At 33.4% G+C, this 52,886-nt stretch overlaps 3 protein-coding genes across 12 annotated transcripts; 1 reads left to right on the plus strand and 2 right to left on the minus strand.

Annotated features, from left to right (window-relative positions):
* Positions 1-11,980: 11,980 nt before the first annotated feature.
* LOC132294657 (sugar transporter ERD6-like 5) lies at positions 11,981-21,601 on the minus strand. 4 transcript variants are annotated; one of them, XM_059792580.1, is made up of 18 exons: positions 21,283-21,600; positions 18,154-18,216; positions 17,420-17,509; positions 17,119-17,178; positions 16,527-16,592; positions 16,382-16,447; positions 16,229-16,304; positions 16,085-16,149; positions 15,645-15,737; positions 15,429-15,509; positions 15,258-15,342; positions 15,117-15,160; positions 14,976-15,038; positions 14,837-14,896; positions 14,674-14,727; positions 14,254-14,313; positions 14,010-14,124; positions 11,981-13,652 (listed from the first exon to the last, which is right to left on the minus strand). In XM_059792580.1, the coding sequence occupies exons 1-18, from the start codon at positions 21,442-21,444 to the stop codon at positions 13,531-13,533; spliced, it is 1,425 nt and encodes a 474-aa protein (XP_059648563.1). In that variant the 5' UTR covers positions 21,445-21,600; the 3' UTR covers positions 11,981-13,530. The 4 variants fall into 4 exon arrangements, with proteins under 4 accessions (XP_059648563.1, XP_059648564.1, XP_059648565.1 ...); XM_059792581.1 differs by lacking the exon at positions 17,119-17,178 and having other exon boundaries at positions 21,283-21,601; XM_059792582.1 differs by lacking the exon at positions 16,527-16,592 and having other exon boundaries at positions 21,283-21,601.
* A 474-nt stretch (positions 21,602-22,075) lies between these two features.
* LOC132294665 (uncharacterized) lies at positions 22,076-30,351 on the plus strand. The gene is made up of 2 exons (XM_059792600.1): positions 22,076-22,784; positions 29,508-30,351. Exons 1-2 carry the CDS (start codon positions 22,518-22,520, stop codon positions 29,592-29,594), a joined length of 354 nt encoding a protein of 117 aa, XP_059648583.1. The 5' UTR covers positions 22,076-22,517; the 3' UTR covers positions 29,595-30,351.
* Positions 30,352-42,591: 12,240 nt separating this feature from the next.
* On the minus strand, positions 42,592-50,935 carry LOC132294662 (sugar transporter ERD6-like 5). 7 transcript variants are annotated; one of them, XM_059792593.1, is made up of 18 exons: positions 50,537-50,927; positions 50,048-50,110; positions 47,176-47,265; positions 46,976-47,035; positions 46,037-46,102; positions 45,875-45,940; positions 45,720-45,795; positions 45,508-45,572; positions 45,071-45,163; positions 44,864-44,944; positions 44,701-44,785; positions 44,557-44,600; positions 44,412-44,474; positions 44,255-44,314; positions 44,090-44,143; positions 43,411-43,470; positions 43,176-43,290; positions 42,592-42,939 (listed from the first exon to the last, which is right to left on the minus strand). In XM_059792593.1, exons 2-18 carry the CDS (start codon positions 50,075-50,077, stop codon positions 42,797-42,799), a joined length of 1,251 nt encoding a protein of 416 aa, XP_059648576.1. In that variant the 5' UTR covers positions 50,078-50,110; positions 50,537-50,927; the 3' UTR covers positions 42,592-42,796. The 7 variants fall into 7 exon arrangements, with proteins under 7 accessions (XP_059648576.1, XP_059648579.1, XP_059648578.1 ...); XM_059792596.1 differs by having other exon boundaries at positions 47,176-47,222; positions 50,537-50,920; XM_059792595.1 differs by lacking the exon at positions 44,864-44,944 and having other exon boundaries at positions 50,537-50,935.
* Positions 50,936-52,886: the final 1,951 nt, after the last annotated feature.

Here is a 52,886-nt window from a genome sequence, read left to right on the forward strand (position 1 = left end):
AAATATCTGCACTCCAATTACTTATACTTACTTTAAATTTTATTTTATATAATAATGAATTTACCCACAATGAGGTGGAGTGTATTATATATATATATATATAGAGAGAGAGAGAGAGAGAGAGAGAGAGAGAGATAATATATATATTTCAGAAGAGAGAGATAATTGTTGAGTGTGGTGTGTTTTAAAATCACTATTGTGTTATTTTCATTTTTTAAGAGAGAGAAAAAAAAAAAAAAAAAAAAAAAAAAAAAAAGTAAGCCGTCAATGTCATTGACCAAATTTTAGCTGACTTATATCACTTATCTCAAAATTGCGACAATTCTTATCCGTTCTCTTTTCTTTTCTTTTTTTTATCATTATTTCTTTCTTTCCTTTGTCCTGCAAAAGTACAACCACATCAAACAACCTCCTGAGCCCACGCAACAGAACAATCAACAGTCAGAGCCTCCTCCAACATTAAAGATGATCGTATCCGTGACGAAAAAGTAATAGTGGAACAAAATAGACAAAAGTATTCACAGTGATGGCCATGGAAGTCACAGTGCCACTGAATGGTTTTTAAAACAAAAGGTATCTAGGTTTTGCGGACTGCCGTAGGACACTCGCTGTGTGCCACTCTCTGATTGGTTAAAACAAAATAGAAATCAATTTTTAAACGAATCACAAAACTGCCACTCACAAAGCAACAACCCTTTAACCCTTTTCTTCGGTGTCTCTCTCATCTATCAGTCTCTCAATTCGTTGTATCTGGATAATCTATGCGGTGGCTATCTCTCGTGCATTGTGAGACACGTACGGCGGGATTTAAAACAATTTCTGACATCTTGTCAGATATTATATAAACAAGTGGACGTTGTGATTGAGATGTTACTGTTTGGATTTTATTATTATTTTAGAGGGACCAACGTTGTATCAAGAGGTCATCAGAATCAAGATAGACTTCATTTCATGGTGTTGCTATTGTTCCATATTGGAGTGAAAATTATTTTGGAGTTGAACCAACCAATCGGTCTACAACCGCCCTTTGAGTCTTTTTCATGACCAGGAATGAGAGAGCTCATAAACATCAACCTGAATGCGATGTCGAGATACCACACATCATAAGAAAAAATAAAAAATAAAGAGAGAGACCCCACATCATCAATGATACCATCCACCACATCATCAATAATGTTATCGCCTTTCAGTTTTGCGTGTATCCCCGCTCTAGACTTTTTGGTTCACTTTTTTAAAGTAACGTTAATCAACATTCCTACCAAACAAATTTAAGAGCCTCTTAAATATAAAAGAGATAAAATGCATTAAACTCCTGTAAATTATACTTCAAGTATAACTAATTTCCCTCAATTACAAATAACTCCCCTTAATTATAGTCTTAGTGCAGTCTTAGGACAGAGAAGGTTATTCCGGTCATCTCCTATCACCGAAAATTAGAAAAGTCCATTTTACCCCTCATCAAGCCACGAAATAGAGATAAAGATAGAGAGAGAAATGTTATCCAAAATGTGGTCTAAGTATACTATATACTATAGTATTATTTATTTAAATATTATCTGAAAATATAATATATATATATATATATATCATTATTATAATAATCTATATATATATATATATATAATTTTTTATAAAATATAGTTTATTATAATAAAATAAAACCTATAAAATAAAAGAACCTGATTAAAAGTCGATGATAGAATTTAATTCTATATCCTTAAGACAGATTCGCCCCGCTATGGTCCTAACGGACTTATGGTGTCTATCTCTCAGGATACAACGACTTGTCTTCCTTCGGTAGTAGCACTGCAAACCAAAGGAATATGCGAATCGGCTCGGTGTAGTACTCTTTGACTCGAACTCAGACTCGGAGTGACTAACTAAGGCTCGAACCCAAATACTAAGGTTCGAACCCACAGACTAAAGAGAGAAAGAGGAAGAAGAAAATTCAGAAGAAGAGAAGAATTCTCTGAATTTTGGTATGATTTGCAAATGATCCAAAGGGAGGTATTTATAGGTAGCCAGGTGCCTTTTCGGGTGGGTGCAACCATGGGGTATAATGGTTCGGAAAAAGGTGTAACCCTTTGAAAAAACTAAAAAATAGTTTTTTAATTTAAAAGGTGTAACCCTTTAGAAAAACTAAAATATGGTTTTTTAATTTAAAAGGTGTAACCTTTTAGAAAAACTAAAAAGTAATTTTTTTAATTCAAAAAACCAACCACCCAAAAAACTCACCTATTTGTGAAACTCATTTAAATAAGCACAGCCCAAAAATAGGCCCAATCTAAAATTCTATTTAATAAAAGGAATAATCCGAACTTTATAATAAGGCGCAAGCCCAAGCTTGACTTATTTAAACTTCAATTGGTTTCAACATTTTTTTCATTTAGGCTTTTCAAACACCTCACTTTGGATCTAATTTCTCATTCACCCGGAAACGGATTTGAGAAAGTAAATATACCACGTTCATCTCCTTGCGAAGAGGAACGCGCTGGTCTATAGATCCGCAAAAAATTCTTAGCGAAATCTATTCCAATTCTCATCCAAAGTTTATATTTTTAATACCTCAGTGAAATTCGTAGAGAGAGAAAAAAGGGACCAGAAAGAGAGAAAAGGTACACCAACTGGAGCACCGGAGGAGGAGAGGCATCGGGCTTGTTGGGTTCAAGAATAGAATATATGTGTGAGGAGTAGGCGATGGTGGTGGTGGGGAGTGGGCAGTGGGTTTGTGAATTAGAATGAAAAGTTTGAGTTTCCAAGGTGATAGAGAGAAAAGGTCGTGGAAAATGGTGGTGGCGGTGATGGTGGTTGTGGCAGTGGGTTTGTAGTTTCAATTGGGTTTGACGGCGTGTCGTGAGGTTCGGTATGAATTATCTCCGAGGGTAATCGGGCTATGCAAACATCATCTTCTTCATTTCCGATCTGAGATTAACGATGGTGGAGGGTTTGTGGTTTCAATTGGGTTTGACGACTTGTGGTGTATGGTTTGACAAAGCATGTCGTCGGTTGATGCCCTTGCCTGTTTGTTACTGCCGCTGCACCACCCCACTGTCCATCACAACTGATATCATCCGAAGCCAAAACCGCCGAGCCCGTCTTCATCGTCTCCACTGTCCGAAGCCTCCTTGTTCGCCGTAAGTTAGGCCGTCGTTTAATCCCGCCAAGCTCGTCGCCGCGAGTCATTGAAGACCGAGTCAGCCGAGCCCTCCACCGACTGAGCCCCCGCCTCTGCTATTCAATCCACATGTCTTTTAATTTAAAGCTTTTGCGGCCACAAGATCTCCTATTCTTGCAACCTAAAACTTGAATGCCCTTTAATTGGACTCAATTAGAGTAATCAGGAAAGGGAATTTCACCATTGCTCGATCTCACAGTTCTCTCATTTCACCAGGGCTCAGCCGTGAGGAAGAAATGCTGCGGTGGAGAGGAGTGGCCGGCAAGGATGAATCCAAGCTTCTTGTTCTGTAAATGGGTTTTGATTTTTTGATTTTGATTTTTTATAGTTGTTCTGTAAATCTAAACAGATCAGTGGAGGAAAAAGATGATGAGTGAAATAGTTAGGGCTTGATAAGGGTTGTAGTCATTTACATAAATTTGGCCTTTCACGTGCAAGGATATTGATCGGCTGGTTGCCGGATTGGGTAAAGTGCAATTAACTAAATAGTTTAAGGGGTTTTTTTGTTCATTTTGAAATTCAGGGGGGTTTTTTGCTCATTGAGGTATAGTTTAGGGGGGTTTAATGCACTTTACCCTATAAAAGGTGATTTATCTATATAATACACCATTTAACACATAACATTTTTTTTTTACTGACAATTGTTTTGTGACAACTCTGTTTTCCAAGTATTGACTTTAAAGAGGATGAATAGAGTCTTTCGCAAGTAATAAAAAATATTTGAAATTAAAAGATTTAGCAAGACTCTGAATATCAATAAAAAGTGTTCAATGATCAAGATGTTCGTGAATATAATCAAAGTAAGCACAATTTAAATGAGATGAGGGAAGAGAGAATCAAACACTATTGACTCGGGGATTTAGCAAGATCAATTAGGAACTCCTACTCCTCGATTCAATATTCCTCTTGAGACTTTCCCAAATCTACTATGGCTTCTCCTTTAAGGTGGAGAGCAAACCTATACAAGAAGTTAACTTGTTTCTTCTTCCTTCTTACTAAGATAACCACATTATCTAAGAGTTTCTTATGGGTCATACCAACTCTTACAATAAATTCGTAAGAAGAATGTATTACAATGAATATCTTCTCACAAAATAGATTTCTCAAATCATTGCTCACAAAACTAGAGTATTAATAAATTTCAAGTTAAATCTCAAGTCTAATTAATGAATGAGTGAGAGGGAATAAGAGTGTATTGAATGCTCAAATATCTCGCTTATATATATCTCATAAATATTTTTCACACTTGTGTCTCCTTATTCATAAATGCCCTAGCCATATATATAGAGAGAGAATTCGTACTTAGAAGAGTTGTTAGAGGTAGTTGGGGAGCATTAAGTGCAAAACTAGTTGTTTGAATTTATATTTACCACAAACCAGTCGCCTAATTGAGAGTATCAGTCATCTCGTAGCTAAACCGGTCGGCTGAATCATTGCTCATTTCAATTCTCAACTAACAAGAGTCACCGATAGTCTCAAATTATTCAACTAGTTGCCTGGTTGACCTTTGTCAATGAGAAATAGACATTTTAATGGTTTCTAAGGCCTTGGAATTGATTTAGGTCTTTAAATGTGTATAAATGAAGTTCATGACATATTTCTAAGTTGTCAGAGTATCAACTATGAAATTTTACTGCATATAACATGATCCTATAGATGTGAGTTCTAATGAAAGATTCAAAATTACTTTGACATATAATCATAAACACTCACCAGCCTATCTATCTCATTTTCCATGCTCTGGCGTTGATCTTTGATCTTTGAAGTTCATTCTTGCTCATTGAGTTGTATTCTTGAAAATTGAGGTGTTAGTAATCTTTGAATGCTTCGATCATTTGATATCTTCGTGTGTATTGGAATGATTGGAGCATGTTTTAGCTCATCTTTGCTTCATTGAGGGCTATATTGAAAATGTAATCATTTAGCATAACACTCAATGTAGACATTAGTGCTTAAACACCACTAATTGTTTTCAATTATTAAAATTATCAGATTGCCCTTAGGTCTAAAATTTTGGGTTAACAAGTTCTATTGCTAAAAGTGATTTTATTATTCTAATGGCAATTCCAAACAGGCTCGTACTATTTAAAAATTAAAAAACAAGTTAGAATAAGTTAATCTAAAGGAAAAGTGGTCTATGAGATTCATATTAATGAATTTACTAACCATTTTTTTTTCTTATGATTTTGTTGACTTACTGTTTGGTAATTCAATTTCGTACCGATTTAATTCTGAATTGATTTAATGTTTGTTTGCTTAAGTGCGTTGCTAATAGTGAAAGTTTTGACTTTTATCTTTCATGGTTTAATGTGTAATTCACTAATCCTTATATATACTTATCAATTATTTTTATCTAAAGTACACCAAATTACATAAAATCTAGTTCATATTGTTTGATAGGTGACTTGTTGATTACAGGATAGATTATTATTACTTATACATAATCTTCTTTTTCTTTTGGCATAAAACAAATATCTATGTTTCATTACATTTATAGTTATCCATTCTATTCATCATTCAGAGCTTTATTTGTATCTTATAATATTATTTTATTTAAGAATTTTAGCTTAAAATATTTTTTTCACAAGATCCCCTTCTCATTCACTCCTTGGACAAAAAGAGTAGCGTGAGAGAGGGGAAAATAGTTAGATTTGGATCATATTGGGTTGGATCCGGATAACTTCTCAAATTTTTTAATTTTTATTATTTTATATTATAGGGATACGTGTTCCACTAATTTTGCGCTATATCAGGGGTAATCATGTACTTCCTACTCACTGGTGAGTAGGCAAGTATTATCTTTTTGGAAAAACCAAAAAAGAAAATATAGACACTTTTTATGGGAGGAGGGAGTATGCTATAAATATGTTATCTAATGCTATTATATAAGTATATAATATAGGTATATTATTAAAATGTTGTATATCATTATTTTTGCATTCCTCTCCTCTCCCATCCCATTATTTTATTTTATTTTTCTTTTATAGAAAGTCAAATACATGGTTTCTTACTCTCTCTTTTTTAATTAAAAAAAATTATTATTTTTGTTCCTCGGCTTGTTTCTTTTTATTATTATTTATATTAAATATTTTATTGACAAATCAAATATAAATTCTATATTTAATAATATGTCATGCTATCGAATCGAATCAAATTGGACATGGTGAAGAGGTGGGCGACTGAGTTCCCGTGGAAAAGTAGTAGCGGGCAAAATAATTAAATGGTACGGTCCGATATTTTTTATTTCGATCAAATCACTAACTAACGCATTTGGACAGCAATGTAATTCTATTAAGATTTGGACTTTTGGAAAAATAAAAAAAAAAGATATAGACACTTTTTATGGGAGGAGGGAATATGCTATAAATATGTTATCTAATATTATTATATAAGTATATAATATAGGTATATTATTAAAATGTTGTATATCATTATTTTTGCATTCCTCTCCTCTCCCATCCCACTATTTTATTTTATTTTTCTTTTATAGAAAGTCAAATACATGGTTTCTTACTCTCTCTTTTTTAATTAAAAAAAATTATTATTTTTGTTCCTCGGCTTGTTTCTTTTTATTATTATTTATATTGAATATTTTATTGACAAATCAAATATAAATTCTATATTTAATAATATGTCATGCTATCCAATTGAATCAAATTGGACATGGTGAAGTCGTGGGCGACTGAGTTCCCGTGGAAAAGTAGTAACGGCAAAATAATTAAATGGTACGGTCCGATATTTTTTATTTCGATCAAATCACTAACTATAAATTAAGATAAGTAGTAGTGCCCTTTCACCATTAAAGTACTCCAACCAAGTCTGACATTCCTTACCATTAACTTACTCCAACCAAGTTTGACATGTAACTATAAATTAATCAACTTCTCTCTCTCTCTCTCTCTCTATATATATATATATATTTGTTGTTGAACACGGCAGGTTTTACTTTCTATATATGTAAAAAAAGTAATAAATATTTTACTTTTAACTCTTTACTCTTTACTCTTTACCTTTTAATTTACCATTTAATTCAGATCGATCACAATACTTGACATGGTACTAGAAAGATTAAGTTTGGAGTCTTTGAACTATTCGATTCATTTTGTAATTGTGTCAACATGAATTAATCGATTAACTAAACGTGTCGTGTTCGTATTTGACCCTCAGGTTTAACTAAACGTATCATATTCGTATAAAAAATGACTCATGTAACAAACGTGTAATATAAAAGTGTTTTGTTTGTATAAAAAATTACTTAAACTTGTCTTTTCGTATCATTTTACGTTATTAAGTCTTGGACTATTTATTAAAAGGATTACGCGTGTCGTGTTTGAAGAGTGTATATTTAATACATATTTTACTACCAAATTTATATATGTTAGTACTTTAATCTATTTTATTTTAATTAATAAAGAATTTTTATGTCTTTTCAGATCTTTGATAATTTTCACATCATTAAATGATATATATATGTGTGTGTGTGTTATTTTAATCAAAGATCAATTGAGAAGATTAAGTGTCGAGTGCATTTAAAGGTTGATATTCTTTATTGAGATTCTCGAGAATTTGGAAGCGTATTTACCTTGAAAAGAAATCTTTTTAGAATTATTTTAAACCCCATATGAGGTTTGGTTTAATTTCCTCTCATACCAATCTTGAAATTAATAAAATAAAATACTTAAATTACCGTCTATTTGTTTTTATGATATTTTTACACTTAAGAGGTGTTAGGCGTTTATACCCATCATACAAAAATGTTTCCAGACCCCTTCCCAGTTTTATGGCTGATTATAAACTTATTTGGTCAACACTAATTTGTGATTTCTATACATACGTACTTTTTTTGGAGCCTTTTATTCAGACCACCATTATATGAATCAGACAGGCAATGGGCTTAATTATTGTGATGCAACAGCAGAGTGAGTGAAACATCATCCAACGAAGATTTATAAATTGACCAAAACACAACCCTTATTAAAGATATAATGAGATAAGATTGCAAAAACAACTGAGATGATGAGCACATACATAGCCCAAAGGAAAGAAAAACCTGTATGACAAATATGAAACCAACCTCCAAGTTCCCAAGTTTGCACCGGCGAAGAGAAACCCATTTCGCCGTCAAACCCACCGGAATCTGCCATAGCCAACAGTAAGCTCCTTGCTCACCGTCCGTCGCAACCGGATTCCGCTGTCATCACTATCATCGGCGCCATCCTTACTGCTTATTTTGATTTAAACATATATATATATATATATATAGAATTGTTCACTTGTTCTCTTGTATACAGAAAAATATATACACACCTTAAATATTAACAATTAGATTCATGTAACATGTCTCCTTGTATCACCTTTGCATTTTAAAACTTCTCAAAGAAAAATTACCACAACATCATTAATTTCACAACATAAGCGTAGCACTCCAGAGTGGTTTTTCAGTACCATATTTAATGTACTCCAACAAACTATAGTATACTAGTTTTAAACGCAAGTATGTAACAATCAATGAGTTCTAAAAAAAAATAATAATAAAATTTAATAGCCAGTCCAACCTTCTATAAATGTTTTAATAGCACATTCTACTTTCTATGAGGTTCAGTTGTTTATTTTGACGTATTATTGGATAAATATTTTTATATTTTCGTGTTTAAGATGTTTGACAAAGATATAGGGCCAAGTTGAAGCCAAATTCATTTGGCATGTCTTATAAAATTACTTGTCAAAAATTAATGGGTAAATTATTTTTGTTAGGTTTTAATATTTTTTTTTTCTTAAAATATTTACAACAACTAAACACCAAAAAAAATTAAAAAATATTTTCTGAAAAATGTTTTACATTCAAACAAACAAAGTCTAAATGTTTTTAACCAACTCAAAATTTTGCTAGTAATAATTTTTTTCTTTTTACTATTGAAATATTAATTACGCCCTTTACTTTTAATTTTATAATTAATGTTGATTTATCATAAAATAAAATAAAACAAAAAAAAATGAAGCCATGTTTGGCGACACCAAATCGGCCTACTGAATTTGAAATTGAAAAATTGAGTACAAATTTTTAACTAAATTCCAATATCAAATCCAAGGCAGATTCGGTGCTCCAAAAGATAACATGAAAAAAAATCACATAATTTTAATTGTCAGCAAACTTAACAGTTTTCATATATTTTACGATTAATTTTACTCATACTCCCTCAGATTTGGCCAAATATCACACTCAAACATCTTTCAAAAATTATTATCGCTTAAGTCCATTTTTACTTTTTCATTACAGAACCCGTTAAAAAATAAAAAAGACAACTTTGTCCCTAAATTTTTAATTCTATTTATTCTAAAATATCAGATTACTTAGATTACCATTATACCCCTTAATACACCCACTCCATCTTTCTCACTCTTACAATTTTGCATTTTCAAACTGGAAAGATTCAAGTGTTTAATCAAAGTAAGTGGTTTCATCAACCCGTTTTATCAAATAGAATTTCATTTCTTGTTATGTTTTGCTTGGCCTACCCGGAATGGCAGGCTCGTTGACACCTTCTTTAAGTTCTTATAGCCTTTCTTTCTCTTTTGGGTCTGTTACATCCTTTAAAGGTATGCCCTTTCTTTCTTTTGTTTTTTTAGCTTGAAAAGATGGATTAATAGATATAGCATAATTAGGTATTTCTCAATGAATGAGCTTACTTTGGATAGATCTTCCTATCACCCATGACAAATCTCTGGTTTTCTTCGGCCATTGCGGGCGAGAGCTCATTGTCTTTTGCAGCTTTTTTTTTAATAGAAAATACAGGGGTCCAAGGTCAAATTCCCTCCAAACCAAAATTCCTATAATTTAGGATATTGATGTGTTGATGATCAATGGGTTGAGTTATATTTTTTCATCATTCTTTTGATCGTCCTTATTACAATCTAGTTTGTTTAAATTGGGTAAATAATATATCCGTTAATTGGGATACATACATACATACAGTTGAAATTGGGTTCTTCCTTCCTGTAATCATCGTTCTATTCAAATTGGATTATAGATATTCAAATTGGGTTATATGGAAAATACAGCAAGTCGCCGCCACCGTGAGAATGACGGTGGCCTGCGGCGAGCCGCCGCCGGCAACAATCTTCCTATCCTACATCTGGTGCGAGGTTAATGACTTGACCTCTCTTTTTCTTCGGTTGTGGCCGGTGGCACCGGTGGTGGCGAGGGAGGGAGGAGAGGCTCGGGTATATATATATATATATATATATCATACATACTTCTCTATATGATAATAGAGCACCACTTGCTCTTCTCTTTTAGCCTTCCATTGAAACGGATCACAAGAATAAGATTCTCTGGACTGATCCTCAAGATCAGGAGTCGGAGTTCACTTGTAATAAACTATTGAGCGTTGACGTCATAATGGGCAGGACTGACTTCCTGCTTGACTTGCTATTGTCTGATAATAGAGCACCACTTGCTCTTCTCTTTTAGCCTTCCATTGAAACGGATCACAAGAATAAGATTCTCTGGACTGATCCTCAAGATCAGGAGTCGGAGTTCACTTGTAATAAACTATTGAGCGTTGACGTCATAATGGGCAGGACTGACTTCCTGCTTGACTTGCTATTGTCTGACCCCTTTTATATATATATATATATATGGTATATCTATAATTACAAATTTGTAATGTACTTGGGAGTATTGTAATCTTTTTTTAGGAATGTACAAAAGACCCGTGAAATTGAAACTGGAATCGAATTCCACGGTTCCGGTTCCTAAAACGAGGAACCGTTTAGATTCAGTTCGATTCTGGTTCCGGTCTCACGATTCGATTCCAAAACCGAACCTATATATATATATATATATATATATATATATTTGTGGGTTGTGGATTGTGCCGCTATGGGCTGTGGGCGACTGGGCCGTGTTTAGCCTATAAGTTTCAAAGTGACCACATCCACATATTCATTTCAGAATTCAGATTATCATATATTGGATAAAATATTAAAAATCAAAAGTCACAAAACTCTCAAAACCTAAACCTAAGCTTTAGGTTAACCAATTTACCTAACCTCTCAAACTCACTCGGCGGCTCCGCCTCCCCTCCTCTCCTCTCAGCTTCTCGGCCCTCTCACTGGTCTCTATCTTCTCAGATCACTAGTTAGATCGGTCAGATCCCTCTCAGCCTCTGATTTAATTAAGTTAATTTTAGGAGGGTTTTCTATCGATTTTTGGCGAGGGAAGACTCAATCCGGTAAAATGAGGTCCGGAATGCGAAAACTGGAGAGAGTGTTCGAGAGAATTGGTGAGAACGTCGGTGTTTGTTACCGATGATCAGCGACTGGAGCCGATCGGAGATGGAGGCGGTGCTCGGAAATTGACAACTTTTTTTTATTCAATCATTTCTACTCAGATCGGTCTCTGTCTCAGCCTCTCCTCTCAGCCTCTCTTCTCAACCTCTCCTTCTGGTCTTAGTTTGGTCAACGGTTCCACTGCTCACGGTTCCGGTTCCATTTTTTAGGAACCGTTCAGACCGGTTCCGATTCTAGTTCCGGTTCCTGCAGAAACCGTACCGAACTGAACCGTGTGCACCCCTAGTCTTTTTATTTAATTCTTTTGGTTGGAGAGTACTTTTGACCAAGTCAAAGGCTATTTAAGTCATATTACATAGTGTCAGAGCTCAAACGTTTGTAATGCGAATGATAGTAATTTTCGAAAGATGTTTGAGTGTGATATTTGGCCAAACCTGAAGGGATGTGAGTGAAATTAATTCTTTTCATTCCTTACTATGAAACTTGTTATTTTATTGTTACAAAAAAAAAAAAAAAAAAAAAAAAAAAAAAAAAAAGGATTTAGTTTCAATAGACATACGGTCAGTTGTGCAATTTGGGGACTTCTGATATATATATTTTATTGTAGTGCAAGAGACTGAGTAATGATGTCTTGCTCACCAGGTGAATAAGAAATTTTCTCCACACGAAGCATAATAACCGTTAGATGGAAAAAAGTAATTATCAAAATAATAATAATAAATCATATCCAACTATTACCATGTTTAATGAATTTTTTTATTGCAGGTAGGGCTGCAACTTGGGCGGGTTAACCCAGCCCAACCCAAAAATTTTGAAATTGGGGCTTATATTCACAAATTGGATTCATGTTTGGGTTGAGTTTTGTCAAAACCCAGACAAATTTGGGTTGGGCTCGGGCTCAACCCAAACCCAACCCAAAACCCAAATTTTTTTTATTTAATTTTTTTTTTTTTCTTCTCTCTCTCCTCTCTCTTCTTTTTCTTTCTCTCTGCCGTCGTCCATGGACGAAGCTTGAGAGTTGAGAGGGGGGCTTAATTTTTTTTTTTTTTTTTTCTCCTTTCTGTCTCCTCTCTCTTCTTTTTCTTTCTCTCTCTTCTTTTTCTTTCTCTTTCTCTCTCTCTTTTTGCCGCCATTCATGGGCGAAGCTTGATAGTTAAGAGGGGGGCAAGCTTGAGAGTTGAGAGACAGCGGCTGAAGCTTTGCGAACAGTAAACCTGAACTGGAACAGTGGGCGATGGAAATTGAAAGATACGGGTTTTGATTTTTTTGGAGAATTTGAAATGATATGCCGATATGGGTTTTGAACTTTTGATTCTGGCAAACATCCGAAATATATGAGTTTTGAACTTTTGATTCTTGTAGATTTTGTAGTTTGTAGTTGCAGAGAGAGAGAGTTGGGAACGAGACCTGGAGGCGATTGGGGAGGCTGAAATGATTTGCCCTAAAAAAATTTTGTTTTTTAATAATAATATAATCTAATATATATATATATATATATATATATATATATATATATAAATTTTCAAAAAAAAACTAAAATTATTATTATTTTGTTTATTAAAAAAAAAACTCAACCCGTCAACCCAACCCGACCGGCCCGAAAATATTCGGGTTGGGTTTTGACCATAATCCATGTTGGGTACAATTCGGGTTGGCCCCAACCCAACACGATTTGGGTTGAGGTTGGGTTAGGACTGGGCTGGGTTGGGCCAACCCAACTTGCAGCCCTAATCGCAAGTGAACAAGAGATCATTTCTGATGCCACATTTATAATAGGACTTTGATACATCATCAAGGAACATAGTAGTGATGCCTCACTGTGAATTCTTTGTAGCCGTTGGATTCACTGTGAATTCTTTTTTTATTATTATTTTTTTAAAACACATACCCTACATAACACAATTCATAGATTCCTTAGAATTAATTGATTTTCTCATTTGAGAAGATGCATCATGGATTCTTGTATTTCTTCTAATGTTTTTCTCTTGGTCTCTGGCACCAGCTTGAAAACAAATAGAACTACATAACACAATTCATAGATTCCTTAGAATTAATTGATTTTCTCATTTGAGAAGATGCATCATGGATTGTATTTCTTCTAATGTTTTTCCCTTGGTCTCTGGCACCAGCTTGAAAACAAATAGAACAATTGAAGCACATATGCTTCCAAATATGAAGAATACTCCTGAAGTCATGTAGCCTTATTAGTAATTTCCCAAAAAAGAAAAAAAACCTTCAAATAAATACAAAAATAACGAACACATTTTGTTCAAATAAAATAAAAGAAGAGTAATGCTATTAACGCCGAAGGATTCGAACGAAATGGAGAGCCCAAATTCCCCATTCGATGGGATACACTCAACTGGATCCCGTATTACTTCTAGTTGAGTGTATCTAACGGATATGAAGTTTTCGACTCTCCATTCCGTTCAAACTATTTGGCTTTAAAATCATTTTCAATACAAAAAATGACCAACATAGGATGCATGTGTGTGTGTGTGTGAGAGAGAGAGAGAGAGGGAGGGAGGGAAGGAGTACTCACCTGCTGAACTCCATTCGAATATGAAGTTAAATGTGTAAGAAACAATCCATGAGCTGAACCAGTTGAGCAAAATCACTAGGCTTCCAGCAGAACCTTTTATGTTTATAGGAAATATCTAAAATTGGCAAAACATTAGACAATAGTAAGCTATATATATATATATATATGACTTTCTTGTTATGTTAAGTTATGGTTACTAATTCCATAAAAGAAGAGAGAGTTCAGACCAATATAGTTGACCCACCTCTGACATTATAACCCATGGTGTATTAGCCATGCCCATTGCAGCACATGCATCATATACCTGGTTGAAGAATCAAATAATTACAATACATACATATTACATGTCAAAATTTGCTAAAACAAATAGAAGTATATATATATATATATATTTATAAATTCATTCGAATTAGGATTTCAGTCGAAAAAAAACAACCCACAAGAATTTATATGAACTGTGATGCTAAACTCTATGCACAATGCCACACAGACGCCTTTTTAGACTCCCACATTATGGATAGGTCACATGGAATGGAAGAAGCAGCAAACACAAATGAAAAACGGAGACTTTGATTAAAATTATTTTCTTTTCATATTATAATTTTCATTTCATACATATATCGGAGTAGAGAGGTGAGTATCATTTGATTAAAATATGATTTACCAGTATGCCAATCAGCACCAATATGGAAGTGAGTTCGTCATTTTGATGAAAATCCTGGTCACGACGAACTTAGATATTAGGAGATGATCGTTTATCTTTTAATACGAGAATGACGCAAGTAATCGATAAGTATGGGGGGTCAGATATTATTTTTTCGAAAAACCTGCAAAAGGAATGCTATTCCTGTAAGGAAGCTTCCAAGGCATACTCCGGCTGCAGCAACCTGCAAAGAGTATATATTAGTATTGGCTTGTCTATTAATCAAAATGAACAAGACAAAAAGCACACTTTGCCATTCCAACCATCATAAGTTTTCGTCGCCCACACGTGTCCATTAAGAGTAAGCTCGAAGCAGAAAATGGAATCTGCATAAGAATATCTACGTTATCTAAGAAATGCACGTTTCGAATTCCAAGTCCAATTCCAATTACAAGAACAAGAACCTGAATAATGGCCATTGCTGTAGTCCCAACAGTAGTTGAGGCACCTGGAAGAGAGATAGATAGATTCAGATATTCATTCCTACGCATTTGACCAAAGAAAATATTAATTACTTTCATAAATTATTATAAAGCTAAACTTACCAATAGCTTTAAAAATCGAACTTGCATAATATGAGATCGCACTGGTCCCTCCAAATTGAACCAGTGACAAAAGTCCAATTCCAACCTAGTGCAAATTGGTTTTATTAACGGAAAGGTTAGGCAAATGGTGGAAAGGTAACATTGCACATCTACCGTTAACTCAAGGCTTACAATGAGTGAATGTGCATATCTCCGATCGAACAAGTCTAAAAATCTGGATTTTGAGAGCTTTAGAAGGATTTCAGTATAATCCTGTATAACAATAAGCACATATCATGTTTCCTGATGGCTATTGTTATACAAAGAAAGAAAATGAAAAATAAAGCAAAAACAAGTACTTTTCTTCAAAAACTGCCTTTTCATTAATATGTAAAGTCAAAATGTTACCATGATCTCAGTTACTTCTTCAGAAATATCGGCATTTTTTCCCCTTAGGCGTCGAAGAGATGTTTCTAACTCTTTTTCTTGGCCAACCTTGGCCTGCAAAGGGTTGCACTCCTCAAATGAGAATTTTAGGAGATCAAATTTCCCCAAATTTGCCACATTAGTTCAATTAGAAATAGTAAAAGAAACACAATCTATGTAACTTGTGTTGTAACTTTGGTTTTAACATGATTTTGGCTCAAAATATTGGCAGGAAAACCACAAAAAAAAAAAAAAAAATGAAGAAAATTTTGAACTAGATCTCCCATGAACAGACTTTTTAATAATGTTACATTAGAAATCAATAGTTTGATTACTTCATTTTCTCGCTTTCCTACCATGGACTGAGAATACTCTATGGTAATGCACAATAACAGTTGAATTAAATTTTGAATCGAACTCACCAACCATCTTGGAGACTCTGGTATGTAGAATAAGCCTACAAATTGTATGATACACGGGATAGTTCCTACCATGTCACCAAACGAAAGATGTTAAAATAAACAACTTTTGAACTATATAAAGAATAGATGGGTGAAGCAAGATACCAATTAGTGCCAACGCTCGCCAATTAATGAGATTCCCAACGAAAAACATAAGTGATCCACCACAGACCACCATCAACTGTAGGATTACCAGTACATACGCACATAAACAAAGAGTTGGTTCCCTAATTGAAATCTACAATTGTATTGGTTTACCTCATTAGATGCTGTACATGCTCCTCGAATATTCTTGGGTGTGATTTCTGCGGAATAAATGGGCGCCTGATTGCAATAGCAATATAAGTTTCATAGTACATTACAGAAAGACACAATTCTCACATGTGAACTTCGTTGCAATTACCACGTAACAAAGAAGCCCAATTCCAAATCCCATCGACAGCCGTCCAAAATAAAGCACCCAAGCACCCTTCCAAAAATCACTGAAAGTTTAATATTAACCATGCCCCCCCGATTAAAAAGAAAAAAAAAAGAAAGAAAGAAAGAAAGAAAAGTATTCTGTTAATTTGTAATGCGACTTCTTGTCCTTTTATTTGCCATTCTGGTGTTCTTAGGAACATCCAGAACACATACAATTTGACATGTTCCGGGAGAAACTTCATACAAGAATTACTTCTAATGCCAGTAAAATGATCCCCAATCTCTAGTTTCTGTTTTTCTTCTTTCTTTTGAAAAATAAAAATAATAATTAACACTCTAGATGAACATCAACCCTCACCGTATATGTTCAAAATAAAATTACATATATAAAAAGTTCAACTATAAGTTCTTTATTTTACTACAGCTCATTGGAACTCCTCAAGCTTTTAGGACACCCAAACATGCTACATTGCTACTATTGATTTGTCAGATGTGTAAAGAGATATAACAGTTTGAAGTATAAGTCCTGCATCAACTAAATTATGGCTGTATGAAATAAATAAAGTGTAAGAAACCTTTGCTAAATATATTGCAATCCACCCCACGATGAAAAATACATCCAGGAGCCACATAGTCTGCATTGCAAGATCAACCAAGCTTGAGAACAGTTGAAGTGATGAGATAATATTTACCTTCCGTTTGGAAGCACCAAATCGGCACCTTGGATTTAGAATTGGAGAAAATTCAGTTCAATGTTTAAACTGAATTTATTCGAATTCCAAATCCAAGGCACCAATTCGGTGCTCTCAGACATAGCATTATAGTAAAATTTTGCAATAGGCCTAGAGCAAAATTTATGATAAGGAAAAAACTTACACTTCTCCGTCCAATCACATCGGCTACTTTGCCACTTACTATTGCACCTAGCATTCCTCCAACTGTCATTACTGAACCGAAAACAGAGTACTGGGCAATGAGGAAAAGAATAAGTAGTTAGTGAAATATAAGAAAATATAACTTATACTGACTGGAAAACAGTTAGTTTCATTGCTCGACTCCAGGCTATGTAAATGTATCCAAATTCATTTAGTACCTCGAAGAAGAAGAATTCGAAGTATAATCATCATCTAGTCCAACTGGATTTTCCAAATTCACCATTCTTTCTTAAAACTAATGCCAAATTAACAAAAAAAAAATTCCCAAATTTCAAAAGAAAAAGAAAATAAAATGAAAACATAACTTTTCCAAAGACAATAATACTAAATATTGAATTTGGTTCCATTATCTTGTCCAAATCTACTCACTAGCTTCATATGACTGTTTGCCCATAACAAAGTCATGTATGGTTACAATTTACTTCACTCTAATCATGATGAGAAACCAAAATCTAAATTCCCTGAAAAGGACATATGTACTTGTTTAAAATCCCACAATGCCTGAAGACTGAAATACCATTCAGCAATGAGGTATCGCCACAAACTTAATATGCATAACAATTATCATGATTGGTAAACAAATATTCTCAAGTGCAAGTGTCTCTCTGTGGATCAGGTCTCCGAAAACCTGACGCTGTTACATTCCACACACCAATTTATTTGATAAGTACTCACCTCTGAAGTAGAGAGGCCCAGGTCTTCCATGATACCAGATTCAGCAGGAGATGAAAATCCAGACTACAAATAGTTCATAGACCAAAAATTAGTTACATGCATCTGGAAACACATAATTAATCATCACTAGCTGATTAAGTGATCCAAGTTGATAGGTCTAATTGTCTGATTACTGATTACACTATATTTAAAAAAATTGTTGAACTTAACTATGCAACCGCAGAATCCAAGATTATATGCTATTATGTGTTACAACATTGTCCAATTCAATGGTCCACTCAAATCGGGCCAACAAACCAACTGGGAATCAGATTCAGACCAGTTCAAGCAAGCCAGTTTTTTCTCCTGCACTCCTCTCTCTGATCTGTACCTAATGTTTTTACACCTTTTGACATATTGGAATTGATCGAAGTGAGAGATGTTGTGGCGTATTTGGGATTACAGATTGAAATATAACAGAAAAACAAGAATCACATAAATCATACACAACTATTTACGTTGTAAGTTTTAAAGCTTATGCCCGTCTGCAAGACGGCCCAAAAATTTCACTCAAAACATAAACCATCTTTATAGAAAATGAGTTCGCACACTCAAAAAACCCCCAAGTCAGTCCTTATATATTTCTGTATTTCAGTCCATAGAATACAACAGAAACTAGTATTACAACCAAAAAAGACATGTTAGGTTGCCACAATCAATCTATTCAAGTAGAGGATTAAGTCATGATAAAATCAAGACAACCAACCCATAACATGTATTTTACCAAAAGATATACTAAGGCACCTCCACCTCATAATATAATAATATAAATCCAAAAAAAAAAAAAAAAAAATTTGATATATCCCAGGATTCTCTCATCTAAAATTTATATTACTCTTAGCGAGCTCGTGATGGGACTGACTATTATCTACTTCAGCCAGAATATTTGAAAAGGGCAAAAAATGAAGTGAGCATGAATGCCCAGTAGGAAAAATAACGAAGAAACCTAATACAGTTTAAATGCTCTGAGTAACAATCTCTGAACAATGTTCAGAGCATGAATTGTACAAGTCATAATTGGGATTCAAGATACATATAAAACAGTAGCCTCAGAAACATGATACTATAACCAATAAACAGGATGCAAGACAATGTATAAATATCCTATCGTAACTCCTTAAACACAATAATATAACCAATTTTGTCTAACAAACGCAAAGCAAGATTCGTAATCGCAGCGTTACAAGACAATCCATAAGGAAATAGAGCAACGAATCCTAATATGTATTACCCTCAACACTCTCAACTCAATTCAAACTAAACACAGCACACGACGTGGTTCCATAACTAACTATTAGCTACCAGCCATATGAGATTGGTGGAAATCAGCGTTTGAGACATTCTCCACAAGTCATTCCTAGCATGGACACAGGTCCTCTACAAGGTTACTCCTATGGGATCTTTCTCAGAATTTCACCGCTAAAATCATACTGAGGTTATCTTCAGTGGACTCTCCCCGACAAAGTCTGCGAAATTGTCCATTTTGAGTACAAGATCTTTCTCTCAAGTCACTCCTGACATCATACACCCTCTGTCCCAACCAACACAATATAAAAAACCTATAGAATCATAATTTCAAGCTGGAAACATCTCAATCACATATCATGCTCAAATCGCCACAATCACAAGTCCAGACTTACATCATCATAATCAAATCCCAGACTAAAATGGGCATAACCACAATCTAGCCTCAAATTACCAAAAGTCCAATCCACATCATGCAGGACACATGTCCTAAACCACAACTGTTGTCCAAATCTGTCACCAATTTATACATATATATAATAAGTACATCTTATTAATCATCACATTTTTCATAACAAGAATGTTCCAGGTCAATAAACTCCTAAGGGGATCATTTCCATGGTCTACATCATCCAAACATAATCTCAAGTTCAACAACAATAACGCCTAAATTAATTTACAGAGTAAGTACAAAATTCCAATTTTCATAAAACAATCTGAATTTTATATCAAATTCGTGCGAAACACTTTCAAAGTACACCACGTCATTCCATGGTAAAAACATGTTGTCCTAACTGGGAAAAAAATAATTTGCAAAGAAATTCATTTGTAAACAAGCCCTAAATTAAGAAATCAATTAACTAATTTCCACAAACTTATATTTTTTTATTCATATTCATTATAAAATTTTAATGAGGTCCATCCATAATGCTAGTTCACACTACCATTAAATGATTGGAATGATTAAATTCACGTTCACGGTTTTGATTTGCAAAATTTTGTAAAATTCCAATGAAGTCATTCTCAAGAAGTTTCAGACTCCCAGCATGCAAGGTCAATAGATGATATTCAAGCGGAAAACCCAAAAATGGTCCAAAACTATCTACTTTGTCCCAATTAATTTTCTTCTAATTTTTAAGTTTTAGATCATCAATTTTCTCATAATATATGATCCTATGATAAAAAAATTAAGGAAAAGAGGCCAGCCCAGAGCAAGAGGCTCTAGTCCTATGGCTCTCCAAGGTTAAAAAAGTTAACCACGAAAAAGAAAATAAAAATGCTCTCAAATAAAAATAATTTCCCATTGACCCCTACTTTTCGTATTAAATTGTGAATAAATTAAATTAACCTTCCTTAAAATTTATCAAACTACAGTCATACATTGTATCCCCTGTTTTTAAATTTTGTTTGGCAAGTCACATACACCAGAATTGTCTCTTCCACTTTTTTTTATTAAGAGAGGAGAGAGAGATCACTAGAACTAAACTCATACAAGGAATTGATGGAATTGATATTCGCAATAGAACATATATATATGTATATATGTATATATATATTCCAGGAGGATGGGAGAAGTAATTTGAGAAAGGAGGGAAAAGGGACTAAGGGAGTGGATTGATTGCAAAGCATGTATACAAAATTTAAAAATTAATATGAAATATATATATATATATAGCTTCATCCTGTCCAAGACAAGTGGGACTCTACATGAATGGACTAGGAACAATAAAAACATCAATTATGCTGCCAAAAAAATTCCATTAATTTATATCTGGGTTTTAAGCTAGCAGAATATACAAACTCAAAAAAAAAAAAAAAAAAAAAAAAAAAAAAAGGTTTACTTACAGCACACCCATAACCGAAGCAACCACAGGCAGTAATAAAGTTGCTGAAGAGGACAACAGCTGTGACTGAGGATGAAGCAGAGACCTCTTTTTCAATACCAGGAGATTGTTCTTCAACAAGCAGAGGCCTTGTTGCAGCTTCTCCCATGCTTTCTCTCTCCATTCTCTATTAAATTATTAATGTTTCTCCAACACTATGAGGAAGATGGTAAGAGAGGACACAGAGATTTTTTTTTTATTATTTTTTTTTCTTGAAAGAGAGAAGGAGAGACAGAAAGAGTGAGTTTGAAATGATGATGGTTTGCCATTTAACAATGTCTCGCTGCACCTGGTTAAAGCCCCCACCAACAAAAAAAACAAAACAAAAAAACAAAAGAAAACAAAATTTTGACTTACTTTTTGTGTCATCATGTCAGATGGTGTAGTAAATAGGAATAGGTGGGGATGTCACTGTGGGCCGTTTGTACTTTGTCATCACCTTCCAAGTGGATGTTGTTTTCTATGTATGGGAAAATGGTAAGGTTTTATTTTATTTTAGGACAAATTTTTCAAAATTTCTAAAACTTTCGACGAGTGACTATAAAATTTCACTCAGTTTTTAAAATTCTCAAATATGGTAACGTTATCACGTTATTCTAATTTTGGCAATTGGCCATTAGAGTTATATGAAATGATTAAATTACTCTTATTATATTACTCTTTATTTAAAAAATTATCCTTTTAACACAAAACGACCACGTTTATTGTCAACACAGCTGGACATCAAAACCCCGTCGTTTTATTCAAGGCAGCAATTGTATTGAACAAGTCGTGTGTGTATATATATATATATATACATATATTTTGTTACACCGGTCGTAATCACAGTCTTGCCGGCGTTGACCCTTTTCACCGACACGATCAGCCGACTATCCATCATTGCCTTGTACGTCGTCCCCCATCATACCCATCCCGAGCAGCTCCGCCGAAACCCTCATTAGCTGCTCCAGAGTATACATCTCTGCTTCGCCGCTACAGAACACCAAATATCCACTCTTTTCACGGTGTTATTGAACACCCTGAATCTGAATCTGGGTTGTTTTCTGTTTAACTTATGATTCATTCTCTACAACAATCAATGTGTTGTTGTTTGTAGCATCAGTATTTGCAATCTCAGGACTAGACATTGTTGATTTTGACGATGACATTTGGTGTCGTCGTTTTTTTATCAACACAAAGCAACACAGAACAGCTGCGATGAGGATTAGAATTGCGATGACCAAGAGTATAATCACGCCGATTCTCTTGTGCTTCTTTAGCGACGGCGGCGAGATAACCACTCCCTGTGCGTTCTGGAGAAGAGGCGTAAGCGGCAAGGCGGCGGCGCCGGAGGATGAGTTGAAGAACGGGGAAGTACTGGAACCGCATGCTTCGTCGATGATCTCCCCGCAAAGGCTAGGGTTCCATGAAAACGAAGTTGTCGTGTTCATCTGTGGAAGCCATGGTCGATCTAAGAAATTACAGGTCTAGTTTCGGCTTTCTCTCTCATTATTTTTGCCTATATACATAATATTATGTGTGTTACTGTGTTTATATTTCTATGAGCCAACAATGGCCTCATCTTTGGTGGCTATTGTTGGAAACGGGGGCATTAAAAACATAAACTTTGGATGAGATTTGAAATAGATTCCGCTAATAATTTTTTACGGATCTCTAGACAAGCGCGTTTCTCTCCGCAAGGAGATGAACGTGGTATATTTACTTTCTGAAATCCATTTCCGGATGAATGAGAAATTAGCTCCAAAGTGTGGTGTTTTGATAAGCCTAAATGGGTATGCAAAATGTGGGAAGTGTTTGTCCCACATGGAAAAAATGTTGAAACAAATTGAAATTTAAATAAGCTGAGTTTAGGATTTGGGCTTGGGCTTGGGCCTAATTGTAAAGTCCAGATTATTCTTTTTTTTTGGAATTTTGGATTAGGCCTAATTTTGGGCTGGGCTTATTTAAATGGGTTTCACAAATGAGTAGGGTTTTTGGGTGGTTGGTTTTTTGAATTAAAAAAACTACTTTTTAGTTTTTCTAAAAGGTTACACCTTTTAAATTAAAAAACCATATTTTAGTTTTTTCTAAAGGGTTACACCTTTTAAATTAAAAAACCACTTTTAATTTTTTCCAAAGGGTTACACCTTTTTCCGAACCATCATAACCCATAGTTGCACCCACTCGAAAAGGCACATTGTAACCTATTGGAATGGATGTGTCTATTGGTGAACAGACACCATGTGAACCATTGCAACCTATTGGAATGGATGTGTCTAATGGTGAATAGACACCATGTGAACCATTGCAACCTATTGCAATGGTTGTGTCCAATGATGAAAAGACGCACCCCATCCGAAAAGGCATTTCTATTTCTATAAATACCCCCCTTTGGATCATTTGCAAGTCATTCATTTTCATTTTCTTCTATCTCCCTCTCTAGAGTGGAACCCAACCCAAGAGGGTTCAAACCATAGGTTAAGTGGTTCAAGCCACTTCGACCCTAATCCAATTTCATCGAGCCATATTAAGATTGGTCCGAACCATTTGGTTCGGATTACACCCAATTCAGCATTTATATAGTATATAGATGCATTTTTGAGTCAGAGAGAGTATTACACGGAGGAGGTTCGCCGTATCCACGAGTTTGTAGTGTTGCTACTGGTGGATGTAGACCATTGTATCCTGGGAGATAGACGCCACTGAGTCCGTTAGCACCATAGCGGGGCGAATCTGTCTTAAGGACATAGTATTCAATACTAGCCTCGGTCCAGGTTCTTTATTGATTATTATGATTTTATTAATTTATTTTGCATATTTAATTAAATATAGAGTTGCATATTTAATTAATGATTTCTTAACATATTGTTAATTATCTAATGACATATTAGTATAAGATTTGTTATATCTTAAATATCACATGAAGCATATATTTTTCCAACAATCTTAAGACAGATTCCTTCCTTGCGTAGATTTTATTATATGTTTCTATTTAAGATATAAACAAGTAGATATTATACTAATAGTTGAGATATGATAAAATAATGTTATATACATTATTATATGATAATATGTTAAATATTTATGCATTCAATATTATGTGAAATTGAAGCATGTTATATAAGTAGATTATTGAATTATTCAATATTGGTTAAATTATTTAATTTTGTAATATGATATTATGAAGTATATGACATTACCTTAAACATGTACCAACTAGAGGTGGAACAAAGTACTTCGTTACTTTTATCATTGGTTGCACAAGATACCATTATGTGTATTTGCCACGAAGCAAAGATGAAACCTTAGAAATGTGACATCATATGAATTATGGGAAGGTTGAAAACCTTTCTATAAATTCTTAAAAGTGTGAGGGTGTCTATTTAAGGTTGCAGATCCTACTCCTATGAAAGGTTAGAGTGGACCTAAAATGTGACAACCTTGTAGGTGAGTGTGTCGTGGACGGGTGCAAAAGGCACTAACAGGCTACCACACTAGGCGAGCTACAAGTGCACAGTCCCTACACATAAAACCTTTGATAGGTTATGCTCATAACAGTATTGCATATCATTTCCTTGTGCATAAATCATACAATGAAAATAAAGATGAGCTTAGAGGTAGTAAAAAGGCCAGAACGTCTAAATCTTTTATTCCTGATTTTCTAGCATGTTTATTGGAGAACAAGCCACAAAGCTTTAAGGAAGCAAATTCTTCTCTTGATTATTATTATTTCTTATATTAATTATGTGATATAATTAATCATGTGATATAATATGAAACTATATTGTTATGCAAGTTTAATATTATTTTTATAAATGTTTACTTTCATTTGATACTATAATATTGAACTATGTAGTTGAATTACTTAATGTGTATTGTAATTCAAATTTACAACATAATTTATTTAATGTGTGATATTATTAATTTTGTATGAGTTCATGACTGGTTTGTGTATTTAATACAACAGACAAAAATTGATTAGTCTAAGTATGTCAATTCTTCCAATAGTCAAGGGAGAAAGATCTATACTAGTGTCTAAGACACGTATAACTGTGAATGGGCTAAATAAGAAAAGATTTTCCGATAACTCTAAAGAGTTTAATGGAAAGTGTTATGGATACACTAAGCTAGTACACTGAGATAAGCTAAATCAAACTAGTTAGCTCTAATGTACAATTTAGCTAAAAGCTAAAATGTTATTGAGTTGCAAACAAGGTAGCTTAGCTATAAACTAAAATGATTAATGGGGTGCACAGAACCTAAGAGGAAGATGGAAAATCTGTTAGTTGGTTCTAGCTCTCAACTTGATAGTAAAAAACACAAGGGTGATGAGTAGCTATTTTAGCCATAAGCTATTTGAGTTATTCATCATATCTGCTCATGTAGGAGGGAATAATACTACTTATAAAGTAGTAGTTTTTGAAGAATATTTTTCAAAACAAATTACTCTACTACCAAGGTAGACTACTTAGATAAGTGTACTAAAACTATGAACTACTAGAATTGATAGCTAAACAAACTTAACTTCAAGCTAGTGGTAATAGCTAAAAAGTGGGTGCTCATGATAACCTAGTAGTGAAATATGAGAAGAGTGTACTTAATCTAAGCTAGTAATGATAGTTAAGAACTCACTTTTGACTAGTAATGATAACTGAGAAGTGAGTGCTCACTCTGTAGTGATTGTATCCAAAGCTTAAATAATAAGATAATTATTTGCTTAAATGATTGAGTTATGTGATGTGTGACACATGAAAAGTTATAACATGTTAATATGACTGACTTAACATGAACCTAAACATGAATAACTCAATTTACAAATATAAAAGAAGTAAAAGCAAATATTAATTAGAACCCATTGTAATTAATATCTTTAGCATTAATTCACGGTAATGTCGGTGAATTATTATAAGAATATGCTAAAGATAAAGTGAGTACATATGCACTAGAGACTATTATATATGCTTGTTGAGAAGCGAATATGGAACCTTGAAAAGGTAGATGATGTGAAGTATTTAATATATGGTACTTTCATAGTTGAAAAATCATAATAAATACATTAGAGATAAAATTTCAGGATTATCCCAAAGTTGTGGGGAGATATTATCCATAGATGAAATTTGTTACGAGTCACTCATCTTAACAGAAATACTTATAAATGTGGGGGGTTCCAAGTCTTAAGAGCTTTAGGATAGAACCAAAAATAATTTATATTATTATAACAATAGTACGTGCATATTATTTTCTACGAGGAAAATATTATGGAACAACTAGAAGAGTTCTTTTTTCAGTTGAAGTGCTGAGTTATTTGTTCCAGTTGAAAAGTCAAGTGTGTAAGCTTATAAGTCCTTGAATGGATTAAAGCTACTACCGAGACAATGACATAAATGTGATGCGTAAGTCATTGTATGCCTTAAAATATAAATGATATACTGATTGGTATATTTGATATGAAAGATTTAACATCTGATAATATAGTATATTCTCAATAGAGTGAGATTGAGATAATACTAGTTATGATAACAAAAGCCTAGCTAACTTTTGTAGATGTAAATCTCAAATATATATACTAACCAAAGTATATCATTGGTTGAGATTGCAAGGCAACTTAATAACTATGTTTAATTGCACATTTTCAATCCAGGATCGGATCACTAAAAAATAATAAATTGGGTAGTTGAGATACACCTTAAATCCAATATTGCATAGATCGAGGTATCTAACTAAATTGGAGGTGTAACAGTGATGCAATCTGGATATGGGATATTAAAGACTTCAAATCCAATAGTGGATATGTCTTTTATATTAAAGGTGTAGTTCTATGTTCTTAATATAACTCAAAGTTAGAAACTTTGAATAAATCAAATAGGGAAGTCAATAGACTTCACTTAGAGGAAAATTCAAAGTAAGTCTACACCTGTGCCACTAAAGAAAATGATATTGCTAATAATAAGCAATTTTAAGGCACAAAGTATACAGTTGCTCTCACCTGGAGAAATCTCTGCAGAGTGTAATATTTCTAAACGCAACCTTGTGGCCACATATAAAATTGAAGGTTGTACTAGAGAGCAATTGTACAGTTCATCGAGGGGAATGGGGTTTAAAGCCGAAAGTTAACGAGTCACCTTAATGGAAACCCAACCTAGCTGACTGGAGATCCCAAGATCTAGGTTCAAAGGGACAACAGAAATTCTGAGTGACTCACCAAAAGCACTGGGAAGATATAAATCTTCTACCCATTTCTATGATGAGATAGTGCTACCTACAGCGATGATCAGGATAAGCTACGCTTTTAATGACTCTTATACCTTGAAAATTCAAGTGGGGTTTGGTAGGATACTCTTAATAAGAAGTTACCTATATGAGTGTGAAGTGGGGCCGCTTCTATGAGAACTATAAAGGCTAAGTTTTCTAGAGCACTCATTGAATACCAGGACTTGTTCAGGGCCAAAATGAACACAACAATGAGAACCAACTTTGTGAGGAAAGCTACTGTGTGTTTGTTATTGTCTTGGTTTACACAAACGGCTAAACAGTTCAAGACATCGCGTTCACTGGTTAGCCAGTAAATCCGATAGCAATACACTAGGGAAGGTTCAAAGCCAAAAGCCACCTATCCTGATGTAGTAACTTTTCGATTATACTCTCTCTAGTGTCTGCATAATCATCTTTTGCATTTTACGCAAATTTCCATTCATGTGGGGGATTGTTGGAAACGGGGGCATTAAAAACATAAACTTTGGATGAGATTTGAAATAGATTCCGCTAATAATTTTTTACGGATCTCTAGACAAGCGCGTTTCTCTCCGCAAGGAGATGAACGTGGTATATTTACTTTCTGAAATCCATTTCCGGATGAATGAGAAATTAGCTCCAAAGTGTGGTGTTTTGATAAGCCTAAATGGGTATGCAAAATGTGGGAAGTGTTTGTCCCACATGGAAAAAATGTTGAAACAAATTGAAATTTAAATAAGCTGAGTTTAGGATTTGGGCTTGGGCTTGGGCCTAATTGTAAAGTCCAGATTATTCTTTTTTTTTGGAATTTTGGATTAGGCCTAATTTTGGGCTGGGCTTATTTAAATGGGTTTCACAAATGAGTAGGGTTTTTGGGTGGTTGGTTTTTTGAATTAAAAAAACTACTTTTTAGTTTTTCTAAAAGGTTACACCTTTTAAATTAAAAAACCATATTTTAGTTTTTTCTAAAGGGTTACACCTTTTAAATTAAAAAACCACTTTTAATTTTTTCCAAAGGGTTACACCTTTTTCCGAACCATCATAACCCATAGTTGCACCCACTCGAAAAGGCACATTGTAACCTATTGGAATGGATGTGTCTATTGGTGAACAGACACCATGTGAACCATTGCAACCTATTGGAATGGATGTGTCTATTGGTGAACAGACACCATGTGAACCATTGCAACCTATTGGAATGGATGTGTCTAATGGTGAATAGACACCATGTGAACCATTGCAACCTATTGCAATGGTTGTGTCCAATGATGAAAAGACGCACCCCATCCGAAAAGGCATTTCTATTTCTATAAATACCCCCCTTTGGATCATTTGCAAGTCATTCATTTTCATTTTCTTCTATCTCCCTCTCTAGACTGGAACCCAACCCAAGAGGGTTCAAACCATAGGTTAAGTGGTTCAAGCCACTTCGACCCTAATCCAATTTCATCGAGCCATATTAAGATTGGTCCGAACCATTTGGTTCGGATTACACCCAATTCAGCATTTATATAGTATATAGATGCATTTTTGAGTCAGAGAGAGTATTACACGGAGGAGGTTCGCCGTATCCACGAGTTTGTAGTGTTGCTACTGGTGGATGTAGACCATTGTATCCTGGGAGATAGACGCCACTGAGTCCGTTAGCACCATAGCGGGGCGAATCTGTCTTAAGGACATAGTATTCAATACTAGCCTCGGTCCAGGTTCTTTATTGATTATTATGATTTTATTAATTTATTTTGCATATTTAATTAAATATAGAGTTGCATATTTAATTAATGATTTCTTAACATATTGTTAATTATCTAATGACATATTAGTATAAGATTTGTTATATCTTAAATATCACATGAAGCATATATTTTTCCAACAAGCTATTAGGTTATGCAATCTATGAGCCAACCACGACCCGTCAATCAACAATTACTGTATTAGTTACCCAATTTGGTTTTTTTTTTTTTTTTTTTTTTTCAGAGCAAACAGCACAAAACCCAGATGTTAAAGGAAACCATTAAACACAAGACCCAATTTGGTTGTGCCTCTAATTTTGCTCTGTTATAGAGGTCTGGTGGTGTCTCTAATATATATGGTCAACTATGATGGTCTCCAAATACCAACCTGTGATGAAATCATGTTGGTTAGATTCAAACCCACATATAAGCATGTATAAATTCATGGAGCGGAGAGAGAAAAATGGGTTCAGATTATGAAATGATGACAGGTAGAATTCAATGGTTTATATATATATATGTATATGTGTGTGTTTTGGTTTATATATGTGTATATCTATATATTGGTTTGTATATCTAAACTTCTTGATTGTTGTTCAAAGTGGGTTTATGATAGTTAAGCTTGTCCAGAAGGGTGAGCGGAGATGGCGGCAAGTAGAAAGAGAATGACAAGGAAGAAAGAGAAGACGACTAAATTATGGGTTTTATCTATAACAAATTTGGGGTTATTTTGGAAATAACCCGTATAAATATATTTCACTTGTTTGGTACATGTTACTCCAGGGGTATTTTCGGTATAATACATTTAAATACACATCACTTATTTGGCACATGTGACAGTACGAGTATTTTCGTCACAAAAGTTAATTTGTCAAACCATTTGTTAACCACGCACTGGGTTAACGGGATTAATTGCCAGAGTTGGGGTTACATGATACCGTTGTTATATTATTGGGGATTTTAAAAACTGGTTGGGATTTTATGATCACTTATTCATAGTTTTGGGAGTTTTGAAAAATTTACCTTTTATTTTATTTCTATTTTATGTGTCATTTTCTTTTATCACTTTCGAACAATCTGAAAATAGTTTTTAATACAAAAGTTGAAATTAAAAATAAAAAATAAAATCAATCAAATAATTCTGGTTTATTATTATTATTATTCTTCATGGGCTAATGACGCAGCTGGGAAGCAAAAACGGCAGTTGATATCCAATAATTGAAAAACTGGTTCAAAAAAATGATAAGGTGAGACTCACTCTCCCACTTACGTATTATCTTCTTTAGATTTAGCAAATGTATTATTTCTTAAAAAATAATGTATATTAGTTAAAAAAGTAAAATTTATTGGACTTATGATTCGCTTTATCAACCAGTTGAAATCATTTCTCAAGAATCTAAAATCGTTACACACTTTTATAAATTGGCCAATTCAATTGATTTATACTTATATTTTTTCGAATTCATTACACCACGATTACAATCAATAGCGCAATTGAGATCGCGATTGAAAATCGTAATATAATATAAGTATGTTACTTTATACTATGTTTTTCGTCCCACAACTATCGTGATGCTTGTGTGTTATCTGATGCAGCACAATATTTTTTAAAAAAAAAAAAATTAAAAAATAAATAAATAAAATGATTTTTTTTTTTTTCAAAGATAATAAAATAAAAATTGTGGGTCATTCCATACACTACAACACTTGTGTGGAGACGACCATCAGAATTGTTGCTTAGAATGGAGAGGGGAGAAGTTTTTGGTGAGTGTGCCAAATTATTGTTTGCCATTTAATGATATTCTTGTACACACAAAAGTCCACCTTGCATTTAATGAATGATACCTGCGACTTGCTTTTTCAGACATTCTAACAGTTTTTAGTGTTGTGTCACCGCAATGTCTTTTTTTTATTTATATATATACATAATTTAAATCTCTTATATTTGGAATTTTCTTAGTTTTTAAATTAATTCAACATATATATGCTTATGTAAATTAGAAATTTAGATCCTCGGGAGGAATTAGATATTGTCTCACGTTCGATTTGATCCAATTTATTGGATCAACTAATTTTTTTTTTTTTACACTCTTCTTTTCATGAGACAAAAGCAATAACTTCTTGTTACTTTAAAATAAAATCTCACCAGTTAGTCAAAATGACAATTCATGATGTTAAAATTGAAGTCATAACTCATAAGTGTATTTTTTTAATATACATATTACCAACAAATTAAATGTGAACATACATTTTGATGAATTAAAATATTGGGAATTTTTTTTATTCAACTTCATAATTCTATCTAGAGCGAATTATAAGAAACCCCCTCTAATTTCATTTTATGGCAAGAAATCCCCTTAAAAAAAATTGTTGCCATAAAATTCCCCTAAGATTGTTAATGGTTGCAACACTTCCCCTTACTGTCACGCGTCTTCGAGAACCCCGGATGGTGATAGAGGAAGAGAAATAAATAAAATAGGATAAAATTTAATGTAACACCCTTCCTCATTCCTCATGTACCGCTCTTATTATTTTATTCCATTAGATACTATATAATTTTTTTTTTTTAAGAATGCTAATTGCAGTCACACAAGTGATTGCCCATTTACAATCGCCAATTATGATAGGTTAGTTTTGAATGCATTAATTAGTTTGTGATTTTATTTTTATGGGACTTTATTAACATTATTTTTTAGACAAAAATACCCTTTTAAATTATCTAATTTTTCTTCTTCTCTTTTTCTCTCCGCTTTTAATCAAATATGTGTGGTTAGTTATGTGATAGGATAATTCATTCACAAGAGGTGGATGGATTCAGAAAAAAATAGAAGGAAGAAGAAGAAAAAAAGACACAGAAAAAATTCCAAAAATAATGAAAAGAAAGGTAAAAAAAATCGATTATGTATTTCTTCCTTTTTGTTTTTTCCTATATATATGTGTGTGTGTGTGTGTGTTTCTTTTTGTTTTTATTTTTAATTTTTACAACTATCCTTGTATAAATGGATTTAAAAAAAAAAAAGGAAATAAAAGAAAAGGAAATAATTTCTTCACCAAAAAAGAAATATATACGTGTATAAAACTAATTTTGTATATATATATTTTAAATCTCAGAATCTATCTTCTTTTTTTTTTTTTTTTTTTTTTTTTTCAGCATCCATTCATATCACATTAGTTATTATTATTATTATTATTATACACATACGCACACATCCCTATATAAATCGATTAAAATAGGAGAGAGAAGAAACACATAATTTAAAAGGATATTTTTGTCTAAAAAGTAATATTAATAGAGTCCATAAAAATAAAAATTTAAAATAATTAATGCATTCAAAACTAATCAATCATAACTAGCGATTGCAAATGGATAGTCGCTTACATTAGCATTCCTCTTGTTTTTTTTTTTTTTTTTTCTAAGACTACAATATGACGTTGGCCATTCTTTCTTAACAGAGGACACATTCAACTCTGATACCAATGTAATACCACCAAAAAATAATAATAATAATAAATAAATAATAATGATAAATAAATAATTTTATATACATTACATGTACCCAAAGCTCACATTCGAATTAAGCAAACAATATTAAAGTGATAGCTTCTGTCCATGTCCATTACTCATGACACGCATACCAAGACCAAGTATCTATGACCACGAACTAAGTACAATGAAAATATAATAGATATATAGGGATTTAATATATATATATAAGTATAACATGTACAGTATATAATATGTGCAACGTACACTGCACTGCCTAATTTCAATTTGGGTTAATTCCACTTACACCCTTTAATCTTTGATCATATTTCACTTACACCCCTTCTACGTTTCAAAATTTCACCTACCTCCCTTGTGTGTAACCGTCGTCTACTCTACTAACGGATCTTAGTAATTTTACAGTTTTACCCATCAATTATATATAAATATCTATACATAGATTGTTTATAAAATTCAAAGACCAAAATGCCCTTTAATTATCCATTTAAATGAATATTTATACATTTATTTTGTATCTATTTCTCCTCCGCCACCGTCCCTTTCTTCTGTCACCGCCGACTCCTCCCACCACCGTCTTCTTCTTCAACGGCCACCACTATCTCAAAAAGCCACCGCCACTACCCCGCTCAACCTCCTGTTACGACCCAACAACATTGTTCAGTCCGGTGAAGCTACAAGCGTGCTTCAGTGCGGCCAAACAACGACCCAACAACATGCTTTAGTCCAGTGAAGCTACAAGCGTGCTTAAGTGCAGCCAAACAATGACCCAACAACGTGCTTCAGTACGGCGACGCTACAAGTTTCCTCGATCCACCTCGGTGAAACCCAGTACAAGACGGCCATTGACTCGCTGGAGCTCTGTAACTTCGTCGGCATTGTTGAAATTACAAGCTTGAGCGCCAGTAGGACGTTGCCCTTGCTAACCATTCAAAGCTCAGAGCATCGCCATTTTTCTTATCCGCTGGCCTAGTCACAGTTCGCCTCACGCTTGATTTTTCATTCCCACTAAACAGTCTCGTCAGCGTCCTCCATTGAAGCATCGCCCACTCACGAACCCTCATTCACAGACCTGTTAACACATTCTTAGACCAAGATCAGAAAACCCAGTTGTCCGCCGGAGACACAGCCGGATTTTCATGCTTCTTCCCATTCCAATTCCTAACAAAAATGGCGCAAAGAAGGTGAAGAACGTTGATCAAGATTCCATTTCACATGCCTGTTGATCCATTCCCGATACCAGTTAACACATTCCCCTTCCCTGGTGGCCGATGTCGCGCATCACCGAATATCGTTGTTGGTGGTGATTGTGATGATATAAACAATAAAATAAAAATCCTATTACCGTGGTGGAATTCCTATTGAAACTGGTCGGCATGGGTCGTTAAAACTCGTTGCTAATGGAGTTTTTAGTTCAGTTGGGTCATCACTGAAGCTTCCAATTTGGTTTTCCTTTGATTGTTCTATGTACCGCCCTCCACTCAACACTGAACACAACCCAATCACTGAAGCTTCCAATTTGGATTTCCTTTGATTTCCTTTGATTGTACGATGGCGGTGACCGTCATCAGTGACATTTGCAGAGGTTTGTCAATATGAAGGCACGGTTGCAGAGATGATATGAGGACACAGTTGTCCTTTTGAGTTTATAAGTTAAGGGTAATTTTGTAAATTTGCAATGGTCAATGAGGTTAAAAATGTCATTTCAAGTATTGTAAGGGCAAAATTGACCTTGTACTGATTTGTTCATGCTGACACCGTTAGTTGCTTAACAACAAGGGGTAGTTTGTTGCATAGACCAAAACCTCAAGGGAGGTAGATGGAATATTGAAACGTAAAGGGAATGTAAGTAGAATATAGGCAAACGTCAGGGGTGTAGGTGAAATTAACCCTTTCAATTTATATACCTGGTTGAAGCACCTAGCACTCAATACCAAGAGAAGATCTGGGCATTCAACCAGAATTCAGAACATATATAACGTCAAAATCCAGCCACAAGTCCAATGTTGACTCCAAGATTTATCAAGTAATCTAAAATTGATTCCCATTTAATTGGCCTAACAAATACCAATTGAAATAATGAAATTAATCACATCACAAATCCAAATTAAATAAGGTAGATAAAAACTTTAAGTTTTTACAAGTCCAAACTAAAAAATTATTATCCCAAATCCGTATTAAAATCAAAATAATTAAATTAATATAAATTCTCGAAATAAGTAATCTTTTCCAAGCATGCTAAATGTTTCCGGTACTGTTTCTTTGATGAAAGTATGAACATAAAAATAAAAATAATAATGATAATAGTAATAATAATAATAATCATATAAATTTTTTAATCAATTTCATCCTAAATATTCATCCCAAATATTTATCACGTCTCAATCAAATAAATTTCGGGCATTATTCGTAATTCTGTGCACTTGACATCGCAAGCCACGTAACACCTACTCGGTTCACGAGCTACTAATCCGTTGGATACGAGCACCACTTGGCTAAGTCTAAGGTTTTTCACTTATTTTTCTTTCATTTTTGTATATAGCATATTAGATTAGGTTGTATATATACCTCGTATCTTTCCATTTTTTAGATTCAAAGCATGTTTATATCGTTTTCGATTTTCTGCAATAGGAAAGGGGTTGTGGGCCTAAAAATGACCATTTTTGTACTATTTGAGGTGTATAAGGGTCGCGTGCCTTCAAGTGACCACATATCTGAGCCTCGTGTCGTCCACGTCACAGATCGAGCTCTTTTTGGTTTTACAGTGAGTTTAATTGATCTAACACTGGTCATGATCGATATCACCAGACCGGTCGAAGCACGGTCATGATTGATCTCACATGATCGATCACCCATATTTCATGATCGATCGAACAGACCACTTTTGCTATGCATGTACCCCATCCTTGCTCCATGTTCCATGCTCCATTATTTATGCCCAATGCCTGTGTTTTCCACATTGGTAGCATACCTTACTTGTTTACGTCGTGACATTCTTTACTTTGCCTTGGTTATATGCAATGCATGTTGTTTTATCGAAAATTTCCAAGTTAGGGGATTGTATATGGACTTGCATTTTTAGCGTTCATGTGCTTTATTTGCGGAGATACATGCTATGTGTTATATTTCATGCTGCTTTGTCTATCTTTATTTGACAAACATTGTTCTTACATTCTGTACTTCAATTCTCTGTATTTCGTATCAATTCCTGTAACTAACTTAGACTACAAGTGTTGACTATTTTGTAGGCCATGGTTAGGAAAACTGTTGCCAATAGGCAACATGGACAGACGGCTCGTCCCATGTAATACCCCTAATTGATTAATTGATTATTTGGCTAATTGTTTATGTATTATTTGAATTATTTATTTAACTTGGATTCTGTGTACTTAAATGGTTTGCTTTAATTGATTTGGTTGCTTAAATGATGTGTTTGTTTAGTTGTACTAATTTGTTTGATTAAATTATTTAAATGTTTATTTTATTTTTATTTTTAAAGGAATTAGATATGGATAGTAGTAATGGACCAACCAATTGGGTTGCATGGACCGCTTGGATAAGAGTTATTATGGGTATGGATATTTACCCATATAGGCATGGTTGTATATATATATACATATATATTTGTGCATATATGTATAATAAGGATATAGTATTATTATTATTATTAATTAATTATTTATTATTAATAGTAATAATAGTAGTATAAGGATAGTAGGTTTTTTTATATATAAATATATATATAATTACATTATATAGTATAGTTATATATATATATATATATCCATATAAATATATATGTATTATTAGTTTTATTTTATTTTGATTTCTTTTCCTTATTACATACTTGTATTACATATGGGATTAGGGTTAAATCATATTGCCTATATATATATATATTTAAGTCTGTAGTGGAGGAGGTTAGGTTTATTACGTGAGATATATTATACCTAGAGAAAGAGAAGAGAAACCAAGAGAGGAGAGAAGAGAAACCGAGAGAGGAGAGGAGAGAAATCGAGAGAAAAGAGAGAGGGTTTTGGCCAAAGATTTAGGACGGACCAAGGAAGAAGGTTAAGGGCTGTTCAGGTGTTAGAACCAGAACAGTAGGAGGCTTCGACGGTAGTCAAGAGTCACCGGAAAACTAAGGAAGGAGAAGAGAAAAGTTTCAATTTAAAACTAGAGGCAAGTTTTTCTCCTACTCTCTCCCTTTGATTTCATGTTCTATACATGCCTAAGGTAATTTCAGGATTAATTAGATAATAAATTGAACTTGTTTGCATGCTTAAATTGTTTTAAAACAGATTTTATATGTCAATACATGTTCTTACTTGATCCTGATAATTGTTGTATGCGACCTTATTTTGATTCGTGTTTAAGATAAATATTATCTGTATAAAATAAATTGGGATCATCTGGGACTTAAAATAGAGGGTTAGGACCTTTAACGGAGGTGACCAGAATGAACGGAGGACGTCGGAGACGAAGAAAAAGGAGCAGAACAGGTCGAGAGCCGGCTCTTAATTGAATTTTTACAGCTCTCAGAGGAGAGAACCGACTCCCAATTGAATTTTTACGGCTCTCAGAGGAGAGAGCCAGCTCCATGGTGAAGGGAGTCGGCTCCCTCAAGCCGAGAGCCGGCTCCCTTGTGGGCAGAGCCTACTCCCTAAAAAAGGGAGCATGCTCCATGACTCGGACTTCAACGGGATGTGTAATTTGGCTACTGCTTTGGGGTTTTAGGATTTCAGTGATGGTTTGGATGATGATGGGGGTTTAAAATATTATTATTTGACATATTTAAATCACAGGAAGCATAATTTACTTACATATGCTATGAAATTAAACAATATGACATTTTAAGTAAATTTGCATACTGTTAATGGATGGTTTATTTGCTTAATTTTGTTTTAGCAATTTAAATTAAAAGTTATATGATCATAATCATATATTTGCAATATAATATAATCATGCACTGTATCTGATTTTGATTATACTTGTTTATGAATTTAATTAATGTATTGCTTTATTACTTCATCAATTATATGTTACAACAATATAATTTTCGTGTAAAGTGCACTTATTATATGGGGCAAAAGCGGTAATGAGTGAAACTTGTGAACTTTAAAAAAATAAAAATAAAAAAGTTAATTACATTTATCTTCCCTTTAGGTTGCATAAATAAATGATATTTCCTCTAATTTCAAATATAACACTCAGCTCTCCCCTGATTAAGGTTTGAATAATAATGGTCTCTTCATTCTAAAATTTGACATTTTTATTTATGGACGTCCTGCTCAAAATTTGCTTAAAATCCAAAAATGTCTTTAGAAAACTTGAAAAAATTATTTTGTCCTTAACCATTTAAGACATTTGAATTAAAATTAATTCTGATATGGGGGGTCAATATTATATTTAAAATTATAGAAGAGATCTTTATTATTTGAATAATATATAAGAGTTTATCCCAATTTTTTTATTATTTATTTATTTAGTTATTTTTAATTGGGGTATCTAGTAACATAATTGTTCTTATTACAGGGATAAAACGACAAGGTCGAAGTACTGCCAAAAAAAAGATAAAACAAAATTGTTTTGTCCTCACGTCAGTAGCCATATGGCCGTCCAAAATACTCACGGTGATTTCAATTGCGTCTCTGCATCACCTTTTGTTGCTTGCCAATTTAGTTTTGTGTCACTACCGGCCATGACACGCGTCATAATATGATAGATATCTCTCACATGAAATAGATATCCGGTGCACCCTGCATTAGCCTAATTAAGAGTGTGCCTTATTTACTCTTAATTGCGTTTCACATATATTAATATATTATAATAAATAAACTACAATTTAATAATTTTTCATCTTCAACGAGCAAATTACACTAAACATTGACAGTGGCAGATGTTCTAAAAAAGGCATTGCAGTAAAATTGGTAATGCATCAATCTATCAAAATTCTATTTAGTGAGCATTTTCCAGCAAGTGAGTGTAAGTTTATTATTATTAATAGAAACTTTCATTACTATAATAATAATGTGAAATGAGTAATTTCACTCGTTTGAATCTTATTGTTATTTATTTACACATCTAAATCATACTAGCAAAATACAAATTTGACGAAAATGGACTAAAGATGCGTGTCTCACTTAGAAGTGGGGCTCTTTCAGGTTTTTTGTAGCACTAAAAAAGTGATGACATGCACCTCGCATATTTCGGTGCAAACTGTTTTTTCTTCTTTTTCCAAGCTTTTGATCAACTGGCAAATTACACCAAACATGACACTGGCAAAATTGGTATGTCTATGTCAGTCCAATAGAAGCGTCAATCATTCACTCAGTAATGCATAAATGTGTAGGCTTGTCATTGTTATAAACGGAGTTTTGTCCCACATCGAATTCGTATAGAATGTAAAATGAGTATATATGAATTGAGCGTTAGTTTTTAAACTTATGAGTCAGATCATGAAACACTCAGTAATCCATGTCACGCTAAGTGTCCGATCCGAAGGAGTCTGGGTGTGCCACTCGGATAGACAGGATGATCTAATAGTAACGAAGGCATTGTAAATTTTGGTGGTGAAATGTGTATATATGTGTTGTGTTGTGTATTAGTCACAATTTTGGTGGTGAAATGTGTAATGTGTATATATGTGTTGTGTTGTGTATTAGTCACAATTTTGGTGGTGAAATGTGTATATATGTGTTGTGTTGTGTATTAGTCTTATCTAATAGTTTAAGTTTTTTAGTCGGGCACCCGACCTATTATATCTATTTATATGATATTTTTATTTTTTTATTATTATTTTTACTCTAATAATTAGTGTCTAAAAAAAGGTTACATATAATTGCTATATTTTTTTGGTAATTATTATTTTTTTTATATCAGGAGTTACTATATATGGTATAAATGAATTTTTTTGGCTCACAAGTGCTCACGAGATAATTACCTTCTATAAGTGTGATAACACCATCAATTCATTGCAATTATTGAAGCATTGCTTCTAAAGTCACGCAAGGTTTAGTTACATGGACTTGGATCATGATTGCGTAAATGCTTCAATGATCAACATGACTATCTAACTGAACCTTGTTTCATTTTTTCACTTAACGAAATTTTTTTTATTTTAATTTTGTGATCGATAATGATATCACATCTTTTAAAACACTTATAATTTATCATTAAACACATAATTAAGTTGATAAGAACAATTATGGAAAAAATTTATGCTTAGTGGGTCAGGGCATCGATTCATTGGAATTATTAAAGCATTTAAGCGGTCGATTCATTAGATGGTCCAACATGTTGGTAATCAATCACCTTCAACGAATAATGTGTGTGCATTCCCTGGGAATAATGATAAAGGCATTGATGCTTGTGGTGGGGTCGACTCTCTGGGTCCCACCACATACATGTGGTTTGGCATTGATCATTAGTCTTGTGACTGGGGTTGTAAGTTGGGTTGGCCCAACCCATATCAGGTTCAATCTAATCTCAATTTGAATTAGGTTGGGTTGGGATCATAACTCGAATTGAATATTTTCGGACGAATTGAGTCGAATTGACGGGTTGAGTTTTTAAAAAAAAAATTTTTTTTTTGGAAAATTTATATGTATTATATATTATATGTATATGTATATTATATATTTTTATTATATTATTATTATTATTATTATTATTATTAGATATATATATATATATATATATATATATATATATTTATGGCAAATCGTTTCAGCCTCACCAATCGCCGCCTCCATCTCTCTTCTGGTTCTCAGATCTGAACTTGCCTTCTCTCTCTCTCTCTCTCTCTTTCTCTCTGCAACTGCAAAGTACTAAATCTACAAGAATCAGAATTTCAAAACCTATATATTTCAGTTTATCTATCTGTTGCAATAATCAAAAGTTCAAAACCTATTACCTATATCAAAACCCAAATCGGCATATCATTTCAGATTGTTCAAAAAATCAAAACCCATATATTTCAGTTTCCATCGCCCGCTGTTCCAGTTCGGGTTCGCCGTTCGCAAGCTTCAGCCGCTGTCTCTCAACTCTCAAGCTTCGCCCATGGACGGCGGCAGAGAGAGAGAGAAAGAGAAAGAAAAAGAAGAGAGAGAAAGAAAGAAAGGAGAAAAAAAAAAAAAAAAAACTTAAGCCCTCCTCTCAACTCTCAAGCTTCGCCCATGGATGGCCGCAGAGAGAGAAACAGAAAGCAGAGAGTGGATGATGAGAGAGAGAGTTAGCGAAGGATAGGAGAGAGATCGTGGATTTTTTTTAAGTTTTTTTTTTGTTATGGAATGTTTAATTTGGGTTCTCGAGTTGGGTTCGGGTTGAACCCAGCCCAAACCGAATAAGGTTGGGGTTTGAAAAAACTCAACCCGACTTAAACCCGAATTATAAATTTATATGTCCAGATTTTAAAATTTATGGGCTAGACTCGGGTTGGGTTGGGCTAGCCCGCCCAAGTTGCACCCCTACTTGTGACACTCATAATTCAAAATAATAAAAATAAATCATTTTGACAATTTCCAAGTTATCTCGGTAAAATGGACAGGTAAATTCATTTGAATCAGGAGTTTTGAAAGGTGCCCTAAAATTAACAGTAGCTTCTGTTCATCCTCAGTAATTTCATGGCGACCTATATGGTCACGTGCAGGACACTGAGCCGCTACCACACTAGGTAAGTAACTAATTGCATAATCCCACGTCATTTGAAAAAGTTTAAAATGAAAAATAAAATCGTGAGTTCTCAATTTCAAAATAAATAATGTTATATTATCTCTATTCCAAAATGAATATTCTGTTTGAGAAAATGTGAGTCACGATTTTTTAAATAGGGTATTCTTTTTGAGACAGAGAAAGTATCATATTGTGGAAGTTGAACGAAGAGTGAATTAAATTAAGAAAATTGATATGATCTCTAAAATGAAAACAATAACAATAAAAATAAAAATAAAAAGTCAAGAGTGATTTGTTGGGTGCTCTCATTTTCCTTTACACAGTCGATAATCAATAATAAGGATGAAGATTTCTGCAAACATATACCGAAATTTTCAATTCCAAACAACCACCACTCAATGCCAAATCAAATCAAATTAGAAAAATTGGTAAAAAACAATAATTTTATGTACACATCATATAAAATCAAACCCATTGTCCAAAGTAATATTGATGTAGCACTAACACTAAAGTTTGTGCCCAATCAAGTATTTATTTTTCACTATATATATATATATTTATTTTTTTTTGGGGGATGCAATCAAGTTAATCACCACTCACTAGATATTGATACGTGATAGTACATGTCTATTAAATAATATAGTTGGCAATTTATTGGTTTGATGTTGATATATGTGCAATTGATGAGATTTTTCGTTTTCTGTTTTGGGAAGATGACAATCCTAGCTAGTACCTACTCACTTCAACTAAGTACAACTGAAAAGTAACGGTTTTGAAATAATATCACGGATTTAATTTTGTTAGTTTAATTTTAAATTTTAAATTTTTATTTTTATTTTTATTTTTCTCATACTTAGATTACACTATAGCAACGAGGGCGAGTTCTAAAGTAATGGTAAAGTTTTTCATGGTTTCAAAATAAAAAAAAGTTTTTTCAAAATAAGAAAAAGTATCTCTCTATGCAGAGAGAAGATTGTGTACTTCTAATCCTCTCCAAACATCTCAATAACAAAAGCCTCGTACACTAAATTTTTCTATTTTTTTTTTTTTAGATTTTAAGGGTACCAATTGTATGATGGATGAGAAGTGTAACATTTTTTTTCTTTTTACCTGGCATAAAAAAATAAAAAATAAAAAAGCGGAAAATAATCCATGGAAAGAGACCTTTACTGGAAATTTTTGAATGCTCACAATTACACTTCATATCTAAATCACAAAATATAAAAAAATACATAAAAAAATTATCAAACCATATGTTCTCCATTCTCCAAATAAAAAATTAAATCTCTTATAACAAAGAGAGATGATCACACAAATGTCCAATAAACAGTGTTTTTATTATTATGACAGTTATTTAACTATCTAAGTACTGTATCTGATTGGTGGAGATGGATCATGGATGCTTGAATTTCTTCTAGCGTTCGTCCCTTTGTCTCTGGGAGCAGCTTTGCAACAAATATTATTGTTATAAAGCAAATGCTTGCAAATGTGAAGAATACTCCTGAAATAATTGTAATTAAATGAGAAGGGAACAATATTATTCGGATTTAATAATCTAACCGAAGAGTTTAGTCGAGAATGCATTGAATAAGATCAAAGTTTTGACCTTATCCAATGCATGCAACTCTCTCAGCTAGACATTATAATTTGAAAACACCACGTACTCAAAAGCATATGTACATCCATATATATAATTACCGAAAAACACACACACACACACATATAGAGAGAGAGGACCTGCTGAGCTCCATTCAAATAAGAAATTAAAAGCATAGGAAACAATCCAAGAACTGAAGCCGTAGGACAAATTCACAAGACTTCCGGCTGCACCTTTTATGTTTATTGGAAAAATCTGAAATTATAAGATTAAACACAAATTTCAGTCTAAGCTATTAATTTTATAGCTCTACGGTCTCTGGCTGGAATGTTCATAAAACAGAATAAAGTTCAGGCCAAGAAAAATGAAACCTACCTCTGCCACGATAACCCATGGTGTACCACCCAAGCACAATGAAAAAAATACAATATATACCTGGTTGCAGAAATGATTCCAAGAATGTGTCAAATTTGGCTCATATACAGTAATTAAAACACCAAGTATATATAAATGACAAGCTTGGTCATTCAAATTAATGCTTGTTTAGCATGAATGACGAAAAATTGTGAGAAAAGGGAAGTTAGTGTTACAACAGATGCTGCGTCAAAGCACAACACAAACACAAAGATTTACGTGGTTTGGTTTATAACCAATGTCCACGGTGAAGAAGAAATTGAGATTACAAATATCTCAAGCCCCTAACCCTTTGTAATAAAGGCTAGAAATCAACCGTTAAGAGGATTTGAAGGGCATCCTTACAAGCAATTCCGTGGCTCTCCCTCCTTTAATTTGCATGTATATGGAAAAAATTAAGGAGGATGGAAGGAAAAAAACAAAAAAGACTTTGCTAACTGGTTTTACTTACATATACACACACACACACACATTAAAAGAAGGGTATTGTTTGAAGGAAAAAAACATACAAGAGAGGCTCCTCATATGGGGATCGAGGAAGAATTAATTAACCCAAAACTAAGCTAAATGTTTTCACTTAGAGATTTATTTTATTTTTCAAGTTCAAACATATAGCGCGTAGACAGTGAGTCACACGTACCAGGATGCCAGCAAGCCCAAAAATGGAAGTGAGTTCCGTCTGTTGATGAAAATCCTGCTCATAGTGGAGCAATGTTTTAAGAGATGATTATTTTCCAATTTGAGAATGAAGTTAGGAGATTGATATTAATTGGATTTTATTTTTAAATTTTTATTATTTAGAAACCTTCAAGAGGAATGCCAATCCTGTAAGAAAACACCCCAAGCATGTTCCAGCTGCACCAACCTGCAAAGAGTATTCTAATAAATAGTCCATCCACCAACAACATAAACATCAAGGACTTGTAGTAAAAACACAAACAAGAAGACTTTCACATTCTAACCATCAAGAGTGGTCGTCTTCCAAATTTATCCATTAAGAATACACACAAAATGGAAAATGGAATCTGCAAAAGAATGTTCAAATCATCTAGAAATTGCATCAAGCAAAATCCCATATTAAAAATTACATTTCTAACAGTCAAGAACCTGAATAATGGCCATTGCCGTAGTCCCAACACCAACAGAGCAACCTGCCATAACATATAGATCATGTAGATAAATATTCATTCCTCAAAACAAGTTTTCCTCAGTTAATTGCTCAAATAATCATAATTGAAGTCGTTCCATTACCAGCGGATTCAAAAATTGAACTTGCATAATATGAAATCGCGCTGCTCCCTCCAAATTGTACCAGTAGCATTATCCCAACTCCAACCTAATGCAATAAAGATACATTGAGCATGTCTTGAAAATTTAACACGTCACAACTAGGATAAATTAAGGCCTAGCTTACAATGAGTGAATGAGCATATTTCCGCTCAAACAAGTCTAGAAATTTGGACTCTGAAAGCCGTTGAAGCATTTCAGTGAGATCCTGTAAAACGTTATATTATTTCTTGTTGACTCATGCTAAAGCAAATTAAAAACACACATAAAAAATATATTTTTATTTCATTCTAGATGGTGATTTTCTAATCAGAATATGAAGCTACATTATTACTCTGATCTCGGCCACTTCTTTAGAAATATCAGCAGATTTTCCCCTCAGACGTAGTAGGGTTGCTTCTAACTCTCTTTCTTTACCAATCTTCGCCTGCACACGGTTGCACTCATCAATTGTATATTCTAAGAGATGCTTTGTCAAAGTTTCTGGCATTAGTTTAACATATTTTGGTTTACCATTATGCAAGAAAAGGCGAAGAACTATCTTATTTTAAACCATTGATGATAAATTTGAACTGAACCAATCACCTCTTCCAATTTAACAGGCCCAAGGAAAACAAGTTTAAGAAAAAATCTGATAATCCAAATTTTTTTTTTTTGGAATAATCCGTGAAGGGGCACTGCTTTTGAGCACATCAACAGACCTCCTTGCTTCATTAAATTGGATACTTCACAATATAACAACTGCCAATAAAATTTTGAAATCAAAGTTACCAAATATCTCGGTGATTCTGCTATGAAGAATAAGCCAACAACTTGTACCAAACATGGTATGGTTCCTGAAATTGCAACCATTGCAAGTCATTTACGAGAAAGCTACTGTGAAGGAGAGAGCTCAAAGTACGCATCCTCATAGTAGACTCGCTCTTACAAGAAAAATGCCATCATACTCATAAAATAGTAAAATATTGAAGCAAGTTATATACCAATTACAGCCAAGGTGCGCCAAGTAACAACATTGCCAATTACAAACATTAGTGACACACCAACGCTTACCATCAACTGTAAAATTGCCAACACATATGCTCATGAACAAAGAGTTGATTGTAATCTGAAATTATATATACTAGTTTATATTTACCAGACTAGCTGCTGAACATCCCCCTCGAATATTATGGGGAGTGATTTCTGCTATATATACAGGTACCTATCAGGCAATGGCAATGTACATATCAGTACACATGATAAAGAGAAATCATATGTGTCTGTGTGTGTGACATGAAAAGCTAACTTGTTGCATTACCACATAACCATGAATACCAATTCCGAATCCCAATGGTAGTCTTCCAAAGTCGAGCCACCAAGCACCCTTCCAACAAGCACAAAAAATTGAAATATTAATCATGCCCCAAATGAGAAATAAAAGCGAAAAGGAGAGAGGATTTCATAAACTTGATTTAGATTGTATCTTTCATTCTTCAATTTATTTCTTACTTTTCTTTTCCCTTTTTTTTTTTTTTTCCTCAGGTCATTACTTGGTAAGCTGATTAACTCATGTTGTCAAGCGCAAAGAAACAGATTCAAATGCTATTTTAATGGTGGTGTCGAGCCTCTTAGAGCACTCCATAATCCACCACCGGGCACATGCAGTCCTCCCATCCCACATGCTCCAAGCAATTTGTGCAAATAATGTCAAAAGTTAAGTCAATATCTAATTAACCTTTTCAAGATCATCAATTAACGGGGGACCACACTGTTAATGACACTTTTTCTGTATTAGAAGCACTTGAAATACACACATTTTAATATGTTTTCTGAGCAACCTTATATTAGAATTACTTCCAAAGCATGATCCCTCATTCTCTAGTTCCTTTGTCATAGTCAAAGATCTAGGTATGCATAGGCGTGTAAAAGTTTGACAAAATGAAAATTGTGTACAAAAAGAGTTGGATTAGAAGTCATTCTGTTCTTAAGTTTCTTGGATAAGTGAATTTTCTTGAAAATTGCATCCAAGGTAACAAAAATGTTGCCCTTTATTTGTAAGACGTGTGAGATGATATTAGAATTTGAAGCCTAAATCATACATAGTCGACCAAATATAATTAAAAAATAAAATAAAGCCATGATAATAAGGGTGCTCTCATTGAATGTGCCCTCATCTAACAACTGCAAACGCAAGCTCATGCTGAGAGCACCCTCTTCATGATTGTAGTCAATGAAATAAAGGAAACTACCAAGAAACCTTAGCAAAGATTATTGCAAGCCACCCCATGATAAAAAATGTTTCCAATAACCACATCGCCTGCATCCCAAAAGCAAGCAAAAATCAGAATGGTTAAAGAGTTGTATATAATGTTTGGAATTAATAATAAAAAATAAAAATAAAAAATTGACATTTGGTTTGAGACATCAAAAGAGCAAGTAAAGAAGAAAAGAACTTACACCTCTCCGGCCAATAAGATCAGCTGCTTTACCACTTACTATTGCACCTAACATTGTTCCAATTGTCATTATTGAACCGAAAACTGAATACTGTATAAGATGGAAAACGAGCAGCAAATCAAATAGAGAAACAGATGACTCGAACTGACTAGAAATAAGTCACTCCTTTTTAATGACTTCATTGTTTCAGTGAATGACTTCAAAAGCAATCAGGCCATGTAAAATAACTGAAGTGATATGGTAGTGTAGGACTCAAATAGGACATATTTTTCATTATTTCTTTGTATATTACCATTAATCTTGCCTTTTTTTTTTTCCAAATGAATGTGGCCTGTTCATTTAGGAAAAAAAAAAATGTGGCCTGTTACATCAAATCTCTTTTTCCCATTCTGTTCTTCTATACGCCAAAAATTACTTCAGTTTTGGCCAGCCTCACTGTCCCTTACCTTCTATTCAAACTAGTCTTCCCTTTCTTACGAGAGCATCAACGGGTCTAAATTCTATGCGGCCATACCACCTAGCTAGATTTATTTAATCTATGTTTCGTAGTGACTTATATTATCCATCTTAACATCCTCATCCCAGTTAAGGGAATGCTTTGTTCTTGTTTCTTTTTTAATATCCAACACACTTCCCTATATAATGTATTTAGGGGCATTTATAGGCATACATGTACATGTGGATAAATAAATATTCTAGGAGGGTCATTGTATGGTAATTAGAAAAATTGAGTTGAAAAAGATGGAGACACGTTCGAATCTTAGAAAATGGTAAAACTGCACTAACACCTCTCAACTACAACATTCAAATTAGTGTTAAAACAAAGACAATGAAGTGCAGGTGACAGACGGAAAACATTTAATACAAAACTACCCTTTTTATACCCATTTGAGAATAGCACAACCCCAATTTCTGATACCAACCCTTTAAAATTGGCATGGTCTAAAATTATTTATTTTGAGAATTCAATGTATTATTGTTCTTCCCAACACTAACCTCAATTTTTTTTCCCCCTAGTTAACTCTAACCTCATTTTTAACATTGCATTATCGTTTTTTTTTTTTCTACAATTTTATTGACACAAAAATTTGGGTGAAAAGAAAGAGAATGGTGGTTAGGGTTACCGGTGGTGGCGATCACCGCTACCATTTCTCTCTCCTCCGCGCTGTATCCCCTCCCTCTCTCCGAACAGAGATACAAAACCCATAAAGATTAAAGAGAGAATCTAACATTAACTCCTTTTAGGTGCCATCAATGGACACCGACGTCGCGGAGATGCCCACCGGCGATAGATCTACCGCCACCGCACCTCGATCATTAAATGAAAAAATGGAACGGCGTCGCTCTCTGGCGTTGGGTCCATCTATGTATATTTCTGTCTATATACACATATTCTTGTAATTATATGAATATGTGTCGTTTTTTGTGTGAATATTTTGAAATCTGTTGTAATTTTTTATATTGGAGGTGTGAATATGGGTTGATTTGTGTATCGGTATTGTGGTGAATTGTGATAATTGTGTGCAATTTGCAAGAACCATGCTGTGGCTTTGCCAAGAGAAATGATTCGTTTTATTATTATTATTTGTTTCATTTCAGATTTTTAATCTTATTTTTCCATTTTTTTTTAGTTTTTTCTAACAAGGTTTTATTTATTTTTTTTTTTATGGCAAAATCAAAACGCAGTGAAATTTATAGTGGACTTCATGTTTCAAAATTGATATGTCGCGAATTAATACCACCAAAGTGATTTTTTAAATTTTTCACTTTTTAGTAAGAATCACAATATAAAAACATACAAATTAATGTTATAAATAATAGCATAGTGAAAATGAGAAGGACAACTTCTCTTGTCAAAAATGTCGGCCAATGTCATACTTGAAATTTGTTTAAAATAAGGAGTTAACTTGGCTTAAAATAAAGAGCAAGTTAGCTGAGATTGTGGAGATTGTGGAATCTTTGACTATTTTACAAGAGGTCCAAGGTTCAATTCTAAAGCAAAGCATTTAAATATATATTTTATCAAAAGATCAAGTGATCCAATGGTATCATCCTTTCTTTCTTGAAGAAGAGATTGAAGGTTCGAACTTCAATAGAAGTAGGGTGTGATTTTAATAATTGCTTAAATATATATATATATATATATATATATATATGTATTTAAAACCCAATTTTGACCTTAAAAAGTTTGAAAGGCATTTTTGTCCACATGTTATATTGGTAAATAATAATTAAAGTATAAAAGGTGTAATTGTCATTTAACACCTTCTTATCAAAGTCAAGAGAGGATAGTGTTATTTTTTAAACCATATGATATGTCATGTTATTTAAGCATTCAAGAAGTCATGACAACATGATCCCTCATTGACATTCAGTTTAGTGTTTGGCATTACGGCCAAGTCTCTCTCCCCGTGAGTTGCTCTAGTCGGGCTAAGCTAGGGCTCCTCAACAGGCCACCCCAACACAACAACGGTACAACATCTTCTTATTATTATTATTATTATTTTTTAAATTAGAAGAGAGGGGATTACACTGACGCTCTATCAATTAAGCCACCAGATAATGCCATTTGTATCTCAATACTACCATTCACATAAAGAGAAGTTATGGCAAATTTTGTATCCATTCGAGGGATATGGTTGCAATGTTTTCGCCTCTTCGATCTCAGTCTTGTTGAGAAATTAAAAAAGTTATCTTCTAAAAAATACATAAATTAATTGTTTAATTTATTGTTAGTCCCAACTCTCCAATTTTGTTTTTATTTCAATCAACTTAAATTCTATTTTTTATTATATGAAAATAAAACATTATATATAAAAAAACTGAATGAAGGAGGGCATATTTAAAAAAGAATCCATAAATTACCACTCACTTGTTGAATAGAGAGGCCCAGGTCTGTCATGATACCCAACTCAGCAGGAGAAGAATATCCACACTACAAAGTCATCATAAATCACCAATTAGTCAGATGTAAACTCCATTAAAACATGCTATTAATCATATGATACTAATTATATAGATTGTATGTTGCTCACTATAAATTCCAAATTATATGTTATAAAATTATCCAATACTTTAAGTCCATTAAATTATATTTGAAATTACATCCCTAAGGTGTGAGAAATATTTGTCATATTTGTTTTGAATTCATTGAAATAAAACCAAGTGAAAATTACTAACAGTTTCATACCAAATATTAGAACAATACTTGTTTTTTTTACGCGTGCGGAGGAACCTCATTGTTACAACTAATGTGACACGATCATATCGATCGTGCGGAGGAACCTCATTGTATATATGGAGTTTTAAGTATATTCAAACAGTATATATATATATATATATATATATATATAGTGCTTACAGCACATCATAGCCCAAGGTAGCGCAGGACGCAGTGAGGATGCTGAAGACCAGAGCAGCCGTGATGGGCGAGGAATCAGTCGCTGTGTCGACACCACCGTCGTCGCCGCCGCTGTCATATGCCTTTTCTTCAACAATCAGAGAGCTTGTTATCTGTCCTCCTTCCATGCTCTCTGTCTCCATATGCTAACTACTGTAGTCAGTAGTGTAGTGTATTCTCTTTCTTTATAAGTGTGTATTATATATTAGAGAGCAGTAGTTGTTTGTCATTAAATAATTTCTCTTTCTTTTGTGGCAAACGTGTATATAAGTTTCTAATTTTAAAGGATAGTTTGCTGGATTTTTTTTTCTTTTTTTTTTTTCTGCAAAAGTACTCTCTCAATATATATTTTTGTCCTCACCAAAACTTGAACACTAACCAGAACCTATGCCATTTAGGTTAGAATTTTTATGGTCCTAAGATCATTTTTTAAAATTTGAATAGTGATAAGTTGTTTAAAAATTAAAAGATCGGTGGAACTAAAACGAGTTGAATCATAGTCATTTTAACTTCAGTTGTTACCTATTTCATGAGATTAAATTTAAGTTATATTTATGTTGAGTAAAACATAATTAAAATTTTAAATATTTTATTTTAGCATGACAAACGTTTTTGCACTCTAAAAATTTGTTTTCTTTTATCTTTTTCTTTTTTTTTTCAAAATTTTTATAATTGTTTAAAGTACACATATGCTCAAAATATACCTACCCATTTATAATTAGTTTACAATTAGGTGGGTCTTGTAGGTGGAATGGGTGGCTGACGATTGGGCTTGACTCATATTACATAAGGTACCACAAACAAGCTAATGTGTGTTCTGTGTTTAGTGTGTGTGTTTTAATGGAACCAACAATATCATATAAAGTGGACCAACATTTATACCAGAAATTAAATTCTCTACCTTCCTTGAGGTCTAATTGTCTAAATCCCACTAATTGTTTCTTGGAAAATGATAGGGACCGCAAAATAACTAATTGTTGCTTAGAAGTAGGTTACACCTCGAGTCACACCACGTAGGAAAGCGTAAAATTTAAAATTTAATTCGAGTCGGAGCACTTTTTAGAATGTTTGTACACTTATATACTATTATATGTGTGTGTGTGTGTATAATGTTATTAGTATTTGTCAATATGCTAATGGTCATTATATATTTTGTAAGCATGAGAAAATGTGTTTGAGCTCTAAATAATCTTATTTCTTCTACTATATAATTAGGTGATGCATAATATTGGTAATATTTAAAATACAAAAATTATAATACATACCAGTTCAATTTTGAAGAAATACAACTTGAGAAATCTATATATTTATTCTAGTTTTTTTAAAAGAGAGATTGTTTAAATTTTGGTACATGGAAGGATTACTTTATTCCAAAAAAACAAAAAAAAAAACGAAGAAAGGGTTACATTAAAGAACTCTTAAATAATAATCTATTTTTCTTTTTAACAATTTGTTGTTCAAATTATGTACTTCGGATGAGGCTCAATAGTTTACTCGCTGGACTTTGGAGCTTAGAAAGTCCAAGGCCTAGGGTTCGAGTCCCGTTGGGTATTCTTTGTGGCTAATCTCCGCTATCCCTGCAATGACTTACCCCGCCCTGGTGGAGAGGTGTCCTTCCGAATCTTCAGGAATTAGTCAGGTTGTTGAGGGACCCTAAAAGTTCGTGCCATCCCGGACACCCTGAGTTAACTAAAAAAAAAAAATTATTGTTCAAATTAAACATGACCAAAAAGCTAGGAACTGGCGCGAACATATTGGAGTAGGGGTTGTTGCAGGGATATATATAACATGTTCATGTAATTTAAATTTTTTTGGTTTTTGGAATGTAAATGCTGCTATGAATATCAAAATGGTCTGGTGGCCTAATTAAAATAACATAGATGAACAACCAAGTGACAAGCTTGGTCATAGGCAAAAACTGAAGCAAATTGAGATGATGTAAAAATCAACACAACATTTATTTTATTGTAAAAGTCTATATATAAATTCAGGACATTTTGAAAAATACTCATCTTCAAAGAATATCAATAATATGTATATTTCAAGTTCTACAAAATAAATACTTTCATTATTCGTCCTCTCTGTGTTTCTACCAATCAAAATTTTGTGGTGTTAGTTTCATTTATATTTATATATAATCATGAAAATTTATATTGTTTTTCAAGCAATTTGTTTTAAAAATTACCTAAATACATAAATTTTTTAATTTTTATTTTTATTAAAGTAGTGATTTTTCGGCAAGAATACATATTTTTTTAAAAAAATTATATTCCAAAGTAGTGATTTTACGGTATAAGTTAATTCGATGTTG

This window comes from Cornus florida, unplaced genomic scaffold (genome assembly GCF_030987335.1).
Source record: "Cornus florida cultivar Cherokee Brave unplaced genomic scaffold, ASM3098733v1 CherokeeBrave_3.0.0_Hap2_Chr02, whole genome shotgun sequence".
Lineage (NCBI taxonomy): Eukaryota > Viridiplantae > Streptophyta > Magnoliopsida > Cornales > Cornaceae > Cornus > Cornus florida.

What these genes read in the sequence shown, in the direction of transcription:
- LOC132294662 (XM_059792593.1), bottom strand. Translation starts at nt 50,077, where the DNA reads ATGACAGACCTGGGCCTCTCTATTCAACAA. An exon ending in CAGAATCACCGAGATATTTG is followed by an intron (nt 45,164 to 45,507) that starts GTAACTTTGATT and finishes AACCGTGTGCAG; the next exon opens with GCGAAGATTGGTAAAGAAAG. An exon ending in AAGAAGTGGCCGAGATCAGA is followed by an intron (nt 44,945 to 45,070) that starts GTAATAATGTAG and finishes AACGTTTTACAG; the next exon opens with GATCTCACTGAAATGCTTCA.
- LOC132294657 (XM_059792580.1), bottom strand. Translation starts at nt 21,444, where the DNA reads ATGGAGAGAGAAAGCATGGGAGAAGCTGCAACAAGGCCTCTGCTTGTT. An exon ending in GGCGACGAAAACTTATGATG is followed by an intron (nt 14,897 to 14,975) that starts GTTGGAATGGCA and finishes TACTCTTTGCAG; the next exon opens with GTTGCTGCAGCCGGAGTATG. An exon ending in TGGTGCTGATTGGCATACTG is followed by an intron (nt 14,314 to 14,673) that starts GTAAATCATATT and finishes TTCTTCAACCAG; the next exon opens with GTATATGATGCATGTGCTGC.
- LOC132294665 (XM_059792600.1), top strand. Translation starts at nt 22,518, where the DNA reads ATGAGGATTAGAATTGCGATGACCAAGAGTATAATCACGCCGATTCTC. An exon ending in GTCGATCTAAGAAATTACAG is followed by an intron (nt 22,785 to 29,507) that starts GTCTAGTTTCGG and finishes TTTTTTTTTCAG; the next exon opens with AGCAAACAGCACAAAACCCA.